Source organism: Erigeron canadensis, chromosome 1, assembly GCF_010389155.1.
Source record: "Erigeron canadensis isolate Cc75 chromosome 1, C_canadensis_v1, whole genome shotgun sequence".
In the NCBI taxonomy this organism is placed as follows: Eukaryota; Viridiplantae; Streptophyta; class Magnoliopsida; order Asterales; family Asteraceae; genus Erigeron; species Erigeron canadensis.
The window spans coordinates 57,669,468-57,741,556 of record NC_057761.1 but is presented as its reverse complement, the minus strand read 5'-3'; the positions used below and the strand labels follow the sequence as shown (position 1 = coordinate 57,741,556).

The 72,089-nt window shown below is 33.1% G+C and overlaps 6 protein-coding genes and 1 long non-coding RNA gene across 7 annotated transcripts; 3 read left to right on the top strand and 4 right to left on the bottom strand.

Moving 5' to 3' along the window:
- The first annotated feature begins 24,770 nt into the window (after window positions 1-24,770).
- LOC122605710 (beta-galactosidase 8) lies at window positions 24,771-29,984 on the top strand. The gene is made up of 17 exons (XM_043778670.1): window positions 24,771-25,040; window positions 25,334-25,429; window positions 26,158-26,270; window positions 26,364-26,430; window positions 26,516-26,608; window positions 26,691-26,834; window positions 26,929-27,123; window positions 27,211-27,298; window positions 27,528-27,646; window positions 27,744-27,905; window positions 28,064-28,266; window positions 28,364-28,473; window positions 28,550-28,659; window positions 28,750-28,959; window positions 29,040-29,248; window positions 29,323-29,662; window positions 29,746-29,984. Exons 1-17 carry the CDS (start codon window positions 24,888-24,890, stop codon window positions 29,851-29,853), a joined length of 2,520 nt encoding a protein of 839 aa, XP_043634605.1. The 5' UTR covers window positions 24,771-24,887; the 3' UTR covers window positions 29,854-29,984.
- LOC122605719 lies at window positions 29,918-31,516 on the bottom strand. The gene is made up of 2 exons (XM_043778681.1): window positions 30,819-31,516; window positions 29,918-30,734 (listed from the first exon to the last, which is right to left on the bottom strand). Exons 1-2 carry the CDS (start codon window positions 31,447-31,449, stop codon window positions 29,998-30,000), a joined length of 1,368 nt encoding a protein of 455 aa, XP_043634616.1. The 5' UTR covers window positions 31,450-31,516; the 3' UTR covers window positions 29,918-29,997.
- Window positions 31,517-33,164: 1,648 nt separating this feature from the next.
- Window positions 33,165-35,128, bottom strand: LOC122605730. Its single transcript, XR_006324692.1, has 4 exons — window positions 35,044-35,128; window positions 34,232-34,316; window positions 33,420-33,497; window positions 33,165-33,323 (listed from the first exon to the last, which is right to left on the bottom strand). It is a non-coding gene; the product is annotated as an uncharacterized LOC122605730 (long non-coding RNA).
- A 10,515-nt stretch (window positions 35,129-45,643) lies between these two features.
- LOC122595951 lies at window positions 45,644-46,849 on the bottom strand. Its single transcript, XM_043768442.1, has 2 exons — window positions 46,510-46,849; window positions 45,644-46,399 (listed from the first exon to the last, which is right to left on the bottom strand). The coding sequence occupies exons 1-2, from the start codon at window positions 46,847-46,849 to the stop codon at window positions 45,675-45,677; spliced, it is 1,065 nt and encodes a 354-aa protein (XP_043624377.1). The 3' UTR covers window positions 45,644-45,674.
- A 4,049-nt stretch (window positions 46,850-50,898) lies between these two features.
- On the top strand, window positions 50,899-57,832 carry LOC122583691 (serine/threonine-protein kinase GRIK2-like). Its single transcript, XM_043756072.1, has 13 exons — window positions 50,899-51,094; window positions 51,330-51,597; window positions 52,250-52,672; window positions 53,089-53,163; window positions 53,258-53,302; window positions 53,477-53,551; window positions 53,703-53,790; window positions 53,891-54,015; window positions 54,522-54,617; window positions 56,226-56,292; window positions 56,404-56,519; window positions 56,604-56,682; window positions 57,408-57,832. Exons 3-13 carry the CDS (start codon window positions 52,313-52,315, stop codon window positions 57,569-57,571), a joined length of 1,290 nt encoding a protein of 429 aa, XP_043612007.1. The 5' UTR covers window positions 50,899-51,094; window positions 51,330-51,597; window positions 52,250-52,312; the 3' UTR covers window positions 57,572-57,832.
- A 996-nt stretch (window positions 57,833-58,828) lies between these two features.
- On the bottom strand, window positions 58,829-60,637 carry LOC122584838. Its single transcript, XM_043756901.1, has one exon. The coding sequence runs from the start codon at window positions 60,334-60,336 to the stop codon at window positions 59,044-59,046; it is 1,293 nt and encodes a 430-aa protein (XP_043612836.1). The 5' UTR covers window positions 60,337-60,637; the 3' UTR covers window positions 58,829-59,043.
- Window positions 60,638-64,949: 4,312 nt separating this feature from the next.
- LOC122607197 (zinc finger CCCH domain-containing protein 24) lies at window positions 64,950-70,373 on the top strand. The gene is made up of 15 exons (XM_043780126.1): window positions 64,950-65,453; window positions 65,552-65,644; window positions 65,720-65,965; window positions 66,102-66,174; window positions 66,323-66,455; window positions 66,560-66,713; window positions 66,794-66,877; window positions 67,656-67,778; window positions 67,899-68,069; window positions 68,459-68,593; window positions 68,817-68,912; window positions 69,010-69,273; window positions 69,734-69,777; window positions 69,869-70,111; window positions 70,235-70,373. Exons 1-15 carry the CDS (start codon window positions 64,965-64,967, stop codon window positions 70,236-70,238), a joined length of 2,352 nt encoding a protein of 783 aa, XP_043636061.1. The 5' UTR covers window positions 64,950-64,964; the 3' UTR covers window positions 70,239-70,373.
- The last annotated feature ends 1,716 nt before the right edge of the window (window positions 70,374-72,089 follow it).

The following is a 72,089-nucleotide window of genomic DNA, read 5'->3' as shown; positions in this document are numbered from 1 at the left end:
AGCGTATTTCTTTTGACAGAAATTGACTCAAAACGTACACACATCTTTTTTAATGATGTTTGAGTCTATGACTTTTGCTATATTAATTCTGTTACAATCAAACAGCACAATAAGAGTATGTAATAGTAGTTCTAAAGTGAATATGGTTAGATTTATCTATCACAAATCGACCACATTTAACTAATTGAGTAGAGGGAAGGAATCGATGAACATACTTGCTAAACGACTATTTCAAGTCTGTATCGATGGTTGGGACCAATATCTAGATTAAGGGAATTGATATTGATAGTTGAGAATAAAAAGTCGTGTCCTCTTTTCTATTTAACTAGTTTTTTACGAGTGTTAGGCCCGAAAACATAACGATATGTAAAACTTATAACGTGTATAAACTCGGTAATACATTCATATCAATACATGTACATTACAAAAGGATATCATAAAGGTAAAAATAAGTACCACACGAAGAAATGACCATAAAGGGGAAAAAAACAAAATTTGCATCCAGAATGATGAACATTTACCGGGAAAAAAAAAAGGAAAAAAAAAAAGAATAAAAAAGATACGACTAAATGCATGTATTTAACAACGTAAGTATGACTAAAAAACGAATTTAAAGGAGAAAAAAAGCCCCAAACAGATTTATTGTAGATAAGCCATATTTAATATAACCTTTAAAATAATCTTTTAAACGCCTATATACTAATAAATGAATAAAAAATAAATAAAAAGAAAACATTAGATAAAAGTATGATAAAAAGAAAAAAAGGTAAAAAATCAAATAGGCACGCTTATAGGCAGCCACGTTCGCTCGCAGAGATCACCAAACCTTGGTCAGGGAACACCCAGACGTTGATTGGAGATAACAAATATTAGTTTTTTTCTTTATCTTAAAGAACTTTTATAGATACGCATACAAATTAATATACTAATGAATGAGTGATAAAAGCAAATAAAAAGATGAACGTGAAATAAAAATATGATAAAAAAAATTAAACCAAAAACTAAAAACAAATGCCTAAATGCATGTATTTAACAACCTACTAGGATGATTAATGTATGAATTTAGAATAAAAAAGAAAAAGCAAATAGGCAAACAGGTAGCAGTCTGATTGCTTTACAACATCCTAAATATATATAATTTTCTTAACAAACGTTATACTTTCTTCATTAGATTACATAGTAAATCTTCACATTAGATGTATGTTGCACTTTGTAGTGCTTTCTCTTGTAAAACCCTTTGTAGTGTAGTTGTATTTCAATACTCCGTATTTTTCAGAGTACTTGTTAATAGAGGTGTCAAAACCAGTTAACCGGTTTCAGTTATTTATTTTACTAACCGTAATCGGTTTTTTTTTTATAAAAAATTAACCGGTTCCGGTTAACCGGTACCGGTTAATCCATGAAAAATACCAAACTGATGGAACCGATTTCGGTTTATATAAACCGGTTAACCGAAATGGTTAACCTATTCCAGTTAACCGTTTTTCTTGAACAAACAGAAACTTGCAGTAGTACAGAACAGATTCATAGCATATTCATAGCAGATTCAAGATAAAGTAATAAACAGAACAGAAGCTTTTGGCTATGTTAAACCTGCAGATTCAAGAGAAACTAATAAACAGAACAGATTTTTCAGTAGTACAAACAGAACAGAAAAGAACCTGCAGATTTTAAACCTGCAGATTTTGGCTATGTTAAACCTGCAGATTTTTCATAGCATATTCAAGAGAAACTAATAAACAGAACAGAACAGATTCATAGCATATTCATAGCAGATTTCTTCATAGCAGAACTAATAAACAGAACTAATAAACTGTTATGGATTTCTTCATAGCATATTCATAGCAGATTTTTCATAGCATAAACAGAACAGAACAGAAGTACAGAACCAAACAGAACCAGAAAACAGAACATAAACCGAAACATTAAGCAGAACCAGAAACTAATAGAACAGAACCAGAAAACAGAACAGAAACCGAAACAGGAACACAAACAGAACAGAAGTACAGAACCAAACAGAACAGAACACAAACAGAACCACAACATTAAGCAGAACCAGAAAATTAAGCAGAAACCGAAACAGAACAGAACAGATCAACAGAACTGAACAGAACAGAAAACAGGAACAGTTTAAAGCCAACATTAAGCAGCAACAGGAGCAGCATCAGCTGCATCACAAACGAAAACCAACTCAAAACAGAAACAGAAAACAGATGCGTAATATCCAAAAGAGAAACAGAAAACATCTAAAGTATAAACTAAATAGCAAAACAAAACTTACTCGTCAAGTTCATCGTCAGAAAGTGGAGTGGCCTTTCCTTGTGATACTTCATAGAGATGTATGGGTTCTTCTATGGCAAGTTGATCTTCAAGACTAGTCACATCTTGTATACGTTCAACGGCGTCCAAGTAGTCTTTCAAGCAAATGCACGTTTCAAGAGAAGTTGGAGTGAGCCTTGTTCTTCTAACTGATAAAACCCTTCCACTAAGAGAAAAAACCGACTCCGAAGCTACCGTGGAAGCTTGGACACTTAATAAATCACGTGCCATGACAGCTAGAACGGGAAAGTGGGCTTCCTTTTCTTTCCACCAAGCCAAAATATCCAAGTTTGAAAATTCTTCAGGAAGCATTGTTGCCAAAAAGTCGGTTCCTATATATCTTCCGAGCTCACTACTTGGGGTGCTACCCCGAGACCGCTTACTACTAACATTTCTCAAAGTGTTATACAAATTTAGCTCGGGGTTCGCCCGTGAGCTTGACGACTCCGAAGCCATTTGTTGGCGTATGTTTGATGTCGAACCATATTTAACCAAATACACATCAAACATATCTTCTAAACATTTTTTAAAATGTTTAATTGCATTATCCGAGAAATTGGAGTCATTATCGTTCAAATCCAAATCGAAACATATGTTTTCTATTAACAACTCCACACCCGCAACATTTAAACACGGGTTTAATGCGGCGGCACAAGTAATTACGGGCGACATTTCTTCAAAATATTTTTTAAACTTCGCTTTCATTGGAGCTATCATTGTTTCATAAACGTTACCCCCAAATTGAAAGTCATTTATCTTTCCACACATCAAATATAGTTATTTTAGTACCAAACTATTAGTGGGATAATAAACTCCGGACAAAATAGTGGTTGAAGTTTTAAAAACTTCAAGTAACTCGGTTAATTTTACAATACTATCCCAACCCACAGTAGGAAATTGAGGTGCCAAATCTTTTGAAACAAGACCGTCATGGAACAATTCTAAAGTAGGTCTTTGTTGGATAGCACTATCAAACATTTTCCAAGTAGAATTCCACCTAGTCGGTACATCCCAATTAGGACCAAGACACGGTTTATTTAAGTCTTTGCATAATTTCTCATACTCCTTACGTCTTCTTTTAGAACTTGAAAAAACATCTTGTAACATTTCTTTAAAAACATCTTTTACCTTCTTAATCGCAGGAACTTCTAGTCCATGTTGCACAACCAAATTAATGATGTGTGCAACACATCTACTATGAAAAAACACACCCTTACAGATAGGTTCATACTTTATCTTCAACTTTTGAACCGCACTAGTATTATTTGAAGCATTATCAAAAGAAATTGACAAAATCTTTTTTTCCAACTTATAAGTTTGTATCACTTCATCTAAAATTTCAAATAACGCATCTCCCGTATGTGGATATCCAAACATCTCAAACGCAATTGTGCTTTTCATCAATTGCCAAGTCTTTGGATCGACCCAATGTGCTGTAACACAAAGGTACGATTCCGGTAAACCATGGGGGGCAGACCAAACATCAGTGGTTAAATTAACACCGGTTTGTAAGTTTTCAAAACACAAAATTAACTGTTCCTTAGCTTCTTTCCACATGTTTATACAATGCTTTCTAAGGGTATTACGACTTACATGAGTATAGGAAGGTTGAAGCGTGTCACGAATCAACGAAGTCAACCGTTGGTTGTCAAAGTGATTGAATGGCAAACCCTGTTGAATAACAAACTGAGCCATCCTCTTACGAACCTTTTCCACACTATAACTAAAAATACCCCCCTCTTTCGACATCTGTGATTGACCGGGTTTTGCAGTGCCTTTTAATACCTTGCAATGGTCCTTAATATGGGTATTTAAAGTAGAATTGGCACCTGCAGCCAAAAAAGTTTTACAATGTTTGCATCTGGCCTTCTGCTTTCCATTCGACATCTCGCATAAATCAAAATTTACCCATGTTTCTTGTTTCCTTGTGGTTGCTAGGATATTAACCACAGTTAATTCACTTGTTGTGGAAGCACCAAACTCACTAGAATCGTGAGCACTAGTGGTAGCCATGTGTATTGTAAAATAAGAGTTTATAATCGTGAGCAGTAGTATAAAAAGGATCGCAATTGACTATATCTACAGTAGTATAAAAAGGATCGACTGATTATTCAATATAATTGTATGATTGGGGATTTCGATCAAGTTAGTGAAGATTTCGATTTGTTAGGGTTTATAAGTATTTATATGATTGGGGATTTCGATCGATTGGGGATTCGATTGATTGGCGATTCGATTTGTTAGGGTTTGTAATTTGTATATTGATCGATCGGTGGGAGTGTGGGACTAGGAGCCTGGACGCCTGGTTATTCAATATAATTTGTGTACCCCAGTTAACCGGTTAACCGGTTTAATCCCAAAAACTTAATCGGTTTGTGGTTAACCGATTATTAATCGGTTATTGATTTCGAAAATCCTAATCGACTAATAACTGTCGGTTTTTAAAAACCTATAATCGATTAGTATGATATCGGTTACTAACCGGTTACGGTTATAGGTTAATTTTCGAATCGGTTCGGTTAACCGGTTTTTCCGTGCACCTCTACTTGTTAAGGCCTGATATTGTGATTGATGGACGTAGCCCAATCCAATTAATACGACTAAACTGGCCCCAAAAAAGCTTCATTTTATAGTTTTGAAATTTGAGTAAACTTTGTGTTCATAGGTTTCATCTTAATATATACTATAAGACAGTTGAACTAATGACTAATTAACTAATCATATTGTTCGATTTCATCAAATTGACTTTTGATGATGTCATCATTTAGATAAACTACAAATTAAAAATCCTAATAATCATTATCCAAATATATTATTATATTAATATTTATATTAGTTAGTAGAAAAAGTCTCATTAATTTACACTTTTTTTGTTTTAGCTGAATACTCAATTTATATTTATTTTTAGCCATCAACTTGAGAGAATTTTTTAAAATTTACAATCATTTAATTAAATAAAAAAAATTAACATATGAAATATTTTCTACAAAAAATTATTTGAAAAACCTAATGACTTATTAACAAATATTAGAAGAGTCCTAATTGTTATCAAAGAATATAAAAACAATCCTAATTGTTATCATATTATCATAGAACAAGTGATTGAAAATAAACATATGCGTGTTGTGAGCGTGCATCATGATTAAACACATATATTTATATTTCAATTCTTAATTTTGTTCCTAATAATATCACATTATGAGTATATCTGTTTCAAAATATATTATAATGGAGAAATTATTATATATAGCATGTGCCTTGTGGAATGACTACGACAAACAATTCCATCAATATGTCTAGGCTAATAATGACAATGAGGAACCTATGATTATTGTACTACAACTTGCAAAATATAACACTTAAAACCGTGTTTTTTTAAAATTGTAAGCTTTTATGACTTAAATGTATGAAGATCTAATATTGTTAATATCATAAATTCCGTGTCCAAGGTTAGACACGAGTCTAAAATCTAGTATATAACTATTTTAAACTCAATAATTTGTGTCAATTTGAACAAGATATACTCACTATTTAAAATTACCACTAGAACGGTCAATATCTGGATATCTTCTTGTCGAACATTTATTTAGTTAGTTTTTTTAAAGGAAGAAGTAGTGAAGAACCAATATGAAGCTAGCAAGCAAATTCCCCATTCCCCCTCACATAAATTTGATCACGCGTTAAAAAAGCAAAAGTTAAAAAAACAACTAGCATAATAGTCAATCCTTTTTTTAATGGCTAATTTAGTTCATTTGATAGGACTAAATTAATTAGTATCTTTTCTAAAGTGACTTGTCATATGGGAAGTAATATTCGTATCACATAATTTGATTAATTTACCACATATTACAAATACTATAGCATACTGTATAAACAATTAATGCAAACAATTAATGCATAATTGTAGTAAATTAATCAAATTCTGTCATATCACTTCCCTTTTCATATACATAGTTCTTTATAGGCATATATATATTATAACCTACACAAACTTTTTGAATACTTACAAAGTGTATACTATACAACTTGAACCAATAATATACCACAAAAGCCAAAACTCAAAGTGTTGGTCACACAGTCACAATTGTCATATAAAAATGTTGTCATTTTGTATTTAACTTTTGTTGCTTGAAACATCTGCCTTCCATGACTACTAATATAATATATGATAACTTCACCAAAACTATGATTTATTTAACAGACTCTACAAGTCGATAATATATAATTGTGGTATATATATTAAACGTTATTGTAGGTAATAAAACTACTTGTAACACTAACTCCACATCCAGGGGCGGTACCACATGGGGGGCAAAAGGGGCAAATGCCCCCCTCAAAATTTAGATTTTGTCATGCATTTTCAATATTTTCATCGATTTAAAAAAATTTCTTATAGTTTTTTAACATCTTGACCCCTTTTATATTTATATTTTACGGATTTTTTAGTTTTGCCCCCTCTGTGATTTTTTTCTGGTACCGCCTCTGTCCACATCCCCTCTATGTATGACACTTACTTTCTTCTCCCCTGTACCAGATTATCCTTCACATATTATTCATTTTATTAACATATTTCGAAAATGTTGCATTTAGAAGAAAAAGTTAAATGTTAGTTAAATTGTTGATCACAAAGGAACTCTTGCACATTGACCATGCAAGGTGAAAAATAAGCCAAGGGCCCGTGAGTCTCTACCAAAAATAAAATGTGTTATTACCATTAGCCTCTTGGGTTGTTAAGTTGGACTCTTGGTGAGTTCGGCCCATACTCGTATATGATTTGGATACTATCACTTTATTGAAGATGTTGATGTACTATTTGCTAGGATGATGTGGTTACATCAAAAAATGTTCTAATAAATGTGAAAACTTATAAATATATAAATGACAAAGATACGACCTAATAATTTGATGGTAACATTTGATTTGATTTAACCAGTTTTTTTTCTTTATTTCTTTCCTTCTTTCATACTCGTATTTTCTTTCTTTCTTTTTTTCCTTCTTGTGGCTTATTGCCCGAAGACTTTTGAATGATAAGAATGACTTTTACGATGGAAAGATTAATTGTTTGGTTAAGGTAAAAAAAGTTTAGTTTATATGTAGTTTATCTATAACTACCAAAGATACCTCTCTCTTTTATTCATTAAATTAAACATTTTATCTAATGTACCTATAATACCTATAATGAAATAATTTATAACATAAACCCATCAATACCTAAAATAACTACACTAATTGCTTTAACATCAATTACTTGTACATTTACCACGATTTTCGCCTCCACCACCCGTCACCGCCACCACCATCCATCGCCGCCGCCACGACTATCCCACGCTACTATCACCATTATTGTCGTATTGTGCGGACATATGACTCGTATTGATAATAGAGAGTTGATTGAAAACTCAATTGACATCATAATGTTTGATTTTTCATATAACCTTATTTTCTTTCGAGCATTTAGTCGGTACACGACATACTTTAAATTTATAAGGAAAATGTTTAATATCTTAAACAATATATGGAAAGAAACTCTTAATTGAATACTTAGTTGTGTTTTTTCTTTTAATCTGAATGGCGATTGATGTCCTTTGTGTAAAAATAAATATATTTCAAATATAAATAATTATGTTAATTTCGTCTTTAGTTTTTATTTTTAACATATGAAAAAGAAAGAGGCCGAATGAAACAAAAAAAAAAATGTTTGAGAGAGATAGTTTGACAAATGAATACGCGTCATCTTTTTGGCGTTAAAGCATTGGGTGACTAGGAATCGGGACCGGTATGAAAGTCAATACCCACCTTATCTTTTTTATTCTGGTTTTGTATCTTCCTTTTTTGTGTGTCTGGTGGACCATGTGCCGGTGGTGCCTGCCAAGCCAACACAACAAGCTAATGGTGGGTTGTTATTAGTCTCCCACCAAATATTGCAAACCCTTATTATTATGCCTCAGCTCGTTCCTTCTAATCTACAATTTAATGAAATAATGGATCGTGACCACCTACAAACAGCTTAGGTTACCGACTTATATATTTGTATACTAACTATAGTGACAAACTGACAATGCAATAAGCACAACAAGAAAAAATAATAAATAATATCCAAGTTATAGTATTGATACAAACTACTAAAAAGTGTTTGGATATATAGAATATAAATTAATCCAAAACGATTAAAAAAATGAAACATACGATCTACACATAAATTCAAATTAAAGAACAAGCAAAAAACTTTAAAATATAAAAAATTAAAAAAAATTAGCAACTCATTTACCTGTTTCTGCAAATTGATCGATAAGTGTTTGGATATATAGAATATAAATGAAGGTTACATCTGGACCCTCTTAAGATATTTTAATTTCTTCTCTGATTGAAATTCATTTCGATCCTTGAATAAAATTTGGACCTCCTCATTATAATTGTGTTGAGAATAATCAAGTTCATGGTTAAAACTTGCTTTTTAAATGGTTTTCTTATAGCAATGTTTGAGTAAATGCAGGAAAGGATCGAAGGAGTTAATTATGGGCAAATGGAGGACTGAAGATGGACAAACTGAAACATGGAAGTTGGAGCAGAAGTGTTAGAAGAAGAAAGACGAGGGGCCAAAGTGAAACTTCATTATATATATATTCGATACATAACCCAGATTTAGGGTCAAGAAAATTACACACAATCTTTTCATATCATTCGATTTCTCTCATATATACATATAACTTCTGATATATATATATCATGTTGATATATATATATATATATATATTTCTATATATAATCATCGTTTTGATGATTATTTCGATCTGGTTGTAATAATAACTCTTATATTCATAATAATATTCATACCACTTATTCATATTGTGATTGGTTATGGTAATATTTTTCTGGATCTTATTATTTTTACATGGTATCAAAGCCAAACGGTGATCTAAGGGTTGTTGATTCGTTCAAATCTAGGGCGGATTCCACTTTGGAACCTTGGATTTGATTTTTAGGGTTTTATTCTTTGCTTATTTTTGGGGGTTTCTTCTGGAAACTTCTTTCTTCGTTGATTCCGCTGCATATTTTGGTGTTTCTTTTAGTTTTGATTCTTGACTAAGCGAATCAAGATCAAAATTAGGGTTTCGGTATCGTTTCAGATCCTGATTATTTCTTGACTAAGTGAATCAAGGAATAGTTAGGGTTCCTCTACCTTCTTCCGTTCAAAGCACTGTTTGTATTCTCTCTCTCTATTTTTATTGTCTGGATATCTCTTATATTATCTTCTCAAATTTAAAATTTTCTATATATCCCATATATACATATATAAATCTGATTTTCAGAATCATCTTTTGTCTCGTAAAAACAATTGAGTTAATACTTAACCTGCCTTCATTTGAGAGGTTAGGAATCCTGTCACTGACTCTCTTGTGGGACTTCAGATTTATTTTTAAAAATATTTTTGTTTGAGAAGATAGTATTTGTTGATTCTTAATTGTTTGTTGTGTTTGTTACTTATTCTCTTGTTTGTGTTTAATATTGTGAGTTATTTGGTGTTCTATTGTTACTTGTGTGTTTCTGTGTATTTCATCTGTCTGTCTTATATTACTTGACTATTTTGTGTGTACTTTTCTGCTATAATGGTGAATACTCCTCCTGGTTCTGTTCATGGTTTTACACCACCACCCTCTGTGCACAATGATGAAAATGATAATGAGAATGATTTTGATGTTACTAGGATTAGTAAGCTTGATTTTGGTGATCCTCTGTACTTGCATGCTAGTGACACTACCAGTACTCCTCTAATTGGTTTTAAACTTCTTGGTATTGAAAATTATAAAGTCTGGGCTTGTGCAATTGAATTAGCTTTGGAAACTAAAAATAAAACTGGATTCATAGATGGTACTTGCTTAAAGAATTATGATAACCCTGTGTTAGCAAAGCAACGGGATAAATGCAATGTTGTGGTGTTAAATTGGATACTTGGTTGTGTTTCAGAAGAATTGTATTTGGGTCAAATTTATTCTAAAACTGCTAGTGTTGTTTGGGAAGATCTTAAGGATACTTATGATAAAGTAGATGGGTCTGTTACTTTCAATTTATATTAGTCTATCTCAAAATGGCTCTTCTTTGTCTAATTATTATCATAAACTATTTGCTTTGTGGAAACAATTTGATGCTATGATTCATTTACCTGCTTGTTCTTGTGATGTTGCAACTGAAATTCAAAAACATGTTGATCTTATGAAATTAATGCAATTTTTAATGGGTTTGGATGACACTTATGTAACTGTTAGGTCTAATATTCTTATGAAAGATCCTCTACCTACTGTTAAAACTGCTTATAATATTTGTTCTAGGGAGGAGTCTCACAGAGGGGGGATGGGTGATAAAATTGTTCCTTCTTCTTCTGCTTTTATTGCTAAATCTAATTTCAATAGAAACACTAGTTTTAAAAGTAATAGGAATTCTTTTGATAATAAGAAAACTTTTGATAACAACTTTGAATCAAGAAAAACTTTTGATGTCAACCAAAGGGTTTTATTGCTAATCTGCATTGTACTCATTGTAATAGAATTGGTCACACAATTGATAGATGTTTTATTCTAAAGAACAAAAATTCTTCAAATGGCTATTCTAATGGCAGATTTTCAAACAATAATGTTAATTTGAATAAAAATGATTCTGGTGTTAAATCATGTGCTACTTCTGATTCTGTGCATTCTTCTTCTAATGTGCTTACTTCTGATCAAGTGACTCAATTGTTAAGTTTGCATGATGCTAAGGCTTCTATTGGTCCCAGTTTGCATGCCAATATGGCAGGTATGCCAATGTGTAGTAATTCTTCGTTTCTAAGTTGCAATAGTTTTTTATTTAATGCTATCATTAAGTGGATCATAGATAGTGGTGCAAATCAACATATGACTATGTCTGCAAAAAATCTTACTAATGTGGTTGATATTTCTGATTTACAATTAAAAATTGGTCATCCTAATGGTACTTGTGCCACTGTTAAACAACTTGGCAATTTACATCTTAAAAATGGCATTGTTTTATTTGATGTACTTGTTGTTCCTGAATATAATGTCAACTTAATGTCTATTCACAAACTTGCTAGGGATAATAATTTGTTTATAGGTTTTGATCCTAGTACTTGTTACATTCAGGATATACATCAAAAGAATGTGTTGGGGATTGGTAGTGAACAAGGTGGTTTATATGTTTATGATGATCTTCCTCTATCTTCTTCTTCTGTTATGTGTAATTCTGCTTCTGTTCCTTGTGAGTCTAAACTTTTGTGGCATATGAGACTTGGTTATCTTGCTGACCAAGCCTTATCTGTTTTCTCTAAAAAACTTAATCTCCCTTTTAAACTTCTTGGACCTTGTGATGTTTGCCATAAGGCTAAACAAACAAGAGAACATTTTCCTTTGAGTGAACATAAGTCTGTTGGTTTGGGTGATTTGATTCATTTGGATATTTGGGGACCTTATAAAGTTACAAGTAAAGATGGTTTCAAATATTTCTTGACCATTGTGGATGATTTTACTAGAGCAGTTTGGACTTTTATGTTGAAAAATAAAACTGAAATATTTGAAAATGTGAAAAAGTTTTTGGAATTGTTGCATACTCAATTTAGTGTTAAAGTAAAAATTGTTAGAAGTGATAATGGGACTGAATTTTTGAATAAACAAATGAATGGTTTGTTCATCTCAAAGGGGATTGTTCATCAAACTTCACATGCTTATACCCCTCAACAAAATGGTATTGTAGAAAGGAAACATAGACACCTTCTTAATGTGGCTGGGTCTCTTATGTTTCAGGGGGGAATTCCTCTATATCTTTGGAGTGATTGTGTGCTTATTGCTACTTATCTAATTAATAGAACTCCTTCCTCTGTTCTTAAAGAAAAAACCCCTTATGAAAAAGTGTTTGGTAATGAACCTTCTTTAAGTCATTTAAGAGTGTTTGGGTGTTTATGTTTTGCAACAAAATTAAATATTTCTGATAAATTTGATTCAAGAGCTGAAAAGTGTGTCTTGATTGGCTATTCTAGTGGTAAAAAAGGTTATAAACTTTTTAGTCTTGAGTCTAAATCTTATGTTTATTCAAGAGATGTTAGATTTATGAAAATGTGTTTTCTTTTACCATGAATAAAGAGGTCTTTAAAGAGCAGTCTAATTCTATAAGTCAATTAAGTTTTTTTGATATGTATGAAACACTTGATCATAAGGAAAAGGATTTTATGCCCAATGATGAAGAGGAAGATGGTAATAATGATCTTAACATTGGAGGTGAGCTCTCACATGGTTCTGAGCATTCCATACCAAGACATTTGCATGACAATTCTCCTGGCAGCTCTAGTAGAGTTACTCAGAATTATGTTGAACAGAATATGTCTAATGGTTCAAATGAGAATGTTGAACATGGGATTGAGCCTGCAATCATGTTACAAGATTTGAATAATGATGTACAACCTGAGGGCAGTTTAAATGAGCATAATATAAATGAAAATGTTTTAAGAAGAACCTCAAGACAGTCTGTTATTTCACAAAGATTGCAAGATTTTGAAATTCAAGGAAAAGTTAAATATCCTTTGAATGAAGTTATAAATTATTCTCACTTAAAGTCTGATTTACATTGTTTTGTTACATCTTTAAACAAAAGTAAAGAACCTGCCTCTTTTAGTGAAGCTTGTAAGGATATAAATTGGATTAATGCCATGAACGATGAGATAGAAGCTTTAAATAGAAATAATACATGGATTGTTACTTCTTTACCTAAAAATAGAGAACCAATTGGTTGCAAATGGATTTATAAGATAAAATATAAAGCAAATGGTGAAATAGAAAGGTATAAAGCTAGATTGGTAGCTAAGGGATATAGTCAAAAGGCTGGAATTGACTTTGATGAAACATTTTCACCTGTTGTGAAAATGGTAACTGTTAGATGTCTTTTAACTGTTGTTGTCACTAAAAAGTGGCCTCTTTACCAGCTTGATGTTAATAATGTATTTTTATATGGGGATATAGAGGAAGAAGTTTATATGGACATGCCTCAAGGTTATTCTAATAATAAATCTATGGTATGCAAGTTAAACAAATCCTTATATGGTTTAAAACAGGCTCCAAGGCAATGGAATTCTAAGTTATGTGGTGCTTTAGTTGAATATGTTTTTGTGCAATCTAAGTGTGACTATTCTTTATTTACTTATAAAAAAAGAAAGTGTATATGTTGCTTTGTTAGTATATGTGGATGACATTGTTTTAACTGGAAATTCACAAGATGAAATTGATAGAGTAAAAAACTTTATGATTACAAAGTTTAGAATTAAAGATCTTGGAAAGTTAAAATTTTTTATGGGGATTGAAGTATTTGAAAATGATTCTGGTCTATATCTTACTCAAAGAAAGTATTGTTTAGAACTTATGAATGAATTTGGTCTTCTTGGATGTAAACCTATGAACACTCCTCTTGAAATGAATATGACAATAAAACCTGGTTCTTCTCCTTTACTTGAAGACATTTCTGTCTATCAAAGATTGATTGGAAAATTGATATATTTAACTTTAACTAGGCCTGATATTAGTTATTCTGTACAATGTTTGTCTCAATATATGCATTCTCCTACTAAGGAACACTTTAATCTTGGCCTTAGAGTATTGAGGTATCTTAAAGGTGCACCTGGTAAAGGGCTGCATATTAAGAAAGGTAATAATCTTGATCTTGTGGGATATGTTGATGCTGATTGGGCAAGGTGTCTTATCACCAGAAAATCTGTTACTGGTTATTGTATATTTCTAGGAAATTCTCTTGTGTATTGGAAAAGCAAGAAACAAAATACAGTTGCCAAATCCTCTGCAGAAGCAGAATATAGGGCATTGGCTTCTGTTACTTGTGAAAGTATTTGGCTTGTGAACTTGTTAAATGATTTTGTGTGAACTTGTTAAATGATTTTGATCTTAAAGTAAATCTTCCTGTGAGGATGTTTTGTGATAGCAAAGCTGCTATACAGATTGCAGCTAATCCTGTTTTCCATGAAAGGACTAAGCACTTTGAAGTTGATTTATATTTTGTAGGGAAAAAAGTTTTTGCAGGAGTCATTAAGATCAATAAGATTCATACTAATCATAATGTAGCAGATATCTTTACCAAAAGTTTAAGTTCCAAGCAACATTTATATTTAAGTGATAACTTGGGTCTTATAGATATGTTTAAACCATGAACTGGATGGGGGATGTTGAGAATAATCAAGTTCATGGTTAAAACTTGTTTTTTAAATGTGTTTTCTTATAGCAATGTTTGAGTAAATGCAGGAAAGGATCGAAGGAGTTAATTCTGGGCAAATGGAGGACTGAAGATAGACAAACTAAAACATGGAAGTTGGAGCAGAAGTGTTAGAAGAAGAAAGAAGAGGAGCCAAAGTGAAACTTCATTATATATATATATATATATATATATATATATATATATATATATATATATATATTCGATACATAACCCAGATTTAGGGTCAAGAAAATTACACACAATCTTTTCATATCATTCGATTTCTCTCATATATACATATAATTTCTGATATATATATCATATCGATATATATATATATTTCTATATATAATCATCGTTTTGATGATTATTTCGATCTGGTTGTAATAATAACTCTTATATTCATAATAATATTCATACCACTTATTCATATTGTGATTGTTTTTGGTAATATTTTTCTGGATCTTATTATTTTTACAAATTGAAATATTATTTTAAGGATATCATATAGTTATTATAAGAAGTTTAAACATGATAAAAATGTCGTATTGAAACTGAAGAGAAAAGCAAATAAATAAATTTTAAAAAATGCAAAATATCTTCACATGGGTGTGTCTATGCAGATAAAGTTCGTTCGCGTTATAGTAGTGCGATTATGGAGCCGAAGTTTGTTGTTACTTTTATGTGACAAAACAACACCTCCCCCCACCCCACTTTCAATCCCCCCCTCGATCTCGTACATTCACTTGCATAAACTTTAATCATATTAATCTCGTTTCACTTCTTGTTGTATCTATGATTAAGCTTATATATATACAATAATGTTTTATATTTTAAAGTACGGTTTATTCATATGTATAATTTTCTTAATTTTACGTGTTAATCATTAACTATAAATCATCGTAAAAATATAAAAATAAAAATCATTAACTTAAGATAATTAACTAACAAGATTCGTATATATACGAGTCATAAACCCGCACAATGTGGCGGAGATGGTGGTAGCAGCGCGGGGTGGTGCTGGCGGCAGCGGTGGTGATCATGACGGGTGATGGGGGCGACAATGTTAGTGAATGTAAAATTAATTGATATTAAATAAGTCAATGCATTTATTTTAAAGATTGAAGGATTTATGTTATAAATAATTTCATTAAGGGTATTATAAGAATATTAGGTAGAGATGTCTATATTTTAATGAATAAAGGAGAGAAGTAATTTAGGTACCTCAATTCCTTAGTTGAGATTTTAAAAAAAGAGTTGATGCTTTAATATGTATTATAGATTACGAGAGCAAGTACCCGCGCGTTACGGTGGTGAAATGGTGAGGGTGATAGGTCATAGAGTATGATATAGGTCATAGAAGGTGATATGTCATAAAGTGTCATAGCCAAATGTCTTAGCCGTACGGGCTCCGACCTCGGATTTAAAAATTCGTCGAAGGTATATTGAATGACATCTCTAATGAAAGAGCATGAAATTTTAAGAACACCCATATAACTTTTATAATTTATCGATGTACGGTTTTTGAGATAAAAGATTTTGAAAAAATTAGAAGAATAAAATGATTTATGGAGGAGAGAGAAAGTTGTAGGCATTGATGTATGGTACATTATGTATTATCATTTGTACATTGTTGAAATTGAAAGTTGAAACCTTATTTGCTTTATAATATTGATGATAGATAAAAAGTTTTATGTAATAACTATTTTAATTGAAAAAACCATGGAAACCTTTAAATTATAATTTCATATTCATATGGATATATATTAATAAATTCATTTACATATAATTAAATAGATCAAATTGCATTTAATATTATTTTATGTTTTTAGATAGAACCTTACCTTAAATATATTTGTGTTATAAATTCTTATACTGACAAATTAAACAGTATATATATGTATGTTGTACGTTAGAATTTTTGCTTATGCGTACGTAGCTTCATTCCATAATATATACGTTATTAACTAGTAATTTTGACTCGTTTAACATGTCCCCGTACTATAAGAAAATAGTGTAAAAACTAATTATTCCTTGCACACTGTTCGTACACGTTTTGTATATTAGACCATTCTTAAAGGGAAGATGAAGAGTATAGGTGAATGGAGATAATAAATAGGTGAATTGTTAAGGCACATAGATGATAGGAGAAAGTGAAAGAGAAATAGGTGAATGGTTTAGCCTAGGTGAAAAGATTGATGTGGGTCCACTTTAATTTATCTATATTATTTGTGTTATTTTGTTTTATTTTGATTGGCTACATTGTAAGGTATAATATAAAATTGGGGACCAAATAATAGGTGAATGATTAAAGGGAAAAGTGGAGAGAGAAAGAAATGAGAAGGTGATGCTGAATTGGCATGAAAAAATGTAATTGAAAAGGTGAATGGTTAAGAATGGTCTTATAAATACTATATATATTAAAAAACATTAAATTAAACTGGACATCATATATTCATTCTTCCAAACGTAAAAGTTAAACCTTAGTGACATATAATGGTCATGGAAACATGGAGGCTTACCTACCACAAATTGTCAATTTTTTAATGCCAAAACCGATCGATCGACATTATTCTCATAATTACTTACTTTCACAAGATGTGTAAAACAAAGCTAGCTAGCTAGCTAGATATATAGGATAGAATGTCAAATAATTAATATGGGAATATATATGGGATAGACTCCAAAACATTTCTTAATTAATTTAGCTGGCTTTCGATTCTTAGATAGATTTTAACCAAATGACGTGGAATTTTTGATGGACAAGTTACATACGGATCATCAGTTATATCCATTTTAATGCGAAACTGAAAGTGAAGTGTTGAAGTCATTTTACATACTTTCGACGTGCCCCACGTATTAATAATCATATTGATCAAGATAAGAATGTACTTATTATTATAAAGATATAGACGGATGTTGACGACATCTTCACGATTCATCTTCCAGTATCACAGTACATGATAGTATTGATAATAATAAATAAAATATATTATAACTTTAGAAGTATAATGCTAATACACAACTCCATAGAGTAATATATATCCAAGATTAAACATGTGCAATTGTGATACTATACACATACAGGTTTTAGTAAACTTTGTATTAGCCTAGATGGCTAGCTAGATACCATATAGTAATACTAGATTTTCTTAACTGCTATAAATAATGCCACAACAGTAGGTCCCATAGACGTATATATATATATATATATATAGAATAAGATAACGAGAATACGTTTTAACCATACTTAAGATGACATTACATTTATTGTTGTATTTGTTAGTCAGCAAAAACGTATTCATGATATCATACGTTGCTTGCTTTAAAAAAGAAATCCTCTGAAACTGTGTATATATTGTTATTTACTACGTTTCTTTATTTGTTTTAGTTCTTTTTCTCTTTCTTTGACTGCATAGTGCATACATAGGTTTTCAATAAAGAAATATATAGCTTGCACGCATGAATTCCTTTTGTCTACAATAAAAATGTATTGGGCGTTACATCGGAGTATATTTTAGATGCTACGTACAAATTAATTTAAAGTTATCTAGAATCTATAAAGTCTTGATTTTATGTCGTCATAAACAATAAATAATTAAGATGTTTTTTTTTTTCATATTGAAATTTAGATTTAGTATCAAATCAAATACGTATATATTTAAGTAGTTAAAACTCTCTCTAAATTAACAAAACATCATACGAGTATATTTAAGTGACAAAAGCTTTTAATTTTTTTGATAACAATTATCAATGGTACAAATACTCCAATCACTTGAACATTTAACTCTTCAATTCATTGATGATGATTGATGCTAAAATACACAAGCTCGAGCCAAGGACAATCAACGAAATAATTAAAACCTTTTGGGGTGGCAAAAAAAACCAAAAAATATATAAAGCAATTACACTTGTTAGCCTATCCGTAAATTTGTCAATCACATATGTATAATGAGTAAGCTCATACACAAAAGATCAAATTCTTTGAGGGTAGTTGGGTGATGCCAATTTGAGTATCCAACCCACCACCCACCTCAATCAATTTTGCTATAAAGGTGCAACTACTCTAAGTTTTATAACCATCTCAATCTCTTATTTAAATGCTACATAACATATTCTTAGATATACAAAACATTATAATTGATCATTATAATCTTTGTGGCATTTTTTACCATTTAGGTAAAAACTAGAAGCAGCCTCTCTACTTAGGTAGAGGTAAGGTCTGCCTATATCTTAACCTCCCCCATATATCGTCGAGGTATTGGGGCTCAAAACCCGTGAAAGGCGACACTGAGCAGTTACTTACTTACTTTTTTCTAATCTTTGTGGCATTATTAATAACTATTTTTTTTCAAGTTTTCTGTGATTTCACAAAAATAATAATAACATCACATAATAATTCGTATTGTGTCTTGTGGGCTTGTGGCATCTGAACCTACACTGTTAATTTGTGGGTTGATAGTTGATAACTTGATACTGCTATATTATTGAATTTTTAAAATAAAAGAAAAATTCACTTATGTCCTTTTTGTGAGAACAAGAACATGATAGTCATTTTGAATCATGTAGGAAAAAACTAGCTCAGTACTATCCAAAGTTGAGTAGAAATGTCTCGTTCGCCTAATTTATGTCTTTTTCGTTTTAATAAACATAAGTATAATTCTTTTCAGCCGTTGATCATTATATCTGAAGGTCCAAAAATGGTCATACATGTTTTTGCATTATGTGTGTTCCTATTTGGAAAATGATGATCAAATTGAAAATGAAAAAAAAATGTTGATTGAAGTTGATACCTACATATCTATACTTATATTTCTAAATGTATCTATACTGTCTAATAAAATAAATTACTCTTTTTTTTCCTTAATCTTTCTATTTTTGAAAAACTAAAAATATTCTTCTCCTTTATTCATTAATTTAAATATCTACATCTAATATACATATAATATCCTTAATGAAATAATTTACAGTATAAATCTCTCAACACTTAAAATAACTACAATATCACCTTTAACATCAATTACTTTACATTCACCACCATCGCCGTCCTTATCACCGTCCCCACTGCCACCCCCACCATCGTCACCACCACCACCTCCGCAATCACTATCCCCACCGCCGCCGCATTACGCGGGTATAAATCTAGTACTATATTATAAACGGAATAGTATTTTAATTATCTTTAGAAATGTTTAATTTTATTTAGTACCCCTTAAAATATTTTCACTTACACTACCACCTTAAAATTAATTATTAGAATATACTATCATTCCTTTATCTTTTAAAATATCTGCATTAACTCTTTACATCAATTATCTACAAGACTCGACGCCTCATCTACCACCAATAGTCTCCTCCAACCCTACATCGTCGCCATCACGATCACCGTCGCATTGAACGGTAACGTGCTAGTCTATCGACAAATGGAGTTGGATGCATGTATTAAATGTGTTTGTATGTATATATGCATATTTACGAAAAATGATAAATTTGGGGCAAAAAGTGAACCGTAGAGATGTATTTTGATACTGTCATATTGACTAAAAGTGTGTTGTTTTTTTATCACAAGGATAGTTTGTTCATACTGTTCTGCGAGGGAATGATTTAGGCAAAAATTGTATTAGAACCTTTCATATATTAATATTTTAATTTATAAAAATTAATCATGGTTGCTCTATAAAAAAAATGTATGTAAAAATGATAATAATTAAATCAAATTAATAATGCCACATAAGTCCAGAACACTGATTATCAAATCCGTTTTTATAAAGGTTTATTCCAACATTACTCGTTTGTCTTGTTATAAAGGAGTTAACAGTTTGTGTACATTAGTTATTAATTAGCAAGGAAATATTACTAAATGTAATTAAACAAACTTTATTGGCAGGTAGTTTACACACTTACACATAGAATCTCTTTGGTGAGTGTGTTACCAGTTTGTCGTTTTGGTCAGGCGGGCCGACCCGCTTTTGGGCCTCCCCACTCCTCAGAAGTGTAAGACGGTAAGCCGGTCTAAATGTATTCTATAATTTTTCCAAGTATGAGTAGTATCTTACTGAAAATATATTCTCTACAACTAGGGTTGTAAACAAACCAAACGAACACGAATAAGATCTTGTTCATGTTCGTTCGTTTAACTTAAAGAACGGTTCACGAACAGATAAACGAACATAATGACTTGTTCATGTTCGTTCGTTTGTGTTCATGAACGAATGTTCACGAACAAAAACGAATTGAACGAACACTAATGAACGTACACAAACGAGCGAAATATTTATAATTAAGTTATTTTATATAAACTTTTTATTGAATAACTAGGTATTTAATAATATATATATATATTATATAAAAAGTATTTATATTTAAACTATTTTTTATAGTTTAGTTGATTATGTATATAAATATATATATGTAAACGAACAAATGTTCACGAACATAAACAAACTATTGTTCACGAACGACGGTTCATGAACATAAACGAACGAACGTTCACAAACAGATTATCAAACGTTCATAAACGTAAATGAACGAACGAACTTCCCCCGAACGGTTCATGAACTGTTCGTGAATAATTCAGTTTGTTTACAGCCCAACCTACAACAAGACGGTGATGCAGATAAAATTTATATGGTTATGATATAACACTGTAGAAAATAAGTGAAATTCATATACCATTGCAATGTGCTTTGAGAGAGGTAAGATGAAGAATAAGAGTGTAATAACAAACACATCTAATTTCATATATTACGAAAGTGTAAAACAGGTATGATGAACAACGTTGACTGTTGAAAAGAATGAATTAAACGGAAATGTAAATGTAAGTGAAAAAGTAAAATTTGTGTCACAACATAAACGAGAAAAAAAAAAGAAGGAAAAAAAAAAAAAGAACAGGTAATATGTATACATGTTGTAAATTAAGGGGGAAAAAAATATTTTACAAGGTAACTCAATACCTTAAAATGTATGTGAAAATAGTTTTATATAATTGTTACAACAATAAAATACATGTAACGCATATAAGCATATTGCTGCCCAAGCCTTTTTCAGTAGTGGCGAAACACAGAAACATGGGGTAAGATTTTATAAGCTTTTAGTCTCGAATCGTTTTAAACTGAAAATATGTGAAAGGAAGAAAAGATATTAAATTATCAATTTAGTTTAGTATTTTTCTTTTTTTTTTCTTTCAAAAAGCAAAAAATTAAAAAAAAAGTATATTAACAAACCATTAAATCATGTTTGGTTTTTTACAAGAGGCTATGTTTATTATTATATGTTCTTACGCTTTTATGTTGTTTAGTATGGTGAATATGGTTGCTATTGTAAAGTATGTTAGATGGCATGTTTGTCACTCTTCTATACTCTTAAATCTTAATGTAGTCGGTTGATATTCCACAAACATGTATATATTCTTATGTTATTTTCGTCAGACAGGTATGATAACTAAACTCTTTATACTTTTTGACTTTTACATCTTTGTGACCGGAGGTCTTTATAGAAGCAGTCTATCTACTCTATGATAAAGGTAAAACTGTTTACAACTCACCTTTCTCGTACCCCGTTTAAGAGTTTAGTCTTATAGTTGTTTTGTATATATTAATAAACCACTCTCTTATTAAAGTTGAATCCACAACCTTATGGTTAGTTGATAATTTCTTATTATGTGGCATTGTGGCATTCGGATATGGTAATCTCATCATTCAACTTATCCTTTAATTAAATTTAAGTCTTTTGGTTTTTGTTTTTAAATTGTATCTAGCTCGCCAAATAAAGAAAGATAACAACTAGAATTATCAAATGCCTTTCAAATTAATCATCCCCTGCTTTATTATTTCCTCCAAAATTTTCATGAGGGGTTACTCTTTGTTATAATGAAAATCAACAACTAAGTCATTATCAACTATCAATGATGAGTTGGTGTAATGGTTTAGAGTTCCCCTGATGACCTATAGGTCTCAGGTTCGAATCCTCATTCCACCAACTTTAAGATATAGATAGTCCTTCTATGAAGGCTTGACTTCAGTATATCCAGGTTCAAGTATGAGGGGACATGGTTTACCCCTATTAATCGTCGTGCCTTCGGGCGGATTAGTAGGGGTTTTTTTCCTATTAGGTATTTGAAATAGGCATTTCTACTTCGATGAGCTCTCTAGCACGAACCCGGTTAAGACAACATATGTTAGACCTCTCGCTGTCGAATCGCAACACGAAGTTTCAAGCGAAATTCACCTTAAAAAAAGTCATTATCAACTACATGAAGTGATAAAACTTCACTTTGCAGGTTAAATTTAATAAGGGTTACTTTTTATTGTGATGAAGATCAACAACTAAGTCATTATCAACTATCCAAAATGAGAAAACATTTAATTTGCATGTTAAATTTATCTGCTACTTTTTAAAATAACAATTTTTTGAAAAATATAGTAACACACATGGGAGGTCTAGAGGGTGTGCAAATCCGATTCTCAACCGGGGCATAAATTTTAAAGGGGCATAAATTTTTGAAATTTATATGTATAATATGTTAAAAGATATGTTAAAAGTTATTGAAATCTTGTTTTCGATCAACAATGTCTCAAGAAAGACTTAGTGGATTGGCCATAATAATTATTGATAACAAAAACATAGAGAACATAAATTGTAAAGAGCTAATTAACCCATCTGATATGAAGAATGTTATGAGAGCTTCATGGATCATTGGGTAAATAAGTAACTATTATGGTATGTAATTCTAAAATTATGATCTTATTATGCATATATAATTATTTATTATAATGCTAATTATCGTTTATAAAAAAAGTTATTTATATATTTGAATTCGGTTAAAGTTAAGGCATAATTTTCTTTGTTCAACCGGGGTGTTAAAATTCTCAAGGCCGATACTATTAACACATGTCATAATCTAATAAATGAATAAACATCTAGATGCTTTTTCAGTATATTTGGTGAATAACTAAATTATTTGTTTATTTTCACGATTGAATTAACCTAATTGTATACCCACAATGCCTTACAAAAAAATAAAATGAATTCACAATTTCACACAATAGTTTTCGGTCATTATCAAAATAGTTATCATCATCGAAATAGGATAAACTAAAGGCGCATTTGGTTCACAGATTCTGATGGAATTGGAATTGAATTTCATTCCGTGGTATGTTTGGTTGTCAAAAGATGATGGAATTTCATTCCATTGGAATGTAAACATTTCATCAAATGATGGAATCTCCAATCCATGGGGTTATTGGATGGAATTTCATTACTTCATTTTCTTGAATTTTAAAAAAACAAAAAACATTCCATCAAATTCCATTCCTTCGGAATCTAATTCCGTTGCAAGATTTCATTCCTTACAAAAACATTCTGTGAACCAAACGCGCCCTAATACTCTTCAAATTAATTCGATAGATGAAAAAGAGGTGGTACAAAATATAAAGTGTGTTGTTAAACCGTACGCGCCATAACCGCAGCGGGTCCCGCCAATGATCAATCATTGTCCCAAATTCCCGCCACACTATATTAACCAAACTACAAGGGACTTAAATCACATTTCATAACCACAGGGACCGTTATGTAAAATACATCACCCTGTACTCTCTATGTTTTTCTGGTCTGTTTACATTTCCGTGATTGCCCATATTTTGTCCTTGTTCTCCGAAAACAAAATATATACTCACCATCTTTGAAATACGCGACGATTTTGCAGTCTCCCCATTTTAACAATATTTATATAAATATAAAAAATAAAATACACCATTTCAAATAAGGGGTGTGATATTTCATATGAATTGATTAATCTACCACATATATATATGCTTTATTAACTTGTACAGTGTAATTAGAAAGTTGTATGACCTAGTAGATTCATTAAAATTTGTGGTACTAATATCATTTCCCAATAAATAATATTATTATTATAATTTTATTCCTTTATATATATATAAGTTTGTATGTACCACATTTTTTACTTAAACTGACCCACAACAAACACACACATACAAAAAACTTAAGGTTAAGCTTTCATTTAAGAAAAATGATAATGATGATGACACGTTACTTATAAACTTCCAGTGACCCGGGCAAATTTTATCTTTTGTTACTTCACATTTTATGTTTTTGATACTTTACTTAACATATATATATATATATATATATATATATATATATATATATATATATATATAGATATTGATGTACAATCTTAATCTTTTCTTTGTAGCAAAAGTAAAACTAATGCTTTAAGAAAAAAAGATCGTAACAAATATACCCTCTGTTATATAGATGATAGTTATCTATATATATATTGGAAGAAAAGGATAAGTTTTTATTTAAAGATGATGAGAGTTTTGGTATTTTGGTTTTTGGTGGCGGTGACGGCGGTGGTGACGGCAGTCAATGTGACGTATGATCACCGGGCATTGGTGATCGACGGAACACGGCGAGTGTTAGTTTCTGGTTCTATTCATTATCCAAGAAGTACACCTGATGTATGTGTGTTTTGTTTTTTTTTTTACAATTAGCTACTTCACCCACACCGACACACATGCTCATATATATATTTTTTTCTTTTCTTTACTTTTTTTTAAAAAAAAAAAAAAGGATTTTGCTAATGGTTACACGTTGTACATACTACATAATGTGGTTGGTCATTATCTTTAATGGGCAATTACAAGTGATTATGTAAAATAACTTTAGCTTGTTAATTAGTAAAATCTTGTTTTTTTTTATAGATACTAAAAAAGGTTGTAACTTTAATTGGTTCTTTTTAAATGGATTGCAGATGTGGCCAGGGCTAATTCAGAAATCAAAAGAAGGAGGATTGGATGTGATTGAAACTTATGTTTTCTGGAATTTGCATGAACCTGTTAAAAATCAGGTTCTACTTTATTTTTTATTTTCAAGAATCTTGGGATATGAGTAATAATTGCTATAATCTTTGGAGTTTGGAGTAGCCTTTTGCAAGTTGTTTGGAGGGTATGTTTGTTGAAATTTTGGGTGTCTGAGAAAATGGGAAAAGATGATTTTTTATTTTTTTTAGGTTGTTACACTTTTAGTCACATCACTCACATGATATTGTGTAGCTTTTTAGTGTGGGGAACTTTACTATGTCAAGAAAGGAATAAGTTTTTTAAGTTTTCTTGAAGCTACAAGATTTTCATGAACTTAACTAGACGTCCTAGTTCTGGTGATTTTGTTAAACATATCTTTGGGTCAACTTAATATTACGCTAATTTAAAATTAATATCTGAATACAAATATGACCCATTTGCCATATGACATGCTGACAAAATCTTGGACTTCAACATAATGAGTTTGAAGAATTGCACTTTTTTTTTGGAGGGAACTGCTTTTTGATGTTTTGAGTGTTTACGAAAATTGACATAGCTTTGGTCTTTCTTTAATTGACCAAAATTATGTTGATTAGTGTTTTACAAAAAAACTTTTTTTTTTCCCTTGAAGTTACAAGATTTTCTTGAATCTAGCCCAGGTGTTTGGGTTAGTGAGTTTTTGGGGCTTATCGGCATATTTGGTTTTGACTCATCTTTGAAATTTGTGGCTTAGTTATAAACTTGTAAACTAATCATGAATTTTGGCATTCAACAGTATGACTTTGAAGGTAGAAAAGATTTGGTCAAATTTGTGAAATTAGTGGCTGATGCTGGTCTTTATGTTCATCTTCGAATCGGACCTTATGTTTGTGCTGAATGGAATTATGGGTCAGTTCTGATTTCAATTTTTTCACTATTCGATATTCATAATGTTGCAAATTTTGGTGTTTATGCTCATTAGTCTATTATTTATATTAACAGTGGGTTTCCGCTCTGGTTACATTTCATACCTGGAATTGAGCTTCGAACAGATAATGAGCCTTATAAGGTTGATTTATCTCTTTTGTTACTAAGCATTAAAAAGCTTCTTTTTTTTGGTGAACCAGTTGCTTACCAAATTCACATATGTTTAGGCTGAAATGAAGCGATTTACAGCCAAGATAGTTGGCATGATGAAGGATGAAAATCTTTATGCATCTCAGGGTGGACCTATAATCTTATCTCAGGTTAGTTTATCAAGCAATACACTATGATCCAGTTTGAGTTTGACATAATTATAAAACGTCATTTGGGCCTCTTTCGTGCCAGATTGAGAACGAATATGGTAATATTGATGACAAATATGGGCCTGCTGGGAAAAGTTATATTAAATGGGCAGCGAGTATGGCAACATCTTTGAATACAGGAGTGCCATGGGTTATGTGCCAACAAAAGGATGCTCCTGAGTCAGTGGTAACACTAATAAAGAACCGACTAAACTTCTTTAGTTTTTTTTATAGCTAGGTTAATAACTATTTATATGTGTTTTTTTTTATTATGAATATAGATAAACACTTGCAATGGGTTCTACTGTGATGGGTTCACTCCAAATTCTAAAAACAAGCCTGCAATGTGGACTGAAAACTGGACAGGATGGTTTCTTTCTTTTGGTGGCGCAGTGCCCTATCGACCAGTAGAAGATATTGCGTTTGCGGTTGCACGCTTTTACCAAAGAGGCGGGACCTTTCAAAACTACTACATGGTTAGTATATATTTGTGTTGTGTGTTATGTAGGTTTTCAATTTGAGGCTGTTAAAAATTGGTGGATATGTTGTGTGCCTCATTGCAGTACCATGGTGGGACTAATTTTGGTCATAGTACTGGAGGACCATTCATTGCAACAAGTTACGATTATGACGCTCCACTTGATGAGTATGGTACGCTTGCTTCTTAATCTTGTTTCGGGATTGATTTGTACTTATTAGTCAACGGTTGCTATATATCTAGGGGTGTTAAAAAATTTTCATTTTGAAACTGATTGTTACGATTTGTTGACAAAAAAATCAATTTGAATTTTTGGAATTTGGATAAAACAGATTTTTCTTCCAATCATTTGATTTTTAGGGGCCAAAGTATACTCGCATTATCAATTTGAATTTTGTGCAGGAGCGCCTCGACAACCTAAGTGGGGCCATTTAAATGAATTACACAAGGCCATAAAGCTTTGTGAAGAGGCGTTGGTGGCAACCAACCCAAAATATACTTCTCTTGGTCACAATGCAGAGGTGAAATATATGTATTCCCCTTCTTCTTGATCCCTTTTGAACTAAAGATGTGACTGGATTCATTTTTCTTCACTAACATCAACTTTTTTGGGATTAGGCTCATGTGTATAAGACATCATCAACATGTGCTGCTTTTTTGGCGAATATAGATTCACAAAATGATGCAACTGTGACTTTTAATGGCAATTCTTACCACTTACCAGCTTGGTCTGTTAGCATCTTGCCTGACTGCAAGAATGTAGTGTTCAACTCTGCAAAGGTTTGTTTGACTTTATGATCACTCCTAGTTATTCTAAAGTTCATTGTTATATACTTATATGAATTACTTTAAAGTTGAATTCCAGGAAAATACATATTTATGCTCTATGTTATAACACATATTTAATATGAGGTCTTTCTAAACTTGAGCTTTGACAGATAAACTCTGTGTCTACCATCCGAAAGTTTGTAACTACAAGTGTTAGTGATGAGTCAGGTGCTTCAGAGGCGATTTCATCTGACTGGAGTTATGTTAGTGAGCCAGTGGGGATCTCGAGTGATGATGCATTCAATAGACCAGGATTATTGGAGCAAATTAATACCACAGCCGATCAAAGTGATTATTTATGGTATTCATTAAGGTACAAGAGTTTTCTATATTTGTACTTTTGAAAAGGAGTCAATCATGTTCATGGTAAGTTATTCACCTCTTAAGGTTTTGCCACAACTTTTTCGCAGAGCTGACATTAAAGGTGACGAGCCCTTCCTTCACGATGGATCTCAAACGAATCTTCATGTGAAATCACTCGGTCATGTTTTTCATTTATTTGTTAATGATCAACTTGAAGGTACAAACAAGTCAAAACAATAAGTTGAAACTTTTGTAAAATGTCATGATAAATCTTAAATGTTTTTAACCTTTAGGTAGTGCAACTGGGAGTGCATCACAACCTCAGATATCTAAGGATATCCCCATCACCCTTAAGTCCGGAAAGAACAAAATTGATATCTTGAGTTTGACTGTTGGACTTCAGGTCCTACTTCTGTAAATTTTTAAAAAATTTAATATAGATAGCAAAGTGAACATATTCAGTATTAATCTGATTTTTGTGTACACTGTGCAGAACTATGGTGCATTTTTTGATAAAACAGGTGCAGGCATTACTGGTCCAGTGGAACTCATGGGATTAACAAATGGGTCGTCTGTTGACCTTTCATCCAAGCAGTGGACATATCAAATTGGACTCAAAGGAGAAGCACTAGGCCTAAACACTGGTGGTTCATCACTATGGGTATCAGGGTCACCTAAAAGCCAACCTTTGACTTGGTATAAGGTAATATCAAGATTTTTTGTAGAACCATTGCATGTTGTACTCTGCATTAGTGTGTTAAACAAAAAACTATGTTGAAACAGACCAATTTTGATGCCCCGTCGGGTGATAACCCAGTAGCGATAGACTTCACTGGGATGGGGAAAGGCGAGGCTTGGGTCAATGGTCAAAGCATCGGGCGTTATTGGCCAGCTTATATCGCTCCAACTAGTGGTTGTTCAGATTGTAGTTACAAGGGCTCATATAGTTCATCAAAATGCCTCAAGAATTGTGGGAAACCATCGCAAAAGCTGTAAGTGAAGTCTTTATTGAGCATATCTCTTAACATTCGAATCTTATTTTTAATTAAATTAATCTTGCTTGCAGGTACCATGTACCTCGATCATGGTTAAAACCAAGTGGGAATGTAATGGTCTTGTTTGAGGAAATAGGAGGGGATCCTACAAGAATCTCTTTCGCAACACAAGAGTTGGAAAGTTTGTGTTCACATGTTTCGCAATCTCATCCTCTACCAGTAGACACTTGGAGTCAAGATAAGTCAAGAATAAAGTCAAAGTCAGAGCCAAGAGTTTCGCTCGAGTGCCCTCATCCTAATCAAGTCATCTCTTCAATCAAATTTGCTAGCTTTGGAACTCCTCAAGGGAAATGTGGAAGTTTCAGTCATGGTAAATGCCGAAGTACCAACGCCCTTTCAGTCATACAAAAGGTCAATTCTTTCAAATTTGACTATGTTTATGTGTATATCTTTTCATTTGAACGGTTTCAACTAACGAGTGTTAATCATTACAGGCTTGCATAGGGTCAAGGACTTGTAACGTTGGAGTTGCGACTGCTACATTTGGTGATCCTTGTATAGGTGTAGTGAAAAGTTTAGCAGTAGAAGCTTCATGTGCATGAAAAAATAACACGTGAACATGTCTCTTATTTATAGAATAAAATTATATTATATCGATAATAATCAAATTTGGAAGGCTTTCTTTCCATTATTAATACAATTTAATAGAAAATCAGAAGATGAAATTGTAACATTACAATAGTTGATCAGTATTCAGAGATACCAATAGCATCAGCCATTTCAGTTTGTGGCTTAAATCTGCATAGTTTGCAAACAGGGGAAGTAAGGGATGAAGTTTCATACTTGTCTTCCCCACCCATTATAGGCATAGCTATCCCTCTCTTCACCGGGCTGACATACCCCGGTTGGTATGTTTTCCCCAAGATACCCTCCACATCGTCTGAAAGATTCGAAAACTTGAATTGCAACTCAAAGTGGGCAAAAGCGTCACTTGATGGTAGCTGGTAGTTGTGAGCTTTGTCATCTGCTTTGGTCACTGGAATGGCCTTCATGTCAATCTCTACCAACCCACCAATAGTGACTTTCAAGGTGTTGGTGTCATCAGTCCTCTCGACCACTACATCTCTTACTCCCGTGTTGGTTTTCCATTCAGAATCTCCATCAAATGGGACCGTGACTTCTTTACCGTTCCATTTCACAAGAAGGACATCCACAGAGTCATCCCATTGTTGTACTTTCTTGGCTGAAATGACTAGTGATTGGCTGTCGAACATGACTGCCACTGATTGAACCCATGTGTAGTCACGCTTCCTACCATTAGGTCGGCTTCCAATGAAATGGGCGTTGATTTGAAGGTTGGTGTCTGAGACAAGAGCGAAATCACGTCCTTTGCCACCATGGAAGTAAAACATAACTCCATCACCACCAACGAACCTTGGATCGTAACACAGAGAGCCATATCCGTTACATTTTGGTCTCCTCCCTGCCAACATTAACATTAGTAATACAGATGATTAACTATTAAAATGAAAAAAAACATTTCGTAACAAATTAATAGGCTGCTTACACTTGCAAGTAGCTTCACACTTTCTCCCACAATTAATATGGCACCCTTTACTCTTCTTGTTCTTCTTGGGCTTTCTTTCTGGGCACTCCTTGGGACAAGTTAGTGTCTTGTATTGACAAACTTTGGATTTACAAAAAGCCCTTTCACATCCTGATTTTGGGTCAGGTGTCAACTCATCGTAATTAGTCTCATCATCATCTTTTGGTTTAGGCTTTGGTGCCGGTGCTGGAGTTTTAGGCTTGGGTGTCGGCGCAGGTGTCTTAGGTTTGGGTGCCGGTGCCGGTGTCTTAGGTTTGGGTGCTGGTGCCGGTGTCTTAGGTTTGGGTGCCGGTGCCGGTGTCTTAGGTTTGGGTGCCGGTGCCGGTGTCTTAGGTTTGGGTGCCGGTGTCTTAGGTTTTGGTGTCGGTGCAGGTGTCTTAGGTGCCGGTGCTGGTGTCTTGGGTTTTGGTGCCGGAGTAGGTGTCTTAGGGACTAGCACGGGTGCCGGGGTCTTAGGGTCCGGCACTGGTGTTGGAGCCTTAGGACCAGCTGGCACTGGTGTCGGAGTCTTATGATCATCAGACGCTCCAACAGTGGTTGCTCCAATGATTGAAATAATAAGGAAAGTCACAAAAAGGAGTGACTTCCCCATGTCCAAAACTGTGCTGATTCGTTTTCTTTTCTACTACTTGTAGTATTTTACTATTATAAGAAACAAAGAAATGAAGTATGAATGGAATGATTTGTTTGATGGAAAGTTGGAAGTCATTTATAGGGGTATAAAGCAAAAGGAAAGAATAATGCATGGAGTTCGCACTAATCCATGCAATTGTTAACTGGTTTCCCTTCAGTTTCAAAAAAGATACTTGGAACCTTGAGGACGGGCCCTTTCATTTTGTCAAACACATATATTATACCTTTTGACCTTTTGAAGAAACATATACTCATTACTCAAGGTACTCGTATTATATATTGTAAGCCGTATTATTGTCTTTCTTAAGCAGACATATTGGATAATTATACATCCAAAGGATGCATTCTAATATAACTTCCTGTATATTTTATACACTTTAACCACCATCAAGCTAGGTGCTCTAGTAGTCGGGCATGATAATATTTATATAAAAGAACATTTCATGTTTGAATATCACTAGGTAAACATCTTAAGGTAGCAAAGAAAAAAGTTCGAAAAGTTCAATTCATGGTGACTCCTGTGAACATATTAGTCGAATACTCGCATTTTCCGAATAACCTGGGAACAAAAAAGCTCATAGTTTATCCATTTCGTATACCTTATAAATATTTCAACCGCTAGCTAGAGACTCTTAAGCTAAAACTTCTAGCTTAATTATAAAAGATTTTAATGTATTACAAAAATGGAATAACGTGGAAGAGAATGGAGGCATAATTGAGTGGGTCACATGGGTCCGGTGGCATCTATGGGCTTTGCTTAACCATACATTCATGCACTTCTTTTGGGAGGATAACGACAAATTCTTTGAATGATCCTCTTTTGAACCAGGTTTAGAATTGCTGTAATTTCTTAATTACTTCAGTTTGTTAGAAACTTATAGAATAGCTATAACAGAAGAAAACAAAGTTTATGGTGTTATGTGATACTCTCCGCTATGGGTTTGCAGGGGCATAAAAGATAAAGATTATTTGAACGAGCTAGATGCCATTTCCACTAAGTTCGGATCAAAATTTTTGGTCGAAAGCAGGTTAGAGAAAACGGGTAATGATCACATGTTCTAGACTTGTATTTTTCTAAAAGCAAATTGCCAACCAAAATTTAACGATATGCAATATTTATTGCTTAAAAAGTAATACGGAGTATAAATCTAACTTTGACACGTAAAGGGTATATATATTTAAAAAAAAATGTCAATAAAGAGAGACAATAAAAGGGAAACGTTAAAAGAGAGAGAATAGAAAAAGTTCGAATCTTAACTTAAGTATTAACGATAACTATTACTCGAACAAATATGATTTAGTTTAGATGAATACATGATTATAACTTTCTTTGCCGTGTCTTTTTTTAAAATATGGCAATTGGAATCATGATGATCCACAAATAACCATCAGGGTGCGTAAAACCAATAAACTTGAGTACTTGACCACGTCGGGTCGTGGACAGGTAATGAATATACCATTATCTTTTATGGATAAATCCATCACGTGAAATCATGATACTCATATAAAAACATGTCGAACCAGCATAATTACTAACTTACTTTTATACCTGTATGCTTTATATTTTTTGATATATGTTTGTAGATTATAACACAATCCTAAATTATAAACAGGAAATTTGTTGCAAGATATTTAAATTGATTCATATCTTATTGGAAATTCATAACATGGAGAAACTGAATATGAATGTGGCACTAAGCTGATGTAAAAAAAGATTCTATTTGTTTATTGATAACTTATTGCTACCACTTAATGTCCTTCGACAGACAACAATTTGTTTGAATTGGTTTCTTTTTGCATCAGTAAGCTTTTTGCAATCTTTTCACCACTCACCTGGAAAGAAATCAGGTGCAGAAATCAAGAACTGAATTTCACAATGAATGGAATGTTATTTTGTGTTAAAGATAACGATGGAATTAAGAAGCAAACCTGCAAAACTTGTAAGCTTATAAAGTTCAAATAGGTATTTGTGGAATCCAGAACTCCCTAAAGCAATCATCATGAGAACTGGGTACATGTGTTGAAGTAAGTTGTCACAGAAGTCGGAATAAAATGGGCATGTAACCCGATTTAGCATAATATTTGATCCTCTTTTTTATTGGAGAATAAAAAATGAGCATCACTTTGCATGCACATATAAGTTGGTGGAATAAACTTAAATACAGATAGTCTTGCTTCTGAAAGGTAGCAAACAGAATGCCTGTTTTGTATGTAGCTACAAATCTTTGACCATATATAAGCATAAAAAAGGAGCATGTAATGAGAGAATAAACAAATTCTTAAAGATCAAATAGAGGTTCGAATATGATAATATTATGCTAGAAAACTTACGTAAATGCAGATTCAGATCATATAAAGGGTCACTATGCTTAAAAAAATATCTCTAAATGCACATTAAGAGCAATCCCGCCAACATAAAAAGTTTTCCGCGGGGGCATACTAGGCTTTGGAGTTGTGTTTACGTATCTTGAACTCTTGAAGCTTCTTACCTTTATTTGTATAAGATATAAACTTATGTATAGCAGAGTCCTACTCAGATTTTATTTTGTCATAATAAACTCAACACCATAAGAACTTTCATGTTCTGAAGACAAAACGAGAACATAGATTAATGGTTCTAAAAAGGAACATGTTATATGGGTTAATCGTAATGCACTACAACAAACTCCTAAATTCGCGAGCATTTTATAGTTTATATCATTATATCATATCTTTGAAGCACAAAGCCAATGTAAGAAAACCTGATGCATGAGGCAATTGGCAAATGGTAACAAGCTCAAAGAACCAGTTGTGCATGCGTACAACCACCTATATGTGACCTCCACACTGCACTAAAAATAGCATTTAGTTTAACTCCATAATGGGCTGCATAACAAACCACGATATATAGAAGTGAAACAAAAAATTTGCAGCAAAGAAACAAAAACAAAAAAGGGAAACAATAAATTCTTGCAGCCTTAAACTCATCAAAGGCTCTTCAAAGGTCAGTTGAAATAGATGGACAATCTGAGGATAAAAGGTCAACCGAGCACCTTCCGGTTAAATAGGAGAAGATATACTCATTCCCAAATCGCCCCAAAATCCAAAGAGACGTCCGCATCAGTATACCAAATTTCTTTTGGGGAGATTTGAGAAAGAGAGGGTATCTGCGAAGGTGATGATGGTGATCATGTTACCAAACCACTTCGCATTTTAATCCTTTTATAAATCTTTACTAACCCGACATCTTCCAAAAAGGTGGAATCCTGCTACTATCTCGTATTACAACAGACTTCTAACCTAACATTTATGATCATCCCATAAAATCTATCATAGGTTTCAAGCCAACAAACACCTCAACCAAAGGCAAGCAAACCTAATGCATGAAACAATTGATAAATCCATCACAAATACTATGCAACATGCATGAATCATAACCGACTTCTAGCTTAACATTCTTGATAATCCCATAGCATATATCATAGATGATAGATTTGAAGCCAATAACCTCAACTCAAGGTAAGCAAACCTAATGCACGAGGCCATTGATAAATGCAGGATTAAAAAGTCATACCTTCCAGACAAACTCAAAGGCTCAAAGCACTGGTTGAATGGCACATAGCAAGCTCTTATAAGCCATCAATAAGCTTTAATATTCCTTGTTGCAATACCACAATAACAAGGGCAGTTAGTTTAATTCCACAGTAATCTACATAACACAGACCATAATATATAAAAGTCAAACTTGCAGGAAATTAAGAAACACAATGATTGGTCCCAATAAAAAAAAAAAGAAAAAACAAGTTCTTATAGCCTTGAACTTATCTAAAGCAGTTCCATGATAAGTTGAAAGTGCAAAAGTACCCAAGATATTAAATATAGACAAAACCATGTGTCGTTTCTAACAAAGGGATACAGTTACTCTGTTTATAACTCATTTAGACAAAATAGAAAGAGAACCAAGAAAGAAAACCAGGTGTTGAAATACTTTTTACTCTAGACGCTAGCACCATTCACCTAGAGGTTGTAATTCAGTAATATATTAATGATGAAAATAAATTAATGACAAAACAAATTAAACAGGTAATACAGAATCCAAAAGTACATCCCTAAAGGAATCCTCATGTAAACTCTATGTTGATAGCCGGTCTCTGTACTAGTCTACCACTGTCGATTCATTCAGAGGTAATGTGTCTTGTGCCACTTTAACATGCAATCTAGCCACTTATAAAACCCACTTGAGACAATACTCAATAGCAAATAGCATCATTACCATAATAGACCAGCAATTCACTGGAATGAAGTTACACGAATAGACAACGTCAACTTATGAAGGCTAGCAACCAGAGTATTTGTTTCGCAAGTAGACTCCGAAAATCAAAACATAAAAAAGAAGCATGTAAATAGTGCTAACAATATCTAAAATATCATACAAAGGTTTCAGAATGAGAAATTTCTAGCAAAAATTTGACCACTTTCCCTAAATGAACATTAACAGCATTCATGCCAGGACAACATGACTTCCATAAGTCATACTCCTAATAGTCTTTTAGAACATTTCTTCAACCTTATTAGGTTGAAATCATATGGGTTTATAAACTTGATCATCTATAACACATTCCAACTGAAGATTCTACTAGTTTTGTCAAGATCTTTCAAAAATTAACATAAATAAAATTCTGACATAATACATTAAAAGTTTTAAACAGGAACAATATGCATGAATCATAAAGTACTACAACAAACTTCTAACCTAAGATTCATTATAGTTTCAAACTTTCTATCACATATTTAATCCCCGTTAATTCTCAACTGTATGTTATAACGACAGACTAAAAATTATGGTTTTAATTCTTTAATCAGTAACAAGTTATGTTATTAAGTCATAAAAAAAAAGATTGATGGTTATAAACAGGAACGATATTGTTATTATGACAAAAAAAGATTTATGGTTTTAAACAGGAACAAGTTAATTTCAAAATGCATGAATCATAAAGTACTAAGATAACCTTCTGACCTAACATTCATTATAGTTTGAAAGTTTCTGTCACTTACATGAGGCACAAGGCAATTAATAGATGCAGGATACAAAAACTCGTGCCATCTAGATAATCCTGAACTTCAAGAATCAGTTGGACATACCTAAGACCACTTATACATGGTTCTCTGCACATAAGTAAAAAGAACGATTAGTTAATTCCACAGTAACTGAATAATGAATTAACTCTGTATAATATATTACAACCCTAATTATACATAGTGATCAAAGAGAAGAGCAAAAAAAAAAAAACACCTTAACATCATACATTTAGTAGAATTCGGATAGTAGATTTTGTTACATGTGAATGAGGTCATCCCAAAGGAGGAACTGAAAAAGCAGAGTACACACCAACCAGTATGGATCCTTCCTCGAGGTTTTAAATCTTCAAGGCAAAACATATAACATCATACATTTATATGTGTACAACACAAGACAATTCCAGAAACAAATTGAGACAACAAACCGAAGTTCTAAAGTTGACGATTGAAGCTACCATTGTCTGCGTATTAATATGTGAATAGGTACATGATGTCTCCATGTCCTACTGATTTTCTAGTATAGATGAGGCAGAAGATAATGGTTTTCTACTTTAACATTAACTGCAGAACCAGAGAGTCGCTGGGTAATTACACATAGATGAAACCATACTATCTATCAAATCAAACTAGACCAAGCATCAACTTCTTGGTTTGCAAAATTTTAGGCTGAAGTTTCACATATTATATGATTAATTAACTTGGACTAAAACAGGTTGACTCAACTCCAAAAACTAAAACTTTCTGCAGCTACCTTTTCAGACAAAGTACAAACCGGTAGTGAGATGATTAAGTTCCAGATATAAAGAGAACAAGACACTTTGGTGGAAGACGCGCAAAAGTATAACTCTTTCCCTTATCCTCGTTAATCTGTAAAAAAAAATAAAGTAACCCATGGTATGCTGAAGAAGCAAGTTTTGATACACATAGAAAAGTTGGTTACATAGTATCAAGATTAGATCAAAAAACAGAAGACAGAACCTAGCTGAAGACCTTCATGTTAAAAAGATATGACGCAGTAAAGAGCCCTCAGGAGAGCTATCTGCCAGCCAAGCAAAGGCTGCAATGCAAGTCATCTTCATATAAACTTCCACAAAATCCAGCACCAATCATCATGCTACCTTTCGAACCATAATATTAGTTGAAAGATGTCAGATGCTTTTTTTAAACTTCATGATAAATTACATAAAACTATACATATGCAAATATATCTCCAGAAACATCGGGAAGAAGGCAGAGAGAGGAAGCAAGTCCAAGGATACACTATCAAGGTGAGGATAAAAGAGCACAATTACACGGCTCCCTGTTGGCAAAATTTAATGATCATATGAAAATGTAGAAGAAGAAGTTATAAGAAGATATTACATCACACATCAAAAGGTATAAATGACATACACTCAGAAAGATATACATCAGAATCAATGTATGAACCTCTTAGTGTTAAATGGTCATATTTAGCTGGATTTTCTGTGTAAAAAATGTATGATGACCTATTGACCTTGATAACTTTTTGTCCTTCGTTTATATGTCGACATTCAGTCAGCATAAACTAAGTGGATACCAATGTGCAAAATGTTAGTAATATTAAAAAAAGGAAGAAAGATAACGAGAAGCAATAACAAATCATAGATGAAAGCGAATTGAGAAACATATTCACCAGCCAAAGACATGAGAACGGGACAGAGAAGAATTCCAAAGGCAAATTTAAGTTATCCCTACATAACCTTATGTAATGTTTAAAGTTGTCTTTAATTTCTAGCAGATCTTTCAAACATTCCATTGCAATCTTCTGACTTGTAACGTATTTACAATCTTATTAAACTCCTCTAATAACCCTTACGTTGCAGCTCAGATGTTACTTCTGACATATTCATAATTTTGAACCTTTTCAAGCTTCGTAACTTATGGAATTACCGATAAAAAACAGATTGTAGATATATATACATAATAAAAAATACACAAACAATCTATTACCTCTGTTTCACTTTTCTCATTCTAACCGATTTGTACATAATTAACCTGCAATCAAGAATGCAATTATAAATTTAAAAAAAAACCTAATTTATGGAATTACCGATAAAAAAAAATTAGAAATATAGTCAAATAATGAAATACTGTATTATATTATAGATATATATATACATATAAAAAAAGCTTATATAAAAACAGAAAGAAATAAATATTAGGGTTGTAGGAATTTGTTACAGAAACATTATCGATATATAAAAGTTTTCTGATTCTTCTCCGGAACCGGCGGTTACTTTATCGCCGGAATGTAAAAGATACATATAATGTGTGTATGTATATATAGAGAGAATGGGTTTGAAATAAAGTGAATAATGGTTTTGGAGGGAGTGGATGATGTCTAATGTGATGATGGGTATTTATACAAGAGGTGAAATATTCTTATCACCGTTTAGATGTGGTGAACGTAAAAGATACGCTTAGAAACAACGCGGGTCTTTTTTACGCCACTTTTTTAACACGGCCTTTTTTTTTTTACGGTCACAACTTACAAAGTTAAAACTTTTAATTTTAAATACGAACTACACATTCCTTAATTGATTTCTTAGATTCACTATAAATAGTATATCTAAACCCTTATTAATTCGCTATTATATATTTATATGTATAATAATAATAATAAAATAATAACAAGTATGCATCTAGCTTGATTAGCAAGGGGGAGATTATGAGGGAGAATGGTAGCATATTTGTTTTTCCCTAAATAAAAGGGTTTATAATCATCGATATAGAAGTCCAAGTCTGAAAAATCTGAGGTTGAAGGAATCGGCGGTGAATCTTGAGGTTATATATTCATCAACACTCAGTAATTATTATTGTTGTTGTAAGGATTAGGATTGCAATAACTACCGATGATTTGTGTTAATGATCAAGTCTTTTGTTAGTTGATTAAGGTTATAGAATTCAAGCCTCTTGTAATTTTTTTGGTAAAAATCAAGTACTTTTTGGATTATTTTGCTTAAAAATCGAACCTTGTTTAGATGGTTTGAGTAAAGATGGAAGCTGCCTAGCCTTTTTTTTTTAAGCTTATAGCTTTTTTTTGATAAGCTTAATCTATGTCTGGTTTGTTTTTAGGTTTATAAAGTTGTCATTATTTAAATAAGTTCATTAGTAAGAAAAGAAAAAAAAAAAAAAAACTTAGTTGATTATTGTTAAAAGTTTCAAGTCTTTTGTAGATTCTTAGGTGAAAATCAAGCCCTTTTTGGTTTGTCTTGGGTAAAAATCAAACCTTTTTCAGATGGTTCAAGTAAAAATCAAGCTTTAGATTATATTTGGTTAAAAATCGAGCCTTTTTTTTAGGTTATTTGGTTAACAATTTAGTCTTTAACTATTAGATTATTTGGATAAAAAAAATAGAGTCTTTTTACGATTAATTGGGTAAAAATTTGATTCTTTAAATTACACCAATGCTGTAATTTATCTTTTATTGAAGGGTTATTACATTGAATACCGAAAATCGATGACTTTATGTATTTACACTTTCTAATGTCCACCATTATTTTTGACTGACATGTGTTAGCGCTAGAATTTTATACTTTGTTCATCTCATTATCATTTCCCTATCATTATTTGATTTTCCGGTGACTCTTTTTTGGGTTTTCCGGTTTATATGGTTTCTTGGCGAGCCCTTTTTTGGGTTTTTCGGCTAACCCATCCCACCAGCCCATTCTGCTACCTCTACCCTTGTGACATCCATTCTTTCGAAAGTATATATCCTTCGTTCCTTTGGTAACTTAGCAGAATTTATTTAATGAAATGTCATACTTGATATCTTCAGAAACATCTTGATCTCTCAATTAGCTTTTCGGGGTACTCACACAAATTTAGAAGTTATAGATAAGAAGACCAAAGATTCTCATGAAAAGAAATCAACTAGTTAGGATGCAGATGAATAAACGAAAAAGTTGGTAATAAACACACGAAGCTGATTTAAATTCAAATACCTCCGGATAACATAATGATATCCGGTACGCAAGACCTGCCACACGAAGAAACAGTAACACGTTACGACATGAAGGCTGTCCGTAACGAAGGCTTCCGCAGTAAGGTAAAAAGGATAAAAATTGTTCCCTATAATTTCGGGATTTGATCTTATTACTTGCAGCAAATAATTAAGGAAATAATATTCCTGGCCTAACACTTAGGGAAACCCTAAAGAGGCTTAACTTTCTCTCTAAGATAAATTCTCCCTATAAAAGGAGATTCATAACACCTCACAAAGGCATCATTCATTCATTCTTACTCATTCACAAAAACTCAAATAGTACAGAGCACACTTTATACACGATCGTCCAGATCTAAAAACATAATAGCACGATCTTAATCGGCTAACAATCAAATCATAATTGATTGGTGTAAAGAGATCAAAACTCTACCTTCGAGGAATCGCCAACAAACAACCAAAAACACCCATCATCTCTTTTTCTTAACCTAATCTCGGTTTGGTATACAATCAATAAACTCCACTTAAACTTATACAAAATCTACACATGTGTATACTGAGCCTGCATTGACACAAGCCATGAACATCATAAAGACAAATAATTGGTTGAACAAAAATCTAGCAGCTTACATGACAATACTAATGAGTCCTTAATCAACAGCATATCAACAGCATTGATACGATACAATCAAATGTGGGTGCAGAAGGCCAATGAGTTTGGCGGTCCATTGCCCAATGAGTTCTACACACTTTTTAATGTGGATAAATTGTTAAACGTTTCTAGTTCTACATTTTTTTACACACATAAACCATGACATAAATTATATTTTGTTCACATTGATTAAAAGTGTGGACAAATGCAATATTATTTGTAGTGTGTGATTTACTCATAGTATATCGTATCATAAATTTGCTTCATTATGCAATGTAAATGTTTATCTCTAGATCGATATGATCACAGAGAAGACTTCAATCTAGAGATAAACATTTACATTGCATAATGAAGCAAATTAATTAAAGCTTACATATTTTATGAATTACACATACATATAGTCTAAGTCTACTAGAGGTTTAGTAGATCGACAATATTACATACACAACTTGGGGATGGCCGGTACGTGTGCCATCATGTAATTATATAGCAATAACTTGAAAGTTAGAGAATTGGGTCGTAACATAGAGAACCATATCCAGGGCATCTAGATTTTCTCCCTACAAAAGTTAAAACTCGGTTAGCTAGCTAGTATATGTAACGAAACGTATGTAGAGATGCAGAATTAATTATATAATGAAATTAATAATAATCAGATAGTAAAATATCGATCAGTTTGGTTACGTACATTTGCAAGTAGCTTCACATTTGGTACTACAATCAATGAAACATCCTGCTTGCTTCTTGTTCTTTATGGGTTTCCTTACGGGGCACTCATAAGGACAAACAAGTATCGTATCGTAACAAGCTTGGCCTGCTTTCGATAGGCAATAAGCCATTTGCTGTCCTGTTCGAGGATTCGTGATGACATCGTAGTTAGTAGTGGGATCTGCCTCAACAGGCTTAGGGGTCGTAGCCGCTCGAACAACAATTGAGGGATGTATGGAAATAATGAAAATGAGAAAGAAAGCCACTAAAAAAAACAATGACTTCTTCCCCATAATTATATATCGAAAACTGGCCGGGTGTACGTGTTTTTTTTCAATAAAAATGAAGTTGATATATCGCTGGTTTAGTGGATAAGAAGGAGAAGCCATTTAATTTATAGAGACTTGGTTAGTTAGCCATGCATAGAGCTCGGCTCAAGGTACGTTCTCATTACATGATTATTTTATAGTTTTGATTAACTTTCTAGTAATTTGATTCAAAACTAAGTTTATTAGTGGTTTGACAGATAGATCACATATATATATATATATATATATATATATATATATATATATATATGAGTAAATTACACTTTTCGTCCCTGAAGTTGGCACGTTTTCCACTTTTGATCCATAAACTTTAAAAATTACAATTTTGACCCTAAAGTTGGCCAATTTTTTCAATAATCGTCCTTTGGTCTTACGACGTTAAAAAATGGCCGTTAACATACGCACGTGCTAGACACGTGAGGGCACTAATGTCATTTCACCTTACACAAAGGGACGAAAAGTAAAAAAATAGCTACTTGAGGGACGAAAAGTGAAAAAATAGCTACTTGAGGGACGAAAAATGAAAATCATACAAATAAATTTATTCTTCCATACTTTCTTTTCCGATCATTTTTACCGATGAAATTTTTCGACTAGACATTTATTTTTCGATTATACCTAATAAAAACTCGACTTTGAATCCAAATCTAAACTACAAACAAAATCATTTACTCAACATCATGACACAAAACACAACCAATAAAACAAATTATAATTCAAACATGCTAGTCATTTTTTTTTCTTCTAAATTTTGATTTTAATTGAAAGAGGGATGGTGGATGGTGGTGATTCTAGGTGTTGGCGGTGGTTGGTGGTGATTCTAGTCGGCGGCGGTTGGTTGGTGGTGAATGTAGACGACGGTGGTTGGAGGTGACTGTAGATGGCGGTGTTTGGTGGTAATTGTAGGCAGCGGTGGCTGATGGTGATTGTAGGCGGTGGTGGCTGTCGTTGATTCTAGTGGCGGTGGCTATTGGTAATTATAGGCAGCGGTGGCCGGAGGTGGCGCTGGGTGGCAGTGGCTCGTGGTGGTTATAGGCGGCGGTGACTGGTGTTGGTTACAGACGGCGGTGGCTGGTAGCGGCGACTATTGTTAGTGGTTATTAGGTGGTGGTGATTGGAGAGGCTTGGGGGTAAAGGGGAATTAAATGTCTAGTCGGAAAATTCTATTGGAAAAGACGATTGGAAAGATGATCAGAAAAGAAAGAATGGAAGAATAAATTTATTAGTATAATTTTCATTTTTCGTCCCTCAAGTAGCTATTTTTTTACTTTACGTCCCTCAAGTAGCTATTTTTTCACTTTTCGTCCCTCAAGTAGCTATTTTTTCACTTTTCGTCCCTCTATGTAAGGTGAAATGACATTACTGCCCTCACGTGTCTAGCACGTGCGTACGTTAACGGCCATTTTTTAACGCCGTAAGGCCAAAGGACGATTATTGAATAAATTGGCCAACTTTAGGGTCAAAATTGTAATTTTTAAAATTTAAGGATCAAAAGTGAAAAATGTGCCAACTTTAAGGATGAAAAGTGTAATTTACTCTCTATATATATATATAGACCATATTTGTTGTGTAATTCCATCTCATACATATGTAAGAATATTGTAATAATAAGTGACAATAAGGACATAATTTGTTGTTTATGTTTTTTTCCTTAATTCAGTCGTTACCGGATCAATTTACTGGAAATTTCATTAAGTTGAATGTCACCTTTAAGATGTTTACATACAGACGTCGGTTGTATGTCTATTATCGTTCCTTATGAATGATTATTCCCCTAATTCATGACATCATAACATTTAGCATTTGTGGAAAAAAAATATAATGTGAGTCTATGTAAGATCAATTCTAAACCTTGCAACAGTTTTACATCTAACTGGTGATGAGTCAAGAAAATTCATAGCTAGAGAATGATAATGAAAAAAACTTTGCTTATTATTATCTGATTAATGCTTATACCTGGAGTGCAGTGGGTGCAAAGTGAAAGTGGCAATTTTAACCATGTTATATATAAATGGGTTGAATGAGTCAAAATGAGCAATATACATAGAAATGAAAAAAGTCAAAATGGAAACGGCTTCAACTGGTTGACAATTTGACATTATGCAAATAAACTCCTATTTGGTTTATGCAAATATTTATTGTATTTCTTTTTATGATGATATATTAAACATACTGATTGTTAAAAGAAATGGATAATAACTGTTCCATGACATGTCAACCTAACCCAACCCAACCCGTACCAAGATGACCTGTTTTGACTTGTTAGCCCACCCGCCCATTACGACCTCTAGTGTACTCCCATAAGTGTTTGAGAGAAACATCAGTTTGTAAACAATATCTAGATAAAAGTACAACATTACATGGTGGTTAAACTGCAAATGGTAAATAAAAGCCCTTGTGAGGCCACACCCGTCTCCCTTCAGGAGAGCTTAACCTGTTTTGAGTTTGTGTTGTGGTGGACTCGGGTATCATGGGTTACTCAGTCAATGAACGGACACCATGATTACCAAAAAAAAAGAGCAACTGGCCTAATTGTGACCTTAAAGATTAAGTAATATACCGAGAGTTTTGATACATCATAGAAGTCTAATATAAGAAGCAAAATTGACAAAACAGTATTATGCAAAAAACAAACCTCTGGTTAGCCAAACCATATTATCTGATTGTTAGTTAAATTGTCTGTTCTATTAAACATCTTTGTGGATTCCGAATCACCTATACGGTATAGGCTATACCAAAAGCCCCTTTTAGACATAATATAATGTTTAACTTACATAACAAAACCAATTAACCAATATATCCTTAATTGACCAGTGATTAACAGAGGTCTGGGTTACCATGCCCAACATTTAGGGGTGATCCACTTCCAAAAGATAACCTGATGACAAGAGTATAATAAGATCAAACCAACGGTCATTTAGGGGTGTACTCTTTCAATTGGTATGAAGTAGAGGTAGCTATTTCGACCCATTTATTTACTAATTAATCAGTCCATTTGGGTTGTGTTTAATTACAAACATTCGGATCAAAAAGTCGGCTAATATGGAAATGGGCCATATGTGGCAAACAGGTTGAAAGTCGAACAGTTTTAATGATACAATTAACCTCTTAAAGAAAATTATAAATCTTTATTATCATAAGTTTTAGAAAAAGGAATGACCACAGTTGAAACTAAACCATGCTGAAATCATAAAATTCGTAGAGAACAAGTATCATGAAATATTGAAGTCTTCTCTCTGATGTCTGGAGATAAACACGACATTGAGTAATTAAGCAAATTAAAGCTATTTTACGAAAAACAATAAAGTCTACTAGAGGAGTAGTAAACATTAAACAATAATGTAATAATTATATATATATTTTTATTCACCAAATGTGTTTATTGGTACCAACAAATACAATAGTGGCATGTACATGCAACCCAAACAATTTGACTAGTAACATATGATCAATGCAAATAACTAAAAACATGTTCAGAAATCAGCCAAACCAGCAGCAGGTTTTTTCTGAAAAATGCATGCATTGCAAGCAGTTGAAGTTAGAGATGTGGTTTCATACTTGTCTTCTCCACCCATTATCGGCATGGCTACACCTCTCTTGACAGGGCTTACATACCCGGGTTGGTATGTTTTCCCCAAAATACCCTCCACATTGTCCGAAAGATTTGAAAACTTGAATTGCAACTCAAAGTGGGCAAAAACGTCATTTGCTGGTAGTTGGTAGCTGTGAGCTTTGTCATCTTCTTTGGTCACTGGGACGGCCTTCATGTCAATCTCTACCAACCCACCAACCATGACTTTAACTGTGTTGGTGTCGTCGGTCCTTTCGACCACCACTTCTCTTACTCCGGTGTTGGTTTTCCATTCAGAGTCTCCGTCGAATGGGACAGTGACTTCTTCACCGTCCCATTTCACGAGAAGCACGTCAACCGAGTCGTCCCATTGGGCTACTTTCTTTGCTGAAATGATCAATTTGTGGGTGTCGAACATTACTGAGACCGCTTGGACCCACGTATAGTCACGGCTACGACCATTGGGTCGGTTTCCAATGAAGTGGGCATTGATTTGAAGGTTGGTATCGGAGACTAGAGCGAAATCACGTCCTTTGCCACCATGGAAGTAGAACATAACTCCATCACCACCAACGAACCTTGGGTCATAACATAGAGAACCATAGCCATTGCATTTAGCTCTTCTCCCTACAAAATTAGTTAAAAGTCGGTTATTAAGAAAGAGAAACTGCTGTAAACAGGAGCTTAGTTATGCTAATTTTTGAATAATCATCAGATAATATAATTTGCTTGCTTACATTTGCAAGTAGCTTCACATTTGCTACCACAGTGGATGAAACATCCTTTTTGCTTCTTGTTCTTCTTTGGTTTCCTTTCGGGGCACTCGGCAGGACAGGTGAGTATCTTATGGTAACAAGCTCCTTTCGATTTACAATAAGCCTGTTGTTGTCCTGTCTGGGGAAATGTCGTGACTTCGTAGTTGGTGGCATCGGCCTCGACAGGCTTAGGTACTGGCGGTGCAGGAGTCTTCTTCTTAGGGCCCGCTTCCTCATCAGCTGCTCGAACAATGGAGGGATATACGGAAATGAAAATGACAAGGAAAGTCACTATAATAAACCGCAATGACGACTTCCCCATATTGATCGATGGAAAACGTATTATTGGCCGGGGGTGTGTTTTTGTTTAATTTGTTAGTTCTTCTATATATAGTTGAAGAGAATAATAAATTAGAGAATGATTAAAATGAAGTAGATGGGTTTAGTGGTGAAGAACTGAAGAAACCATTTATAGAGACTTGGGTCAATTAGGCAGGCATATATGCATGGAGTTCGGCTCAAGGTATGCCCATGGAAAACTTTGTACAGGAATTAACACCTTCCCGGCACGAAAACTACATATATATAATATTCTACTTTAATTATGATCATTTAATTGATCTCGGAAAACATTTAGTACCGTTCACATGATTTTTTAATAGTTATATATAATAACTTTTCATTAATTATTTGATTCAAAACCAAGTTAATTAGCTAGATCATATACATGTTAAATTTATAATCACTTATATGACGATCGGTTCAAATAAATACTAAACAATTAATCTAACATTTGAGTCATCCAAGTTCTCTCACGTTTTTTTTTTTTTTTTTTTATCAACCACAAGTAGAAAGCAAACTATTTTTGGTATATTAATTGATCATCATAACTCTTTATTTATTAGCGCATATATATGATCAGATCGGGTCGTTCTCCCATTCATCCTACATGTTAAGTTATATTCATCCAACTCGTGTTTCAATCCTAATCAATTAGCATACACCTCATCTCTATGATCTCACCTTAATTACGCGTAAAGTATAAAGGCTGGGATTGATACATACAATATAGCAATATTTAAAATTGGATTTTTTTTTTTTTTTGACACTACCAGACTATTAATATTTAAAATTTATTGATCTATGATATAACTTGATGAGGTTATTAACAATCCGTCACGTTGACATTTGAAAATAAAACAAAAATCGTGGCTCACATGGTCAGTGGTCTATATTAATTTGAAAAGGTTTGCTTGAGCCTGCAATCATGGAGTTATTGGGGAATATATAATGGCACAAGGCCGATATAATGGGTTTAAGTTCAACAATAAGCAACCCGGCCATTTACAGATCGATCTCACAGTAGCTAGCTAGACCAACTATACGTACAACTTGTTTTGTGTATATTTTTTTCTCTGACTAATTAGAGAATTTAGTGATGAGGACTTGGTCAAAACTGCTGGACCATATTACTTTTGCTTAATAAGATGGCCTAAATTGATGGGTCAAGTAGGGGTATTGACGCGGTTGCTTCAGACTACAAATTATAAAGTATTCTACGAAATTATAATCTTGGTAGATTTATCAAATTTAGACCCACATAACTGCAAACACCTCGAGTTTGATTGGGATTTGATTTTAGTTTAACTAGTAAAATAGGATGAAATCATATACAAATGTATTCAAACGAAGATCTTCTTTATGAACGACTCAACACCATTGAGGATGATTATTCCCTCATTCATCTTTAGGCGATTAGTCCCTGCACAGCTAGGTCGAGTTAGTTATTGTCTAAGAGGTGCATGAGGTGTTTAAGGGATTAGTGGTATAAATGGTGGGTCGATCATAGCTTAGTCCTTGCATTGGGATGTTTTAGACTTTGAAGGAATTAGTCTTTGCTTAATCCTTGTTTAACGTGTCGTTGATGTGGAACTGATAGGGACTAATCCTTCAGAAATATGAGTCGGACGCTGGCAACCCCTTAGGAAGATCAACGCAAATCCAGCCTACCGAAATTAGCTTACTATATGTGTCAAAACTCAACACGTTTGTATGCCAATCACACTTAACCAAATTTAAGTTAATGAAAATACAAAATGCGGCCATTCACATTGCAGTTAACATGCTAAATGTACCTCTATTTTTTATAGTAAATGTATAACTATTCAATGCATTTAATTACAACTCTGCATTTAACAAAACTTTGAATTAAAGCTCATGTTGGTTTGTGTGTGATAAATCATATTGGTACACCTTTTATTGTAAATCTATAATATAATGTCACATTTGTTCATCAATACAAAAGTAGATAAAAAATTAGAAACGAAAGAAGTGAGCCCATGAAAAAAAAAAAGGAAACTATGGACTAACCCAACACCAACCCAATAGATCTATGTATGACATAAGTCACGCATCTTATAAAAAGTGTAAGTTTGGTGTAAGCGGTCATAAGACCTAAGAAAAATCTCACACTCGACTCGATGAATAAACCTTATGGTGGTCCATCATCATTGTTAAGGAAAAACAAAGCCACCTAAAGTATTCCATAGGCAATGGGGCTGGTCAGGCCTTTGGAGTTACTCAGTCTTCACGTTAAATATGGTTGCAAGGAGCCACCCAAGCAACCACATCAAACGCTTTAAAATTTTTTATTGTATTATTTATTATTTATATAAAAAAATAAAAACAATATCTATATATATATTAAAATGGTAAGAATCCTAGCATTCTAAAGCCTTTTTTAATCTTAAAACTATGTTAAAATATTGCCACGCAAGCTTTCTCTTATGTGGCATCTCCATATTAATTTGAATTTTTATTAATTAAAAACTATTAAAAAATTGCAAATGTCGTAGATGTTTATAGACAATGATAATACCAAATCCTATACAAATATTCAAAATCTTTGTGTATATATACAAAATAAATATTATATCAAACTATGATTACGAAACAGATTCATTATTTTTTTACTCTTTATTTATTATATTTTACTTTTTGTATTTTTATTTGTTCTTTATTAAATTGACATTTTCTTTTGTTTATAGTATTTTTGGAGACAACTATATTAACACAACTTTGATTATATAATTTTTATATTTTGATGTACATTTTTTTTATCATGTAGGTTTAGAAAAAAAGGTTTTGTTTCTGTCAAATAATTGATCCTATTCACGTTGAAAATTACATGTCTTTGAGGATTGTAAGGGATAAATCTTTTGTGACAAATTTTTTCTATGACTTTTGTCAGAGGACGTATTTGTTTGACATATTTAACATGTATTTAATTTCATACAATTTATCAAGGTGTGTGTATTTCTACATGTTTTATTTTATTTTATTTTAAATCTATATGTTGAGGATTTTATGCTCATGCATTAAAACTTATAGTGTTTACTAATTAGTTTAAAATAATACTTTTTTTTTCTAACAAGTTTTTGTTATCAATCATCATTCATAAATAAAACTATGACATTGCTTCTTCAACCAAATTGTTGTTTGCTTTGTATGTAAGTACAGATTCTTTAAACTCATATAATGTTATTAGATTGCTTGATGTATCAAAAATTTTGTCTTTTGTTTTATTTCTTTCCATGTTCTTAGAAAAAAAAATTAAGATATTAAAAATACGATAATAACTAAATCGTTTGTAATTAAAAATGTTTGTAACATCTGCACATCGTGCGGGTAAAAGACCTAGTAAATAAATATAACTTTAGTTATCAATAATCATTTATTAGGTAAAATTCAATACCAAATCATCTAAATCATTAAAAATGAAAAAAAATTTTATCAAGTTCCTTTTCAAACCATAAAAGATTACTAAATTATTTTTCAAATCATGAAAAAAACATAATCAATGAAAGCCAAATAACGAATTCTTTTAAGCTCATATCCAATATAGGTGAGTAAACTTATAAGGCACCCAAATAATGCTGAATTATGGTGGAACACCATTCAATCAATCACTTGACGCTAAATTATTCATTATATGTATTACTCGTACATTTATACAACTGTTGTTTATAGCATTGTTAACATAGAATTTAAAAATTAATCTATAAAACGATGTCATTAAAACAAGGTCATTAAGATATTACAGTTTGTACTATGGCTAAAACTTTTTTTAGTATATCTTTAAATATTTTGTGAAAAATTCATATATCTTGTCCAAAATTAGATGCAACTAATTTGTAATTAGCTTATAAAATAGTTAAGTTTATATATGTAAAGAAAATAATCTTCAAAATTAATTTATTTGTAAAAAATCCAATAATGAATTTGTGAAATATTGGAGATCCCCAAGCAAGTTGTAATAAAATTACCAGGTTACCCCTCTCTTTTTTTTTCCCTCACATCATGATCATCATAGAAGGTGTTCCAGCCTCGCAAGCTACCAAAGTTTTTCTCAAACCAACATAATAACCCTACACCCAACGCGCCTCCCACGCGCCGCCATATATCTTCCAATTCCCCCGCAATTCATCTGAAAACTTCCACTACTGTCTCTACTTCCCCTTCAATTATTTAATTATTCCACCCTAATTCTATTTTCCTTTATTCCACGGTAAAAATTTATCCCTTTTTTTTTCTCCATTTTATTATAATAATTATTACTATTGTTATTATTATTTATTATCATAATCAATCATCCTATTAATTTTTATTGTTCATGATTCTCCGCCCTAATTTTCTGTGTATATATATATATACACGTGTGTGTCATAGATGTATACTTGTATGTATTCATTTATAAATATATATATGTATAATTGAAAACTAATTTGGGTGTTTTTATTAAGGATGAAGGGAAACTTTTGAAGGAATAGTGTTTGGTGGCAAATATATACATATAATTATAATATTGGTGAAGGCTGTGCAGTCTTTATCAAACCGAAAGGTGTTTTGGTTTTGAGAGGAGATGTTGTGGGCTTTGAACCGAAACGGTGTCCATTTGATCAATTGCATATTTCATTTTTCCGAATGGCATCCGCTGGAGTCCACTCACTTTTCTAATTAGCTTCCGGTTTCATTCCTTTGGCACCTCCCCTTTTTATATCTTTGTATCAGGTAAATTTGATTGACTTTTACCTATTGTCTAATATATTGTTCAGTTTGATATATAGATGGTGTCGATTGTGTTTTTTAAACCGAGCTATACAAGTTTAGAAGAAATCGATCTTAAAGATTGATATACATGTCGAATTTAAGTAATTTGATTACAGAGTATGGAAGCTAATGTAGTTTGGTTGGAACATAGGAAACAGCCGTATCCCAAGGTCGATAAATACTTTGTAAAATACCACTATAAAACAGTAAACTCTCTGAATCTGTTCCAATATAAGTAAATACGGAAATTGGTTACCTACTGTAAACTTGATTAATGGTAAGCTTTCAGAGTTTGTACCATTATAGCAGGTAGTAAACTTTCAAAACATCTACCATGATAATTAGTAAACTGTCAAATCTGTTCCAATATAATTAATACGTGTAGGCCAAATAAATGAAGTATAGTTTTACCCCGTGTATTTTTGAGTATGTCTGTATAAACGCCTAAGCAATAAGTGTGTTATGTATATTGGAATTTTACAAACTACATTGCCTATGCTTAGGCATTGAAGTAAGTAGGTTGCTATAATGGACTTTACCCTATTAGAGGTTGCAGCTATTATGTATCGTTACACAACTGTTTAATTTAAGGTTTGTTTTGATTTTTCATCAGGTTTTGTTTTGTTTAAGTTGGTGATTTGTTAAAGTTATACTTTTGAGGAAACTTCAAGTTTCCATGTTTTTCAAGGGACATTCTCTTGCAACCGTGGCTGAAATGGGCTGCTGTGGTTGTTTTGGGTTTTCTTTTGCCAGAAATGAAAAGAAACCTAACCCCGTGATGCACAATGGAAATCACATTTCACAGCAGTTGTTGTTAGATGACGATGTAGAGTATGAGGAAGAGGACGATGAAGTAGAAGAAGATAATGATAATCGCTCCTATGGTGAGGACATGTCCGATAATGAAAAGCGAGATCATGAAGAGTTCAGGAACCCATCTAAGCGCTCTGAGGATATTCTTTTGTACAGGACGCAAAACGGGTTGATTTGCAGGGAGTTCCCTGTTAAGGAAACACACAAAGTTGTCCGATCAGAGGTAATCTGAAACGAACAATGTCTTTATGTGCTACATTCATCTATGTTAAGGAACTTTTTGATTTGCTAAAAGCCTTGCATCTCAAAATCTGTTGGTTTGCTTTACATTTTTCTTTTGCGAATCTGAATGAAATTAAAATAATTTATAAATCAAGCAAATGTATTTAGAAGTAACTATTGCAGACTTTACGGACAGCATAGTTAGTGAGAGTGTCCTTGATAGAGATTCCTAGTGGAGGGTGTCTTTCCTAAAGTAGATATTTGGCTACCTAGTTAGGTGGAGTATGAGGACAAACATGCTAACCATATGTATTTTATGTTCGCAGATATGTTATTTAATGACTTACTGACTGTCATGTTAAGTTGGTAATGGGCTTCTCATACTGACTGATACTTTTTTGCCCTTCTTTGGTGTAGGATGAGAACGGGAACAAGATGGTAAACGAGTATGTTCGAGAGTATAAAATTGGCTCTGGTAGCTATGGGAAAGTGGTAAATATCTCATTGTTGATACACTCTAGACATCCTTCTCTCAATTTAAAGACGCGTGTTAATCTTCACTTGTTTGGCTTTGCATGTCTAACAGGTTCTTTACCGTAGCCAGGTCGATGGGCAGCATTATGCAATTAAGGTAGTGCACTGAACTTTTCATATTCAATAGAACCATGACCATTTCTTTGCAGTAATACTTTAAATAAATAAAAGTTCTTTGCAGTAATCATGGTAACAACTAATAGACTAATAGTAGTAGAATAATGTGAAATATATGTTCATAACATGGATGATGCCACTTTTTTGAATGCAGGCCTTTCACAAGTCTCATTTGTTGAAGCTACGAGTTGCCCCATCTGAAACTGCGATGACTGATGTTCTCCGCGAGGTTTTTTGTCTTCTCATGTATATTCTGTTGTCATTTCAGTGGAATTGTAATTAAATATTGATAACTCTAGATGCTTATCTTTCTAAGATGGTTAATGTCTTTCCCCTGCTACCCTATATTTAATCTTGGTGTTTCATCAACTTACATGCAGGTATTAATCATGAAAATGTTAAATCATCCCAATATAGTAAATTTGATCGAGGTAATTGATGACCCAAACACCGATCACTTCTACATGGGTACGAAACACCCCCACCCTTTGTCACGTATCTATTTTCTTTGCTTCCGTTCGTTATCAGCTTCTTCTCCATCTTCTTTTATTAATTATCTTTTCTTCAGTGTTAGAGTACGTCGAGGGCAAATGGGTCTTTGAGGGTGCTGGACCCGCAGGTGGTTTAGGACAACGTGTTTCAAGGAGATATCTGCGTGATATTGTTTCTGGGTTGATGTATCTCCATTCCCATGTAGGCCTCCTCTTTCAGCTATAATATTCTATGTGAATATGCTCTTCTAAGTTAGTTTAACTATTTTGACTTGCTTTAAAAAAATGTACAACCTTCTACTTGTTGGGTTTTCTACAAGAATTGCATATCATGATATCATCTTTGCAGGAAATCAATTCAAATTAGAATGGCAATCTTGCTAGTTAAGTTTATTAATCTTCCTCAAGTTTTTTTTTTGATCTCTTTTACCATATCCGAAGCCACGTCTACAGTTCTACCTGTACTTTTGTGATGTTTCTACTAGTCCTTGCCCATGTACTTTAAATTACTCTGAAAGTCCAAACACACCTAATATATATTTAGGGTCACATAACTTGGTAGAAACAGATGGTAGTAATGTAGTATGGAGTAGTCTTGTCTTTTAATATTCATGAGATATTAAATGTTGCATTCTTATGAGATGGAGTACTGCTGTATATGTAATGAGGAATTAATATGTTTTCTTGTCCTTTTTTTGTTGGTCTCAGAATATCGTCCATGGTGACATAAAACCTGATAATTTACTCGTTACTGCCACTGGCACGGTGAAGATTGGTGATTTCAGTGTCAGCCAAGTTTTTGAGGTAATAAATACTTCCAAAGCATGCCAAAGCTTGAGTTTAAGTTTATGACTCATCATTGGCAAGTGCTACGTATGTCTCATTTTGTATTTGGTACTCTTTAATACTTTCAAGGGCTAATTGCACGAAAAGGTCCTGAAGTGGCGTGTTTTTATTATTCTAGGGGCCATTCTATTTTTTCCCATAACAAAGGGACCAACGAGGAAAACACCGTATAATGTGAGATATAAAAATACCGGATAGTGGTTTTAGGACATGTATAGCTGTTTTGTACACCTAGGCAGCCATGTAAGCTATAATTTTTCTATTTTATTTTAACTATAAATGAAATTTTCCAAAAAACTAGATATTAATATTCCAAATATTTATTCCATCAGCTATTATTAATTAGTTAAATTAATATATGTCAAAATATTTTAACCATTACAAACAAAAAAATATACTCGTACACAAGAACAAACTTTGACAAATATTATAATCTATTAATATTACAAATTTACAACTTCATGTTGCTGCTACAAACTTGTATTTGTAATATCAATATTCATATACTTATTTCAGAAAATACTATCCAATCAAAACCCACTTTGGGTATCATCTCCCCAGTTGCACTAATTCGAAAACCATCAAAAATCTCAAATCACCATTGCACTGATTCGAATCCACGCCATCACCATCACCACCGGTTTCACTCCCACTCGCCGCCTCCATAGTCCCCACCAACACTGCTGCTACAATTTTCGACAACAAACCCTAATTTCCAAATCTCGCACCTTTATAAAAAGTTTATGATTCAGATTCGATATGGCCAACCCCCCAAACCCGCCACCATCAAGATCTGAAAACCCGGCCACCATCAAGTTCCGGCATCCGCCACCACCATCAGGATCTGGCATCCCCACCACCATCAAGATCCGGCATCCCTACCACCATCAAGATCGTGCCGTGACTAAAAACAATAAAGCGTTATTATCAATAATTGATTTCTTCATCGTAGTCTTCGAACTCGATGAATTGATCAACAAACAAAACGATAACATTAATGGTGTGAATGGAATTTATAAATGTGTATCCATAGTTGTAAGACTTGAAAGTAAATATCTTGATGCTGTGAATGGAGGTCTGAAAGGAGCTACAAATAAACTGAAATATATATTGCGTATATAATTTATGTGTGTGTATGTATGTGTTTGTGTTAGTATATACAGTATTTATTACTTCATACTCAAAGAAGTGGCAGTCAACATCCATGTGGTGAGGACGTGGAAAAACACACACAAAACCGTATGCCAGCTAGATCTCAAAAACCGGATAGTGGTTTTTAGTCCCACAATATTATGTGTTAGACTCGTTAGACCCTTTGTTAAGGTATAAAATATAATGACCCCTGGAATAACAAAAAGGTGACACTTCAGGACCTTTTCGTGTAATTAGCCCTACTTTCAAAGGGTACCAAGTATCTTTCATAATTATTAATTTTTTATACAACATGTAGAAACCATATCTTTTACATTCTTTTTGTTTAATCTAGGATTGCATTTACAGATGTAATCCTTAAACGTTGACTATAACTATTAATTAATTGGTTGAATGGAAATTATGCAATTGCAGGATGAAAATGACGAACTTCGTCGCTCCCCTGGGACTCCTGTTTTTACTGCTCCTGAATGCTGTTTAGGTGAGGATGGTTTCGTGAAGTCCTTTTTTCCCCCTTTTTTAGTCAATATTTTATTATTTTCTTCTTTAGAATCATTTGACAACAAGCATCCCCTGGGTTTTCTATAAATAGGTCTGACTTATCATGGCAAAGCTGCTGATACATGGGCGGTTGGAGTTACCTTATATTGCATGATAATGGGACAATATCCTTTTCTTGGAGACACTTTGCAAGATACATATGATAAGGTATGCCAGATGACCCCCTTTCTAGAAATTTGTATATCAGTCTCACCAAATCTTTAAGTTTTAATTGCTTGCCTTGTTTCCCAGATCGTTAACGATCCAATGCGGCTCCCATCGGGTATGAACCCACTACTTAAGAACCTACTTGAGGGTCTTCTCTGCAAAGGTAAATAAAACTAACTTACAAACAATGCTGTAGAGCATAAACGAAGACCTTTTTCTTTCTTTTTTTTTTGAATGGCAAATGACAATATATATTTTATTTTATCTTTTTATAATGAAAACGCCAAAAGGGCTACTTTAAACACGATGGGAACTCTCTTTTTTGTTTTTCAAAACTCAAAAATACAAGAAATTTGACTTTGTAATTGAAAAGTTATTAAAAAACCGCCACTGCTTTTCCTTTGATAAGTAGTCCATTTGACCTACAATCTAAATAGGAGTAAAGGAGTTTGAGTTCTTTATAGGTGGCTATTGCATAGGAATGTACCATGGCTTGGTATACTTTCTGTTTTGAGTAACCATATAACTTAGGGTATAAGCAGGAATTTCAAAATGATCTGTACAACAATCAATATAACCAAAGTTTACCAAGCAACCCAACGGAAAAAGTACGGTTTTGGGTTTTGTGGTCAACCTAAGGTTCGGTTCGGCTTGAGACTACCCAGAATACCAAATCACCCCACAACTTGTTTATAAAACTCAAATTTGGTTTCATGTGTTGACGTAATCTTACCCCTTTTTTGTGGTAACCTTGACGATGTTGACTGCTTTCATTTTTGTACCCATAGACAGCAACAATACCAAGCTATTTTGCAATTTTATGCAGTATCACTTTCTTTATAGTTATAGGCAGTTGTGCTGATATTTACCATGTTATTTCTTGAGCAGACCCCACAAAGAGACTGACTCTAGAGAAAGTTGCAGCTCATCCTTGGGTGGTGGGAGATGAGGGACCAATGCCTCACTTTCTTTGTTGGTGCAAACGAAACAAATTACGAAGGGAGCAAATGTCAGATGGGATCATAACAGATGCTCTCATTAATACTAACTGAAAACTTTTGTGTCGCGAAGGGTTTTTTTTTCTTTCTTTTGTATAGTAAGAGTTTGTTTGAGAGCTTTAAGAAGTAAATGATCTTGAAAAAAATTTAGAGATTTTGTGGGGGGTTACCTTGTTAAAAATGATATGCGACCTTTTGATTTTGAGTTCACGATAATTTGTATTTTTTTTGTAGCCCGGTCTTGAAAAAGGGATTGAAATTCAGATAATGGTATTGGAACAGTATATTGATTGCAATCGATATTTTGTGTGTAAATCATGGTGACTTGATCTTTTAGCCTGATGAGCACGAAACATTTGAGAAGCTTTTTGCATTCGACATGGCATATAGATTCAGCAGCCTCCCTTTTAGTTTTGTAACCAGCAACAATGTATTTACATGACAATTCCAACATCCTCTATTCCTGTATCCGTTTCTCCATCCCCTAACATGAGCTCAATCAACTTCAGGAGTGAATCTGACATTGTTCCGTACCTAATATATTTGCTCAATTAGAACAATCGAAAAGTAAGTTGTTTTACAATATCATACTCCTTAAATAGTAGGCTACTCTTTCCCTTCTAATAAAACCCCGCCCAATGTACCTATTTTATCCCACATTTTTATTCATTAAAATTAAACATTCTCACGTAATATACCTATAACTTAGTTCTAATACCCGTGTGCACACATTTAGTTATATTTATCTTATAAACTTCATTTTGTATCTTATAATTTGTTAATGTTGGTTCTTGAATTTGTTAATAAGCACACCACTACTAGCGCCAGGGGCTAGGGCTACTACCACCACCGGTCACTGCAACCACCACCACCACCCGCCACCACTATCCGTTGCTGCTACCACAACACTTCTAGAAAGCATCCATCGTAAATTGAGAAAGCCATCAACTGCATATAATTAAAGTCCATACAAAATAATTTAGGCACATAACCATCAGAACTAAATATATAGCGTGGAAGTATGACGAATTTACATTTTAAGAAGTCATTGCTCATAAGTTGTAAAAGAAAAGAAGGTATCACATGAACAAAGATGATGTGAGAAAATACCAAAACAAATACTCCTTAGTAACCTATTATGGATTGAAGCACAACCATCCTAAACATTATCAAATTAAACAACTAGTTTAAGAAACTCATTATCAAATAAGGCAGACGTTAACATGGGTTTAATGAAAATCACTTAAATAATACTATATACGCATGTTGGTTTAAGGTGCAAAATGCAAAAATTAGCAACAATGAGAGGCATTTTAAGGATCACACATTACTAATTTACTACAAGCCATAAACCATTACATATGAAACAAATTCCATGACCTCCTTCAAGGCATGAATCATAACATTAGAAACACAAACACAGAGAGGTTTCTCGTACACGAGATACCGATCATACGGCTTATTAACCTCTAGCTGTTTATTCTACACGCAACAAGTAACATAATATATAAGGGAACACGCTGGTTTTAGTCCCCCAACCATTGATGGACAAACACACCCGCGTTTCTAAGACCATTATAAAGGCTCATACAGTCCTTACAGCAACTAGTCCTGCAATCAACCCCATCCGAACAACGCAGAAATAGCTCATCGACATGACATATAGCTCCACTTGCAAATAACTCAAACAGGACTTTCAACTGAGTCGCTCCAGCATTCATCGTAAGCACCACAAAGTCTCCATCCTTGGCTGTTTCTTTAAACCAATCAATGAACTCAAACTGTTCTTCATGCAACGGAGCTTCAAGATAATCAACAGACATGAGACTAGATTCCGTCTTATCGTCTTCAACAAGGCCCGGATGATAAACAAACGTGACACCGGGCTTTTTAACATGCGACGTGAGAGCAGACACGTTGTGATCAACCACATAAACATTAAACGCATCCGGATGAATAGGGTAATTCCGATCAAATTCCCCTGCTCCCATATTAATATAAATCAACCTATTCCTCGACGAAATGTTCAAAAACTTAGGCAAATACGAAAGCTCTTGAAACCGTCCTGTCCTCTGATCTACAAGAGGCTCGATATGTTTCATAAAGGGTTTGTTTTTCAACATAGATGGGCATTCGTTGGGAAGCTTATAGTTATCAAACAATGCAACACTCTCCAACTGTTTCTTAAACACGATTAACGTATACGAATAGATCCCACAAACATGTAGAATATCCGAGGTTCTCAACAACAACGAAACAGGCGTTGCAGACCTAACCAAGCTAGGAGCATAAAAACTCGAAGAGCCAACAAGCATAGCGCCAACCCCACCGGGTCGTAACACACGTTCGATTTCCAACACGACAAGGGCCGGGACAGAGACCCTGTCAAGAGTGGTGGAAAACACAAAGTCGAAAGAATCGGAGTCAAAAGGAAGCTTGTGGTCAAACTGTTTATGCAAAAGGGACATCAAAGGGTTCCTATAAACACCGAATACATTCAAGAATCCGAATTCTTGTAAAGTGGATACAATCCAGTCCGACCCGTCTCCTAAACATAATGCCTTTGATTCAAAGGTCAACATTTGGTTTCTCATGACTTCTTTTGCCACACCGACACTCAGATTCTTTCCATCCACAAACCCGAAATTCAAGGAACATTTATCGAATTGGAGGGTAATCGGGTCGGGGGTTTTGATGTCGGTGGCAATTCGGGTGAAGGAAACAACCACCATGGCTACTAGGAAGAACAGGGCTCTTAAAACCAACCGCCAGCCGAATGATCCGCGCAGGATCTGCCATTTCAAGGCTTTGAAATCCATTCCGTACAGATTTTGATTCGTTTCAGGAAAACAAAAAAGGAAAGTCTATTTTCTTAAATTAACTGGGAGCTCTAATAAAAGAGAAAGGAATTAGTGGAAAGGAAAAAAAAAAACTAACGAGAACAAAACCTGGAGGAAGTGTGGTTTCCACCCACCAGTAATACCATGTTGTTTTGATAACCTAACCAAGCCCTGATCGGAATCCGTTTCCCTACCATCCTTGTTGATAATAATTTGTTATCATTCATCGGCCTTACATGATTTTCAGAAATCTCTTTACATAATATATACTGGAATTGAATAGAATAGAATTAAATAGATGATTGATTAAGGAGGGGGAACCAGAGAATGAAATCGTATTTATATGCGTTGGAATGAGTGGGATCGATCGAGAGAAATAGGGAGTGAGAGTGAATTTATGTGTATAGAGAAGAAAGGGATGGAGTGAACTGGGGAAGGTTCCTATCCTTGTTCGCGAGTGGGGCCGGGACCTAATCTCATCACATGCAATTCAATCCTTTCATATCATTTGTGACAAGACTCGTCCCTTTTCCCTTCTTCTACTTCTTCTTCAATTTTTCCCTCATATATTTTGACATCAATAAAAAAAATTTTTAATGGATTTGACATCATATATTTTGACATATTTTCGAAAACATAATTTTTTTTATTGGTGATTCAAAATGTGACTCGAGTCGTAAGAGTCGACATTTTTAAATGTTACAAAATATAGTATTATTATATATGTGACATCTTTAAAACCAAAATATATATTGATTACATCAATTTGTTTACCAACATGTCGCATATTCGATAGTTTTAAATTTACGATTTATCTCCTGATTCGTACTAAAATGATCAAAAATACGTAAATAACACAAAATAATGCAGCCAAAATAATGGCAACGACGACGGTGGTGTTGAAGTGGTGATCAATGTAAATTTAATTGATGTAAGAGGAGTTAATATGTTTATTTAAGAGTTTGAAGATCTATGTTATAAGTTATTTCATTAAGAATATTATAGATATATAGATGAAAATATTTAAATTAGTGAATAAAAAAAGATAATATGATCATTTCAAAATTTTAATTGCATAAAGGATGAGAGATAACCTGTTTTATTTATTATTATTATTATTATTTTAAACAATAAATTTGAGCTCAACCTCTTCCATATATTCAACTCTAAATTCAGAAGAAACTTATACTGGAAAACCCCTTATTTTATATAGTAGATATAGACAACTTTAGTATTTACATTTGATTTAGCAATACATAGGATAATTAACCAACTCACAAGTTATTGATTCAACTAGACATATATATTATTTGGGGCAGTCAGTATTCCACCCAACTTGAAACTCGACTTGTAAATTTTTTACCCGTTAACCTAACTCATGTTTTTCGATCGACATGAATAACAGAAGTATCATACTCGTATTATTTTACCCATTTCTTAATAGTATGAACTTACTATACTTGATATAAATCCGCCCAAGGTAATCCTCTAAAACTAGTTGACTTGGACATTGTCGGTGGGAAACATATGATTGGAGTAAATGATAGCTGTTGAAGTAGACAAACCACGTGTCCTTCATCGAAACCATTTGGTAACACATCCTCTCACTTTTTATGTTTTATTAATACTTGCAAAATAATTTGTACTTTTGTGTTTCGAAATGAATGTCCAGTCTTTCATGGAAACGAGATATGTCTCCCGGGCGTTGCCCTATAAGATATTACATTTGTTAATGATTTAATAAAAAATATTATTCAAGAGATAATGTGTCATAAACTTTTTGAAAAAAACATGTATTATTCAAATTATTAAAAACTGACATTTGTTTAAATAATGAACCTTAAAAGTTTTGTGTGAAAGTGAAAGTCGTTCGCGTAAAAGTTTAGTGCAAATGTTGTGCTGAAAATAAAAGAAAATCAAAAAGTATAAAAATTTAGTGCTAAAAGTATAAGGGGCTAAAATGTTGTGGTGAAAATAAAATGAATAGAAAGTTATTATTCTTTACAAGTTTTCCCGTACATTTCTTTTTAATATATGTGTTAAAAAGTTTGTTGTTAAAGTGTAAGAGGTTAAAATGTTGTAGTTAAAATAAAAGATTATCAAAAAGTAGAAAAATTTAGTGTTAAAAGTGTAAGGAGTTAAGATATTGTGGTGAAAATAAAAAGATTAAAAAGTTTACTAATAATTATAAAAGTTTTGTTCTAAAAATGTAAATAGTGAAACTATTGTAGTGAAAATAAAAAATAAAAATAAAAAGTATATTATTCTATATACGCTTTCTCATACCTTAAAATAAAAGAAAATTAAAAACTATGAAAGTTTAATGCTAAAAGTGTAAAGAGTTAAAATATTGTGGTGAAAATAAAAAGAATACAAAGTTTACTAAAAAAATACTGTAGTTTAGTACTAAAAGTGTAAAGATTGAAAGTTTTGTGTTGAAAATAAAAAGAATAAAAAGTTTACTAAAAAGTATTATAGTTTAGTGCTAAAAAAAATGTAAAGATTAAAACTTTCGTGGTGAAAGTAAAAAGAATAAAAAGTATACTATTACTAAAAAAATATTATAGTTTAGTGTTAAAAGTATAAAGATTGAAAGTTTTGTGGTAAAAATAAATAAAACAAAAAGTTTACTAAAAAATATTATAGTTTAGTGCTAAAAATGTAAAGATTGAAACTTATATGGTGAAAATAAAAAAAAATAAAAAAATATACTATTCTTTATACGCTTTTCGAGACTTTGTTTTTATATATATTATTATAAAAGCAAAATTATGAACGAGTTGACAAGCTTGTTACCTACTCGAGTTTCTAATGACACCAAGGATGGCTGGGTTTGGAATTTCAAAAGAAAAACTGATTATTCAGTTTCTCGATCAATTGATACAACGCATTGATCATCATCGACTTCCTATTGACGATAAAGTTAAAACTAAATGGAACAAGTTTGTTCCAAAAAAATTTAACTTGTCCATTCGAAGAATACCCGGAAATGTATCGCTACCAGTATTAATCTTTTTGCGAGAGGAATTAATATTAGCACCGTCCGCTGTTTCTTTTATCAAAATATAATAGAAGTAACCTATCATATTTTAATCATTTCAAGGTTGCAATTGAAATTAGGAAGATGTTATGTTCCCGGATGGATTAAGTTGGACATCCCTGACACCGAAGAGACGCTCAATTGGTGCAACAAGCTTAATCACCCACTTAGACTACGACAAAGAATGAAGCCATCTTGTTTATATAGTGGTGGTCTTTATGGAGGATATTAATAATTTTTTAAAAAATTACTAAGTAAGAAATTAAGTGTTTAGATAACAAAACATTTTACTCAAAAAACATCTAGCCAAAACAAATATATATAAATAAACACTCTCCACATATGATATGGAATGATCATAATGATGTAATTTTAGCTTTCAAATTCTCTCGAGTTATATCATTTTGTTTAGTCAAGCTAATACATCATCATCATTGAGTTAAAATTAAAATATTGAATTTGAATTTTAACTATTAATTAAGAGTTTTGTTAATGACAACCCTTAGGGCTGTCAGTATTAATTAATTTGGTTCATTAAAATTTGTACTTTGTCTTGCAAAGATTCAGGAGGGCAATTATTAATATATAAAGTACCACTTTTTATGCATGTAATAAGGTGTTAATGACAACCCTTAGGGCTTTCATTATCATTTTCCATTAATTTATACTACCTATTTAAAAATAAAAAAACACTCTCCCTATTTAAGTTACATAAGAAAATGTTTTCTCTTATCTATACTTTGTAGTAATATTTTAACCAATCATCCATTAAAATATTTTTACATACAATATCCTTTAACATTAATAATTAAATTACACTATTAATCCGTATTTTTTTAAATATCTCAATAAATCCTTTAAATCAATTACTTTTATATCAATTATCTACATTGCTCGACATTGCATCCACCACCAATAGTTGCTTTCATTACCCCGCCGCCACAATTACCGTTGTATTGCGTGAATACGATGCTAGTTATAATGAAGTTAAACTAACTTTACTACTTACAAGTTGACAATGTTCTTTTACATTGTATTCTTGAGTTTTTATTAAAAGAAAAGAAAGGAAAATATTGGATAGGGGAAGAAAGAATAGAAAATTACATAAAAAAGAGGCATTCTCGAGTTGAAAGAAAAGAAAAGAAAATTGATAGTTGTATGTATTCTTGAGTTAGAAGGGAAGGAAAAAAAAGGATAAAAAGATACAATTTTATATTTATAGCCTTGTAATAATTAAAACCTTTATATAAGTTTGAAGGGTATAATAATAATTTTACTACTTTTCTTTCTAAATCTTGCCAAAAGTGGCAAGAAAATTTTAGGATCAAAATATCATTTATTTCCCTTCCCTTTCTTTTAAAATAAAAACTCAAAAATACAAAAACTAAAAGTTTATTACCCTTTCTTTTCTTATCTTTTCAAAATAAATCTGAAAAAATGCAGTCTTAATAAAATCGATCGATTTGTTCAAGGGGACAAAAACCCTTTAGTAAAAAGTAAAAAAAAAAGAAGAAAGAAAAGAAGGTAAAACGGTAAATTCACATAAACCCCATATCGTTGGGATAGTATGGCAGCTGAAACCCTAAACTCTCCGCCCATGGCAACCGAAGCCCTAAACACTCCAGCCACAGAAACGGCAACTACTCCGGCGAATGGCTCATCTAACTTATCGGAACCACCATCCAATGACGAACACGGGGAGAAGCGTAAAAGACCCGAACTCAAGCCGGATGAGAAGTCCGATTCAGTTAATCCACTATGGAAAACGACTCTCTGTTCTTACTTCCGCCGAACTGGCGCCGCGTGTAGCCACGGCGATACATGCAAATACGCTCATGGTGAGTTGGAGCTCCGACTCCGACCCGACAATACTTGGGACCCGACTTCTGAGAAAGGCAAGAAGCAAAAGTTAGATAAAGATGGTGATGATGTTGTTATGAAGAAGTCATCAGTAGCAGAGAATGATGAATGCTCTGAATCTGGACTTGATAAGTGTTTGGTTAATCTTCCTTTGAAATGGTGCTCTGATAGTTTAAAACATTTCCTCGACGAAGAGGTAAATTATTATTATATATATATATATATTGCAACTTGGTGAGTTCTCGTAGTTTTTGCAAAAGGAAAAAAGTTTTCTCATTTATAATGTGTTTATAGGGGGTTGAATATAAGTCAGCTAAGACAAGGAAAGGAATGATTGTAGGGTTTGTGACTTTCGAAACAGTCGAGCAAGTGAAAACCGCGATTGAGGTACTCGTATTATTTGTGATTGGTGAAATTTGGTAAAGTGTTTGCAGTTTGTGATGTGAAATGTTGATGTAACAGAAGTTGCAGGGGAAGCCTGTAAAGAATAAGATATTAAAGATAGTGGATGCGAATCCGAGATCTTTTGACAAGAATAAGAAGCCGGCGGCAAGTTCAGACAATGCAGGATCAGCTGACAAGGTTGATGGTTCAACCCCTGGAAGTGGTAGAAGTGCTCGGGATGCTGTGACTCCGCTTGCTCATATGTCTTATGAAGATCAGCTGGAGCAGAAGAAGAAGTCCATCATGCAGATTTTGAAAAAACTTGTGAGCAACCCTTTCCTGTCAACCAGTTTGAACGTCCTCATTATAATGTTTAGAATTTGAGTTGTTTTTATATTTTAAGACACCTTTGGAATATTTTTCTATTGTTAGGTTAACCATGATCATTTATTCAATGTAGACTCGGAATGCACGCAAAGCTTGTCCTGATGGTGTCTCACAACCAGAATGGATAATTCAATCCAGGGAAATAGGTGACTGCTTGATGTAATAGTATAACATTTACCATTTACTCGTCTGATCTTCAAGATATAAAATATATATCAAGGATATATATATATATATATGTATGTATATATCAGGACAATAAAAGTAATTCCACTTTTTTCTTCATGGTTTCAGGCGGTCTTGCTTGCAAACTAGAGGGTATAATTGAATCACCACTTGTAAATGGATACCGAAACAAATGTGAATTTTCTATTGGATATTCTCTACAAGGAAAACCTACAGTGGGCTTTTTACTCGGAAACTTCAGGTTATCCAACTTATTTTCTGATATGAGACTATCAGTTGCTATTTATATACGAGTATTTCTTTTGTGGTCATACTTTTTTCTCATTAACTATGAATGTTATGCAGGGAGGGTGTAACAGCAGTTGAAGAACCTTCAGATTGCCCAAATGTTTCTAAAGTTGGTTGCAAGTATGCTGACATCTTCCAAAATTTCCTGCTAAGTTCAACCTTTCCTATATGGAATAGGATGAACAATTCTGGGTTTTGGCGCCAACTAACAGTAAGCTAAACTGTTCCATTTAATTTGTGAAACCAATTTGGGGATCAACTAACTGTGTTGATTTGTGATTATATATTTAGGTTCGAGAAGGAAGGGCCCCGAGCAATAGTTCCAATGCCGAGTCCATTGAATCCAACATTTCAGAGGTCTTGCTTATGGTTCAGGTTTATTACAGTTAGCCCACTTGAAAAGTTTCATTTCTTACATTTTATGAGTTATTTTTTAGTCACAAGATGAGAGCTTTATTTGGATGATCTCATGATCCTGATGTTTCTTTTATGAAACTGATGACATGCTTCCATAGCCATATAATAAGTGTCAATTTCTGTAAGTGTGTCACTTCTTTTTTAGGGATGAGTGGATGACATTTTCAACTGATACTTATGAATAGCCGCATAGGTCTTTGAACAGTCTGAATCAAACAATTTAAGTAAACTGTTTAAGTAAACTTATTCTAAACGTTTGTTATATAATTTAGACTAAACTTGTACTAATCTTGTGTTTGTAATCATAATAAAAAACGTTTGTTATATAATTGTTAATGGGTCAACCATTTCAGTCCATGATGAAATTTTACCTCTATTTAACATGACCTAATTTTGACCTGCTGCCTACAAGCCCAACCAGCTCATTTTACTACCTTTACTTATTCAGTTCTAAGGTCTTCTCACATGTGTCAAACAGTTACTTATTTTTTCTGGATACACCTGAGTATATTTGGAAGCCAGAAACTACTTTGGCTCACATTTTTTCGCTATTCTTGCATTTTCAAAATTGGTCACGCCTGATATGGATTATGAAGTATGCAAATTAAATGGTGACGTCAAGGGAATACCATAAGTTAGTTAGATTATTTGGGTAGAGCATCCTGTTAAAAAGTGTTATTGACCCTTAGTGACTTCTTAGTTCTTCCCTGATTCTGTCTTTGATTTATATACACAGATTTCGTCAGCAGGCTTCGAAAGTGAAGCTGTCAATGTTGAACTTGAAAAGATGGCCGAAGCTTTTGTGGAAGGAGCTTCTACAAATTCACCATTTTTGCCTCTTACAGTACTTGTCGTTCAGGTATCGTTCTTTGTATTACCATATACTATTACGTTCAGGTATCATCCTTCATATTATCATATTCTCTTGTAATAAATGAAAACGGTATGCATGTTGATATTTTTCAACGTCTATTTGTAGGATCACCAAGGAGTATCAAATGTAGCACCAGCTGATGCTCCATTGCGCTCTCTTCCCCTTACCAAATCCGATAGTAGAGCTGGGAAGGATTCTGAAGTTGTTGCAGAAGCAAGGATTCAAGATTATATAAATAATCTCCGGTTTTGTATATCCCCAACAGCTTTTTTTCAAGTACTGTAATTTCTGTGGCTTTTTACTTTCAAATAGGTTGATTTGATTTGTTTTTTATCTTTGATGATGGGTCAAATGGGTCAACCAGGGAAAAGCTTTTTTATATGTTGTTTTATTTGGAAATGTGAATTATTTTTAGTAATAATATATCGGTAATAAATAATTAAATATTTATTAGAAGTTAGGAAGATTGTACAAGAACGTGTTTGTCGTTTTGACTTGTATTTAAAGAGCTACTGTATATCGATCTGGTACCACACATCCAGTTCCTAACCTCTACATATAGCTTATAAGTCTAGTTTACCTAGCCCTATATTGCTGGCTACTAATTTATGATTTGTGAACTTTAAAATCTTACTAATAGATTTGTGAACTTTAAAATCTTATAGGTGAACACCCTTGCAGCAGAAAAATTGTACTCGCTTGCTGGGGATTGGGCTGGTCTGGGACCTAATACTCTGCTATTTGATGTTTGTTGTGGGACTGGAACAATTGGCCTTACTTTAGCGCACCGTGTTGGAATGGTAATGCTGTCTCATCTATACCAAATAATCTTCATTTGTGATGTTTAAATAGGAGCCATCAACTAAAAACTACCATAAGGGTGTTTGGATGTGTGTTCTGACTTCTGAAAGTGATCACTTGATATTGATTATGATAATCAACTGTAATAATGTGTTGGTTTCCCCTGTAGTATATCACTGCACTTCCTGATATATTTTTGGCTTGTAATTTTTTTTTTATCAGGTTGTTGGAATTGAAATGAATGCTTCTGCAGTAGCTGATGCGAAAAGAAATGCGGAAATAAATGGCATAAAGAACTGCAGGTTTGTCTGCTCAAAGGTGAGGATACAAGATGACGAATTATGCTAAATCTTCTAAAGTTAGCAAACTTAATAGTAGGCCTGTAAGTATTCCTCTGGATGTTTATTGTGTACAGGCAGAGGATGTGATGGGATCTTTACTAAAAGAGTACTTGATAAAAGAACCAGATGAAAGCTATGATGCGAATATTGGTAATAAAGAAGAAACTAGTGCTTCTGAAGATCTTAAAGATGCGCCTGAGGGTATTGACAAAGAAATAAAAAATCTTAAAAAGAAAGAAGAGAGTAAGTGTGTAACTGACAGCAGTAGTAGCGAGTTGCATCAATTTGAGAATGTGGTAGCCATTGTGGATCCTCCTCGTGTTGGACTTCATCCCACTGTGAGTAACTGACTTGTCTGTCATACTTAGAGGTGGCAATTGCGACCACTTATTCACTAATGGGTCTATTCAGGAAATGTTTTCATGTGACAGGTCAAATGGGTTAAATAAAAAAACTAGTTAAAAAGTAGCGGGTCAAACGGGCCAGATAGGTCATAGTGTCATACTGGTCATCAGTCACCCAAGTGTTTCTAAATGCACAAGTTCTTCCAATTACTTAAAAAATCAGATTACAATTGAAATAGTATAACTTTGTAAACATATTTCACACATATCAAAAAAGTTTAAATGGTTGCGGCAAAAATTGTTTCGTGGTCAGCACTCAACAGAAACTCATTTCGGTCTTATTAAAAGCTTCCCATATGTCACCTTTGATATTTATGAAGCTTCTTGTTTAATGGAATGTATTATTCTGATAGCTTTAAGTTTGTTTGACCCCTTCAAATTTTGATGAATGCAGGTGATTAAAGCTCTCAGAACTCATTCGGGTTTAAAGAGGCTTGTGTTAGTTTCCAACTGTCAACTTTCTTTATGTTGTTTGTGATAATTTATACATTTTCCTTGACACTATTTGATTTTACTTTTTGATTTGCAGCTATATATCATGTAATCCTGAGAGTTTAATGGCAAATGCTATTGAGCTTTGTGCTCCATCTTCTGATAATAATGAGAAAGGAAACAAAAAGGGCAGAGGATGGAGAAATATGAGCAACGCGAGTTTGGCCCTCAATAGGGCCAAATCTATGCCAAATTCAGTGCCATTTCAACCGATTAAAGCTATGGCAGTTGATCTTTTTCCTCACACTTCACATTGTGAACTTGTAATGCTTCTTGAGAGGTAACAAAACAATTTTTGTTTACAAGATCCCTTCAGCTGTAACATTTCTATTCAAAACAATAGATGTGACAAAATAGAACTTCATTTTTGTTGTTTACATATTGAGTTTCTTTGCTTGATTAGGTAGCAGCATTTTGCTTGCCCTGATACAACTTTTGGTAGATCTTGGCAATGCACCAGCTGCTAATATGTCCACACAGTTTTGTATTTGTGGTGAGATATCTCACGGTTTTGGAATGAGTATTTATGAATATGATAGTTACCAGGGATGAGAAGGTCCTGCAGCCTGTGGGTGGGTAATGGGTTCGTCTTAATGAGTTTTTATCAGAATGAGTTGGCCAAGAAACACTTTTGTGTCCATTTCTAAGGTTTCTAATATATATTTATTGTACTGATGACGATTACCAAAACAATTTAATTACTGTAACATTCTAAATCCTTAAATAAAAGGTGGTGTACTCATGAAAATAAAACCGGTCTACTTTCAACCCGTTTGACACATTCCCCTTTTTGCTTTTCTATTATGGGTTTTTTTTACTCATTTGACTTATTCGAGATTAGACAGAACTCAAATTGACTCTTAAGTAAATGTGTCGTAATTGCTAATGGATACCAATTGCATCGAATTAAGGCGTGGCATGAGTTAGTTTTTCTGCACTTCTGCACCACCTCCTTTGCTTTAGCAGGTATAAGTTGACTACCACTTGTATGTACCACCTTGCCAATTAGACTCAATCAGTGTTCAAGCTTTATGCAGTACTTCAAATATAATCTTATCGGTTTTTCTAAATAACTTGTAAAACCTGAACCGAATCTTTTTAAAAAAGCATGTATGATTCTTTTATGGTTACCATCTCTCAAAATATGAAGGGTTGTTTGGTTCAAAGATTCTAAAGAAATTTGAAGGAAAAGAATTTGGATTTCCTTGCTTATCATGTTGGGTTAATATAGGGAATCTCGACAAAAATTTCCTTGGAATCTTTAGACCAAACAGCCTCTAAACTTTTTAGTTCAAACGGGCAAGTTTAATTTGCATTATTATAGATAGTCATATGCCCGCGCGATGCAGCGATGTGATAGTCGTAGCGGTGGCGAAGACGGGTGGTGGTGGCGGCGATAGTGGTGTGATTGTTAATGTAAAACTAATTGATGTAAAATAAGATAGTGTAGTTTTTTAAGGGTTACGGGATATATGTTGTAAATAATTTAATTAAGGGTATTATATGTATATTAGGTGAAGATAATCAAATTAGTGAATTTAGGATAAGGGTAGTTTGGGCATATCAAGTTCTTTTTTGAGAAATTTGGAGGGGCTAATGCTTTGTAAGATAGTTTAGATTTAGTTTTAGATATGGTTTCACACTTGACACTTTCATCCACAGTTTTATTTTTTGACCAATTCAACCCGAGTGGTCTCAGTTTTAAACCACTTTGTTTTTCCATTATCTGCCTAAAGTTTCTACCTCTGCGTTGCATAATATGACCCTGTCAAATAAGAAAGATACACCTTTGAATTACCAATTCATTTTGAATAGCTCTTGTGGTTTGTTTGGTCATGCTTGAGGTTCCTTTTTCAGTTATCTTCTTTTGATTCATCAGGGTGCCCAATTAAGCAATAACAGTGACATATAACGTGTTGGTCTCTACGTATGGGGTCCGGTCAACTGTTTCTGCTTTGTGGGACTAGGACCCGTGGGTAAGAGATATGTGACCATTTTCTTTTTTTCTCAAATTTCCTACTCATCGTTCTCATGAAATATTTCTTGTATTATTGAGGTAACGCTTTCTGCCTAATTGGCTCAACCTAATTTGCTAAACTTGATATTGTAGTCTTTGGAAACGCATATATCTTAATATAATTGGATGCTCTTTTTTGTTATATTTAATCGTAGTTTCTTACTTTAACGGTGTATGAGGTTTGAGTTCAACACTTCATAATGTAGAGAGTAATTTAGGTCTGAAACTGATGCCGATATAT

Excerpts from the sequence above, each read along its gene's own strand:
- LOC122605710 (XM_043778670.1), top strand. The coding sequence starts at position 24,888 with ATGATGAGAGTTTTGGTATTTTGGTTTTTGGTGGCGGTGACGGCGGTG. Across the intron at positions 27,299-27,527 it reads CGCTCCACTTGATGAGTATG|GAGCGCCTCGACAACCTAAG; the intron begins GTACGCTTGCTT and ends AATTTTGTGCAG. Across the intron at positions 27,906-28,063 it reads TAGTGTTCAACTCTGCAAAG|ATAAACTCTGTGTCTACCAT; the intron begins GTTTGTTTGACT and ends GAGCTTTGACAG.
- LOC122605719 (XM_043778681.1), bottom strand. The coding sequence starts at position 31,449 with ATGGGGAAGTCACTCCTTTTTGTGACTTTCCTTATTATTTCAATCATT. Across the intron at positions 30,735-30,818 it reads GTGTGAAGCTACTTGCAAGT|GGAGGAGACCAAAATGTAAC; the intron begins GTAAGCAGCCTA and ends TAATGTTGGCAG.
- LOC122595951 (XM_043768442.1), bottom strand. The coding sequence starts at position 46,849 with ATGGGGAAGTCGTCATTGCGGTTTATTATAGTGACTTTCCTTGTCATT. Across the intron at positions 46,400-46,509 it reads ATGTGAAGCTACTTGCAAAT|GGAGAAGAGCTAAATGCAAT; the intron begins GTAAGCAAGCAA and ends CTAATTTTGTAG.
- LOC122583691 (XM_043756072.1), top strand. The coding sequence starts at position 52,313 with ATGTTTTTCAAGGGACATTCTCTTGCAACCGTGGCTGAAATGGGCTGC. Across the intron at positions 56,293-56,403 it reads TGCTCCTGAATGCTGTTTAG|GTCTGACTTATCATGGCAAA; the intron begins GTGAGGATGGTT and ends TTCTATAAATAG. Across the intron at positions 56,520-56,603 it reads TGCAAGATACATATGATAAG|ATCGTTAACGATCCAATGCG; the intron begins GTATGCCAGATG and ends CTTGTTTCCCAG.
- LOC122584838 (XM_043756901.1), bottom strand. The coding sequence starts at position 60,336 with ATGGATTTCAAAGCCTTGAAATGGCAGATCCTGCGCGGATCATTCGGC.
- LOC122607197 (XM_043780126.1), top strand. The coding sequence starts at position 64,965 with ATGGCAGCTGAAACCCTAAACTCTCCGCCCATGGCAACCGAAGCCCTA. Across the intron at positions 65,454-65,551 it reads AACATTTCCTCGACGAAGAG|GGGGTTGAATATAAGTCAGC; the intron begins GTAAATTATTAT and ends ATGTGTTTATAG. Across the intron at positions 65,966-66,101 it reads TGCAGATTTTGAAAAAACTT|ACTCGGAATGCACGCAAAGC; the intron begins GTGAGCAACCCT and ends TATTCAATGTAG.